Source organism: Sebastes umbrosus, chromosome 20 (genome assembly GCF_015220745.1).
Source record: "Sebastes umbrosus isolate fSebUmb1 chromosome 20, fSebUmb1.pri, whole genome shotgun sequence".
NCBI lineage: Eukaryota > Metazoa > Chordata > Actinopteri > Perciformes > Sebastidae > Sebastes > Sebastes umbrosus.
This window is the reverse complement of record NC_051288.1, coordinates 3,214,638-3,286,726: the sequence shown is the minus strand read 5'-3', so window position 1 is coordinate 3,286,726 and position 72,089 is coordinate 3,214,638. Positions and strand designations below refer to the sequence as shown.

The 72,089-nt window shown below is 40.7% G+C and overlaps 2 protein-coding genes and 1 long non-coding RNA gene across 13 annotated transcripts in view; 2 read left to right on the top strand and 1 right to left on the bottom strand.

Annotated features, from left to right (window-relative positions):
* Window positions 1-5,868, top strand: part of LOC119479899 (urotensin-2 receptor) — an 80,235-nt gene extending 74,367 nt beyond the window's left edge. Inside the window, exon 4 of the mRNA XM_037755879.1 lies at window positions 3,819-5,868. The gene's annotated coding sequence lies outside the window, so the exon portion shown is untranslated. The remainder of the gene's footprint in view (window positions 1-3,818) is intronic.
* Window positions 5,869-43,852: 37,984 nt separating this feature from the next.
* On the top strand, window positions 43,853-44,820 carry LOC119479878. The gene is made up of 2 exons (XR_005204768.1): window positions 43,853-43,997; window positions 44,579-44,820. It is a non-coding gene; the product is annotated as an uncharacterized LOC119479878 (long non-coding RNA).
* A 15,064-nt stretch (window positions 44,821-59,884) lies between these two features.
* On the bottom strand, window positions 59,885-61,262 carry LOC119479965 (dynein heavy chain-like). Of its 11 annotated transcripts, none has more exons than XR_005204786.1 (3): window positions 60,900-61,014; window positions 60,750-60,839; window positions 59,885-60,575 (listed from the first exon to the last, which is right to left on the bottom strand). XR_005204786.1 is itself a non-coding variant. In XM_037756002.1 (3 exons), the coding sequence occupies exons 1-3, from the start codon at window positions 61,227-61,229 to the stop codon at window positions 60,468-60,470; spliced, it is 633 nt and encodes a 210-aa protein (XP_037611930.1). In that variant the 5' UTR covers window positions 61,230-61,262; the 3' UTR covers window positions 59,885-60,467. The 11 variants fall into 11 exon arrangements, 8 of the variants coding, with proteins under 8 accessions (XP_037611930.1, XP_037611927.1, XP_037611929.1 ...); XR_005204787.1 differs by having other exon boundaries at window positions 60,750-60,809; window positions 60,900-61,011; XR_005204788.1 differs by having other exon boundaries at window positions 60,750-60,809; window positions 60,870-60,975.
* Window positions 61,263-72,089: the final 10,827 nt, after the last annotated feature.

Below are 72,089 nucleotides of genomic sequence, written 5' to 3'. Positions count from 1 at the left end.
TTAAAATATTAATCGTATGATTGTCCATAGTTAATTGCGATTATTTAATCACACATTTTTATCCGTATATCCGTATATTTAATACTCTCATCAACATGGGAGTGGGCAAATATGCTGCTTTATGAAAATGTATGTATATATTTATTACTGTAATTCAATTAACGACACAAAACAATGACAGATATTGTCCAAAAACCCTCACAGGTACTGCATTTAGCATAAAAAATATGCTCAAATCATAGCATGGCAAACTGCAGCCCAACAGGCAACAACAGCTGTCAGTGTGTCAGTGTGCTGACTTGACTATGACTTGCCCCAAAACTGCCTGTGATTATCATAAAGTGGGCATGTCTGTAAAGGGGAGACTCGTGGGTACCCATAGAACCCATTTTCATTCACATATCTTGAGGTCAGAGGTCAAGGGACGCCTTTGAAAATGGACAACCTTCGCGATAACCTATGGTTGGTACCAATGGACTCCTCAGGTTTTCTAGTTTCATATGATACCAGGAGTTTCACTCAAGCTTTTAAACTGAGCTCGCTACAGTTCCGTTAATGCATTAAAGAAATTAATGGCGTTAAAACAAATTTGAGTAATATTCAACATGACCACTTTCCCTCTCATAGTCTCATCTCAAAGTTACTGTGATTGATATATAGTACATTTTTGCGAGATTAATAAAGGCTGCTGGGAAATTGAGGTATGGTATGTATGACATATTGTAAGTTCTATAATTAGACAATTTGTGTATATGGAATTGAGTGAATTGTTTATTTACAGTCTGTCTAGTGGGAATAAATCTTATGTGAGCAGATGGAGTCACTGAATGAATGAATTTGCATCTGACCCACTTCCATTTGATTTGAATAAACTCAAGGGGAGTTGTAATATGCAGATACAGTTGTATAGAAGTGAGCCGGGAGAAGACATAGAGTGGTGTGATAAAGATTTTTAACTAAAGACAGGGGGGATGCCCAATACTGATGAATCGGGTGATATACATATATATATATATATATATATATACACCCCCCCCCACACACACACACACACACACATGATAGTGCTGCATAGTGTTGTACAAAGTGTCGGGGAGTAGTGACGCACTGCTACTAGTTGATTACATTTCCCAGTAGATTTTGGGTGGCATGGCTATTTTCAAAATGTCATGTCATGTCTCCAGTTGCCTGCTATTTCCATTAAGAAGCATGGCAGTGCTTTTTATTTTTTATTTTCTCTTGCAGGAAAAAAAAAAAGCTTAGAAATGAGTCTGTGGTTTCACTACAAGTTGCATATTCATCATTAATTCAAGAGAGAGAATCAATCAAAGAGGCTGGTTTGAGGGTGTGGAGCAGAGAGATACGGTGCCGTTAAGCTACTTATGCTACAACGACAGCCTAGTGTTACTGCAGCTTAACAACTTCCCATGAGAAGTAGAAATGTTTTAAAGTAGCTTCCCAAATACTGTTATGCACACAAGCAGTACTCGTAGTAGTTGTGAGAAGCTTGAAAAAAAAAGAGATCTTGAGAGAGCGGTTTAAACTGGTTACCGTCTCACCTCCACACACTTGGTTCCAACCCTGGGTAAGGCGGGCGTGCTTGTCAGAGCGTCGGTTTTCGGAAAGTTGTCAGACACAGCCCCGACACAATTAAGACGTCCGAAAGCTGTGCTTCGTCTTTTCAATCCAGTCATTGGAAGCCGCAAATAGGAGCTGATCATAGGGAATCAGCCTGTGATCCAACCTACGTACATAGAGGGAAAAAAAATGTGGTTCAGCATTTTGAATTAAAACTATGAGGTGTTGTGGAATTTCTGATGGAATTTTCTATCAATTCCTCTCTCCTTGGTCGGGAGGTCAGAGTGTCTCTCAGAGTGTCCCCCTGTTGACATTATTGGGTTGGATTCCTGTCTAGGGGCACCACCGTTATCTGTACAGCTGTGTATGTAGTAGGGACCATAGAGCCAGTCGCTGGGGCAACCAGGGTCAGAGATGCCAGAGGAACCGCGTAAGTCAAAACATGATAAGGGTAAATCACTGAGCACCAGGGAGAACAAGCAGAGTTGTGAGGCGTTCACGGAGAGAACACATCAATGGAGAAGACATCAACAGCTCCGGGGCCTCTTCCTTCCTGTTGACTGAGTTAACCTGAGTATCAGAAATTCCACAACAAAGGGGCGTCACGAACAGGATTCCAACACAATAATGTCAACAGAGGGACACTGTGAGAGACACTCTGACCTCCCGACCAAGGAGAGAGGAATTGATAGAAAATTCCATCACATGAGGGAATGACAACAATAGATGTATTTTCCACTGTTCGTGTCCCGTGCGTCACGTTACGATCAGCTGTTTGTTCGTGTCCCGTGTTCACAACGTTCAGTGTCATTTTCACTGGACGTTTTAAGCCCAATATGTAGTTCTTTCCTAAACCAAACTATAGTGATTTTGTTGCCTAAACTTAAAGTGACGCCAAGGGGAACTATAGTGATTTTGATGCTCAAAATAAAAATGACGCGACTCCAAGGGGCGTGGGGGACGATTCGAAGGCAGTTTGCCATTTTTGTAAGTGTGATGTACGAGCACATCATGCCAATCTGGTTCAACATGCTAGCACTGAAAAACATAATAGAAACGCAGCACTGTTCTCTTTCATGACGTTTACCGACATTGGACTCAGGGTCTTTGCAACGAAATGCAAAAACAAAATTAAAGCTGCAAGCAGCGATGAACGGGCCCTCACACCTTCCGGCATGTCGGGGGTACTGGCAGGATGCCGACTGACGCGGAACATGTTACATCTGTCTGCCGAATTTCATACATGTAGGTGAAACCGGAGCGAGGGGCTCAATTTTTCCAACTTTCTAGGGGGCGCTAGCGAGCCATTTTGCAACACCCACTTCAGAGACCCTTAAAATATATATTTTTTTACTGCGTCTGATTGTGTGCCAAGTTTAACAACTGTTTGAGCATGTCAAGGCCCTCAAAAAGGCGATTCATTTTTGTGAAAAAGAAAAAGAATAAGAATTCCTACAGTTTCAATAGTGCCTTCGCTGGCCCGACGTTGTCGGTGCTCGGGCCCTAATTAAAAGTTCAACTTCTTTAAGTTTAGTTGACAAGAAAAATGTAAAGTTACAAGCTAAAAATCAATGTAAAAATGCCATGAAAAGTGTGCAATCCAAAATAAATTCATACATATATATGAAGTGATCAAGTGGCCGCCTCTCTCTCTCATATTGTGGTAGATTGTTTGACACAAAGACTATGTGTACAGCTCTGCAAAAACTCCTGGAGAGACGCCTGGTTCATCTGAAGCAGTTATACATAATGTAGGAGGATAAACTGGGTTTTGGTGTGAAAGTGCCATAACAATATCAGTGAAACCAAAGACGCCGCAGATGCAATTCACATCTAATCTGATACTGCCAGGCAATCTTGTTAACTATGCTCTCTAAATGCTATAATGATTTAAGTTTGAATTCCATGTGTGTGTTTGTGTGCGTGTGGGTGTGTTTGGGCAATCCAAAAATAGCTGTGCCTACCTTTCTGAATGCACACAGGAAGTGATAACTGCTTTTTTTTTGCTATTTTTACATGCTGTTTCCAAAGAGAACATGCTCTGCAAACAGTAGGGAGAGTGTGTGTGTGTGTGTGTGTGTGTGTGTGTGTGTGTGTGTGTGCGTGCGTGCGTGCGCGTGTGCGTGTGTGCGTGTGTGTGCGTGCGTGCGTGCGTGCGTGTGTGTGCGTGTGTGTGTGTGTGTGTGTTTGGAGGATTTACAACCACAGTATTAATAGCCTGTTCTGTGTCTCCCTGATAGATATGACTGAGCTGTGCTGTGCTGGAAGAGGAAGAAAGGACAGGAAGAACCTGTTGGAGACGACAAACACTAGCAGACCCTGAACTCCTCATCACCACAACTGAGAGAGAGGATGCAGATGGAAGATGCTTTTGAATTTTGCAGTTATGTGTGGACCAGCAGGAACTGAACGGCAAGCCGGCTGCTGCTGCTGTCTGGGACTGCGTACAAAGTAGACACCTTCATGTCTGTATTTATTTGTCACTCCCGGAACTTCCTGTGGTGTGAGGAGAAAGATTGGCTTCTTACATTACACAAAACTGAGACTTTAACTTTTCTGCTTTCTCGTATGTTTATGGTGCTTTCTGTGACAACAGGCAACAGGGGAGTAACGCTGACACACAAGTGGGGGTAAAGGCAACATTATAGAGTCATCAATGGTTTGATTTACAAATTATATCGTAATGTCAGTCAAGCTGAAGTGGAAAAAAAAAAAAAAAAATTCTGGCATGTGATATTCAATGACAGATGAATATGCTTTAGCTGTAGCCATAAGACTGATTTTGGAGGACTTCTGGAATGTTTATATTTTAACGGTAAGGCTGTGTTCAGACAGAGAACAGCCCTGCAAGAAAAAAACAACTCGTTAAGGTGTATAAATAGCACAACATTTCAAGGGCATTTCGCGTGTCATAACATATTATAGGCTTTTCGCATGCTATTTAAACGCCACGAGCTTAACGTTGTTAAACAGATTTTCACGTGTCATTTGACGCCACAACGTTGCCATGAAATGGTCGCGGTTATGTTTAAGCAACAAAACTACGGCAATTGCCGCAGTTCACTTAGTTGGGTTTAGGAAAACATCATGGTTAGGCTTAAATGTAAACAACATAATATAAGTACTGAAAAAACTTAAAAATAACTCACAGTTTTGGACACGAACACCAGTTTCCTAGTTGAAAATCCTGTATTTGTTGGACCCATGGTTGGGCTTAAAAAAAGTACGTAAATACACAAGTAAACAACATAACATAAATACGGAAAACATATTAAAAAACGTCATGAACGTAAAATCAAAATAACTCAACACTTTGGGACATGAACACCAGTCTCGTGGTTGAAAGGCCTGTATTTGTTAGACCCATCCACCTCCCGTCCGATCCACCATAACCAGCCTCTCTCACTTTTTTATTCTACGTCACTAGCTCTGAGCGTAGCATATTCATACAAATTTGTTTGCATTGCACTGTTTCTCAAACTGAACTTTTCTGGTTTGCATCATCTGGTACTTCAAGCAACGTGCCACACATGCCAACACAGTGCTGTTTTCGGTCTGAACACCCAGTTAGCCTGACGATATTATGTATTTTTCTTGTTGTCAACAAATCCCATGAAAAGTCCAAAACCAACAGTGAATGGATCCCACTAACAAGTGTTACCCGTGTTGCCAAAGCCTGATATGTCTTCCCTCGGTGCTATAGACCTCAATCATTGTCTAACAAGAGACTACAGCCACGCTAGCAGGTATGAAGGCTGTAGCTTTGAGCTAAATGCTAATCTCAGCAAGCTAACACGCTCACTATGACGAGGCTAACATGCTTACCAGGTAGAATTTTTGATGTCATGCCATTGTTTCGTCGGTCCACTATTCCAAAAACCCCAATAGTCCAAAAAATGTCCCAACAGCCCGTTATCCCGAACAGAAGCACATGGCTAATTATTATAAAAAATTACATCATCGGATCTGACCGGTAACAATAATTTTTTTTTCCTACCATGGCATAAGGCATGACCCGCCCTACTCTGTCTCTTGTTTTCTCTGATATTCTTGACCTACACCTAACTTCTCATGCCTAAACCTAACCAACAAGTTCAACCAATGAAGGCATTCATGGCAACAAGACCGGGAAGGTGAAATGATGTCATTCTGCATGTTAATTAGCCATGTGCTTCTGTTTGTTGGAACAATGGGCTGTCGGAACAATGGGCTGTCCCCCTAATTTTTAACATGTTCTTCATCTTAGTTTAGCATGTTAGCATGCTAACATAACCTGATTAGCACTAAACCATGATATTTGATCATAAACAAAGTGTTGGACAAGTTACGATTTCGACCTGGTGAAGTTTTTATAATTCACCCTAAGGGGGACATGTGCCAAAATTCATTGAAATCCATTTAATACTTTCAATCTGGACCAAAAAAGGTGGACCACCTCACCGACCAACATTGCCATCCCAATAGCCACACCCCTAGCATGGCTACAAACTATTACAAACACATCAGTGAGCTACACGGTTGCATCGGCTTACCTTCATTACCAGTACCATTGGCGCTGTAGTTGTTATTTTTTTTTAGTCAATACCACATTTGCCATGGCCCCAACACATTGTTGGTTTTGGTCTTTTTCAAAATACACTTTAAAAAGACATACAAATGTAATATATGGTTAAGAAATAAAATCTATTCCCCCATTTAGATATTGTTGCCGATGTGTTTGAACTGTTTACAGATATCCGAACTCCTTTGCATGCCAATACTGCTCTTTAATGCTACCGTGCAGTACTACCAATTTCAACAACATCTCAACTAAACTCTGAAAAGCCAAAAGCGCTTTTTTTTGTGTTTTCTCAGAACTGTGAGGCTCCACTGAGGTCGCTATTGTCATCCCGGATCAGTGTGATCATGTTATGGCTTCAAATCTGATACAAGAAAAGGATAGTTTGAGCAGAGTTGCAGGTAGGAACCATGCTGTTACATCTCTATCGATTTAACTCCCAGAGCAGCAGGAGACGAGCTGCAAACATCGCCTGGGCTGACGCATATTTAACCAATCTATCCTCTGAAGAAATCTTGTTCTTAGATTTGGGAGCTTTTGTATGCAGGAGCTTGAAAAATGGGAGCGATTTACACAGTTCTCACCGCGGGATCTGAAGGTGTTCAATGGCCTTTTTTGAGATGTAGCCTGCTGGCTTTGTACTCAACACTGGCTATGCTAATGTGCAGTGGAGTAAAGCCAGATTTCATACCCTGTGATTGAGTCTCCCACGTCATGAATAAACCAATTTGCTGGCCACAGATAGAACTGCCTGCCAGCCGAGAAGCATGACATGGTCTGGCTGCTTTCGATCCTCTTTGACTGAGCAGCAGGTTACTTGGAATACGAAAAAAGGAAGCGATAATCCTAACGGTGTGTAATAGTACTGGGCACTGTGTAAAAATAAAACTGTGCTCTCCGCAATGCATAAGGTCCATATTATTATTCACAATGAGGCCTGTTGACCCTGTCTGATAACAACCATATCTGGAGTAAACCAATCATAGCCTCTGTATTGCCTGCCCCTACTGCAAAGGAATCCAGAGTTTGATTGGTGGAAAGGAGAGCAGAGCAAACCGTCAGCAGAACTCACTGCTGTTGTAAACACATTACTTGTATTTAATGGATTAATTCAACTTCTGATAGGGTTTATGCTCAGTGTGTTGTTCGTTTGCGTTATGCTCCGAAACGCCAGGTGGCGTAGAAACAAAATAGTTTGTGGATAAGCAAGAAGTCAACGAGCATTACCGGAAAATCACGATTTCTCATATTCTTCCACAGCCTGCGGCAAAAAGCCTCTTCTTTCCCCAATGTGTTGCCTATTTCTTTCCAAGAATTCAATGTCATGTGAATGTCCCCGTCGTCTCTCAATGAACAGTTGTAAAGATGTCTGTACAGGTGAACCTGCTCGGCCAGTCTTCCCTTGAAGGCGTCCATGTAGAAATGAAAAGCAAAAACTCACGTGACTCACGGGGCTGACGATACTAACGACTCACGGGACTAGCGACTCACTTGAGTCACGGGGCTGACACTTGCGACTCACGTGACTAGTGACTCACGGGGCTGACGATACTAACGACTCACGTGACTAGTAACTCACTGGGCTCACGATACTAACGACTCACGTGACTAACGACTCACGTGACTAACGACTCATGGGACTAACAACTCGCAGGACTGACGACTTGCGACTCACGGGGACCAACGATACCAACGAATCACATGACTAAAAACTGGGATGACAAATAAGTCAACATTACTTTTAGTTTCAAACGGGACATGAACACCGGCCTCCTGGTTGTTTGACCAAACCACCACCCCTCCGCCCACCCTTAACGGTTGCCGTTGTTTGCACTGTTCGTACTGTTAGCATTGTTAGCTGCTAGCCGCAGCTCAGTAGTCACCACGTTGAGAGCTGTGTGGAGGCTGAATCATAGATATGCTCTGAATTTGGAATTTTGCGTCTTTAATATGCAACACATTCTCATCCCAACTCATCACATACCGCCCCTTGGCATTTAGGCAACACAACTAAACTCGGAAAAAAAAGTTTGGAAATTTGTGTTTGATGGATTATTTCTCTGTTATTGGATGATTGAAGTCTCTATCAGTAACAAGGAACAAACAAGACATATTGGCAATTTTACACTTTATTCATTTAATACACCGTCAGGAGCCTCAGTAATCATCCAATCCACCAAACAACTCAAAACAAGAGTCAATACCAACAGGAAAATACACTGTTTAGCATTGGCAGGGAATTTTGGCAAATTTTACTTGGGCACTACCCACATAATCAGCTGTGCTGCTCATCCCAAAAATGCATGATCCTTACACGTTGGACATCATTGTGAAGGTAAATAAACAGGCTTTCCAACGATGTAAAATACAATGCCAATTAGCATTGTAGCAACAGAGAAATAATCCACCAAACACAAATTTCCAAACTTTTTTTTCTGAGTTTACTATAGTTAGGTTTAGGAAAGAACTACATGGTTGGGCTTAAAACTACTACGTTTGTACAGTGAAAATGAAACTGAACGTTGTCAACACAGAACATGACCAGTGGTCTCCTGGAGGAAAGCCTTATGTTTATTGGACCCATCCACCTCCCCTCTTGCCCTCCTGTAGCATTTACTGTTGCCGCGGATGGGTTGTCATTATAGTTAATGGAATGCCCAGTGCGTTCCATACTGGCGCTAAAGGGTGCCTCGTGCGGCGGTACCGAACTCCGATGGTGTTTGACACCCTGGGAATGGATGAGAGTGGTGAGACTCAACCATACTATGTGGGCCAGAAACCCCCAAAAATGAGCTGAAAGAAGCTAAAAGTTATATAGAGCTGCAGATATGGCTCGTGATTGTCAGTGATTTTGGTGCTATATTTTAAAATTCCTTCTAAATGTAAATGTTGTCTGTGGATTAGATCCACCTCCTTTCAATCCAATCCCATTCAACTTTTAAAATTACAGATGAAGACGAAGGAAAATCTGTTTTTTCCTGACAGTCTCTCAGCCAGGTTTCTCAAAAATGTTACACAAAACACAGTAACCTGTTTGTTTATATATCAACAAAATCAAACTTGGGCTAAATGAATTACAGGGTTAATAACAGACCTCTCCTTGCATGTTAATGTAGCCCCTTCAGAACCTTCATCTTGTGGGTGGTTCTACTTATAGCTGATCATTCTTTAGTACACTGCATACGTAAATCTCCACCTGCTTAATTGGGCTGTTATGATCAAATAATTGATGACACGCACGCTCCAGTCCTCAGGGGTTTATCTGCTCTTCACTGATGTTGTATTTATCTTTAATTTCATTCTCCCTGTGGGTAATATAACACCTGGAGCTACAGTACAAAACAGATTCTCAAATGAAGACGATGAGTGATGTAAATGATGTGCACTCTTATTAAAAAAGAACTGTTTTACCTCTATGACTCTGTGTCTGTGTGTCCTTGGTAGAATGGATGTTAATCTTTGTAATTAATTGGGTTAATCCTAATTCTTATTTTACATTGTACCACTGAGGGGATATCTGAAGAATCACGCTCAACATCCCCTAATGATGTGACAGAAAACCTCCTATGAAGCATTCGTCATTATCAAATATCTTGCTGAGCTGTGCTGGGCTCTGACTGGAAGGGAAGGAAACAGAACGACACAATCACATGTCCCTGAGACGCAGAGAGAGAGAGAGAGAAAGAGAGAGAGAGAGAGAGAGAGAGAGAGAGTATTTGAGACAATGGAAAATGTGAAGCAACAAAAAAACGACAAATCGTTTATGTTCAATTATCGTACAAAATAATTAGCACATTAACAACTGAGCTGTTTCTGTTGTGCTGTGACCTTCGTTTCCCTTTCCTTTCAGAAGAACCCATTTGTTGCCATTTATTCTTCTGCCATATAATAAGAATAAGTTATTTGTGTCAAATGCTTTCTTATTGCTCAACTACTTTATACTGTCGGTTACTTTAAAACCCACAAAAATAAATGTAAGCAACACTTTATAAAAACCATCATTTAGATATGGTAAATTGCTAATTAAACTTATTTAAAAGTTATTTTACTTCTAACAAACAATGAAAGGATAATCAATAATGTGTACTAATTATTAGTAATGTTATAATTCATTTTATTTTCACATTTTAATGTTGTATATATTATAACATTTTATATACTATACATATACATATATATAAATATATATACACATATATACACACATATATATACATATACGTGTGTATATATGTATATATATGTATATGTATATATATGCATATATATACATATACATGTGTATATATATATACATATATACTCATATATATACATATATATATTTACATATATATATATACACACACATATATATATATATACACGTGTATATATATGTATATACACGTGTATATAAACGTATATACATATACTGTATATATATATATATGTACGTAAAAAATCCTCAATTTGAATAATGTCATTCTGTGTATTAAATGAGTTAGTCTTTTTTTATTAAATCAACTTTCTTAATGAATAGAACTTGTCAGTTTCGTCAACATTCGCCAAGTGAGTGCAGAAACATATGAGACTTTTTCTGGTAATGACTTATTTTTTGTTATTTTGGTGAAATAAATGTAATGTATGGTGTTGTTATGTTGCTTAATACAGGCTCCGTTTGCGTGCATCAACTGGGGAGAGCAAACATTTTTTGGACGCAGAGAAAATGTTTTTGAAAGGCTAAACGCCAACAAATATGGATTGAAGCAGAATATTTTGTTTGATTTTGCTACTAAATAGCTACTAATTATCTTTTTTAAATAGTTTTACATACAGACTTTTATATACATTATCCAGTAAGCGTGAGATTAATTTGACAACCTCAGAGCAGACAAATCCTGGCGCACCCCCTTGTGATCTTTGGCGCCCCTGCCTAAGAGGGGCCCCGGACCCCAGGTTTGGAACCACCGATCTAAATCATGATCAGGTATAAAAAGAGCAAAGAAATAGATAATATGGAAAGCTGTATAAGTCTGAACAGCTCCAGCGTCTCTTTTTCTCATGAGGTATTAGCCAAACAAAACCACTAAATTTAACATTATGCAAATTGTACTCAACTTTACACCACAAAGTGCTGAACGATCTCTCTCTCTTTGCTGAGTGCAGTCTCTTAACTGCCGTCCCAAAGGGATCAGCCTTTCAGGACCATATATGCCATCCTGGCCGATTTACAGACCTAAAGCATAAAAATAGCACAAAAATAGAAAACATCTGATGAATTCAAATTTGGATTCATTGAACAAAGGTTTTGCTAGTTCTTTGCCTGTTTCAAAACCTCCATATGTTTTCACTATAAATCTATAAATCTAATTAAAAATGGAACACAGCTCAACTTCAGTAAGTGATATTGACCGCCAATCCCCAGTAGAGATGAGAATATATATTCAGCTGCAGCTCTAATGAGCTGCTTTAAATCAGTGCACTTCTCCGCTGTGCTGGCCAGAATACAAGTACAGGCTTATAATCTATTCTCTCACATGTGTAACTCTTTGTACACATTCATACAGTATGTGTGCAAACACATGGAGTTTAACTTGCAGGTACACACAATCCAACATAGCCTTGGGGGCTTTGGTAGCCTTGCTGGTCAGACCTGGAAGATCACAAGTCCTCCCTCCTCCTCCTCTAGTCACTAGTGTCAAGATGCCCTTGATCAAGGCTTTTAACCCCTCAACTGATGGAACTGCGCAACAGCCAAGAGTAACAGACTGGTATGGCTCAGAAAGTGATATAAGAATGTATGAATGCTCTGCCACCTTTAAGCTTGAGACAATAAAAGTGCAATTTGCAAGACTAAAACAAAAAAGATTGGACAAACCACACATAAAGATTGTTTCCACCAACTTGCACAGATTTTATTTAAGTCTTTGACAGTCAGGAAGGGGCATAAACCTTACGAATGAGCGAATACATCAGACTACTGGAGCTCTGGCGGTAGACGACCGCACAAATCCTGCCAGAACGCAAATTGTGGCGTGTACATGGCCCAAAACAAACATGGGACTGCAACCAGCAGCCTTTACTGTTTATACAGTGCAATTTGCACTGAAAAGGCCAAACAGGGGAGTTTGGGTGAGATCCTGGATGTAGAGGCATGGGCAATGCAGACTATACAGCCTACAGAAGGAACAGGAGGTGAGTGAAGTTTGTAAAACAAAACTAATTTCAGATTACACATTTTATCTGCCGACTGTCGACACCAACTGGCCCGAATCGTATTGATAATCGTCCCGACGGTCATCGAGGCGTTGAGGGTGTTACTTTGGTGACAACAATGTTATCACAACCAATAGAAGCGATGTCATTATTTATGCCATCCCTCAGACTTTGTAGGATTAATTTCACAAAGGCCTGAGTATACCTGAGTGTTCAGACTATTGGTACATCACTTCAGATAACGACAGGGGGAGGTCCCAAGGGAAGTCAGCGAGGGCTTGTTAAACACAACTGGAAGTCTTGTTTACCTCCACAGTTGTACACCTGCTTGCGTCCAGGATTATCTTATCTCCGGACCGCAGTATGTCAGGCTGAATAATAATGTTTCTGACATCATCCTTTCTGAATCAGAAGCTCCCCAGGGTATAAGGCCTTATCTCCTTTTACTTACTTAGCTCACAGCTGACTGCGGGAAACTCAAGTGATCTCCAAATATTGCCTGCCAGTGGACGGTCCAATGGCAACAACCAGATAAATAGAGTGAGGATAGCCAATGCTTCGTACCTGATTATTAAATGGATAGTTTGGATGTTTTTGAAGTGGGGTTGAACTGGTTGCCATCTGTTTAGCACCTAATTGCTTCACCAAAGGGACCAAGGAAGCTGGCATCACTTTCCACACATCTGTATAGAGTAGATGAGATATACTGTATATTTTGTTTTACTTATGGGTCAACTAAAACTAAAAAAAAAGTTATTGAACTAGGTAACTTTACCATTAGCTACCAAGCAACGAACCAGCTGAGTCAAAGTTATTGCTGATTGCTAGCTCAATAGCATTGATCTGTTAGCTAAACAGATGTTGTTTTAATGTTAGCTGCAGTGCTAACTTAGCTCAAATGTAATGTTTAGTAAAGTTAACGTTAAAACAAAGTTATTAATATTACCCAACCTTTGACTGCTTAGCAGCTGATTCTATGTCAATCGAGTGTGAAGTAAACATACAACATGTTATTGGCTCATTACTTTGAATAAAAAACAGTATTGGTGTATTGGTAGAAAAATAAAAAGGAATTAGAGCAAGTTTAAAGGTCCCATATCGTGCTCATTTTCAGGTTCATACTTGTATTTTGGGTTTCTACTAGAACATGTTTACATGATTTAATGTTAAAAAAACACTTTATTTTCCTTGTACTGTCTGCCTGAATATACCTGTATTTACCCTCTGTCTGAAACGTTCTGTTTTAGCTCATTTCAACGGAATTGCAATGGAATTGCGTTGCTAGGCAACTGTTTGGGTCCATGTTTACTTCCTGTCAGCTGATGTTATTTACATACACCGCAACAGGAAATAAACTGGGACCCATTTAGAATGTTTACGTTTAAAACTGTGTAATGGTCTAAATATTGTATATTTGTGACATCACTAATGGACAGAAATCCTAACGGCTTGTTTCAAACGCACAATTTCGGAATACGGGCTGAGTGTATTTCTCCTATCTGTATATTGAACGTTTTGATAGTTTAAGAGTATTTATATAGCACTTAAACCTGCTTTATTATGTAATAAAAGACCTGAAAATCTCAATTTTTTAAATATGGTACATATTTAAAACTCGACCCAGATAAGATGGCCACCATATGGTTCCATCCTGGAGTGGCATGTCATTAGAACATGTCACATCTACTTGTTTTATATCTATGGTATACATGCTGTATTTAAAAATCCAAATAGTTTTCAATAGTTTCTGATGTGAAGCACAAACACTTCACCTCAACTGACTTTTCTGGTTAAATAAATGCATAACTCATGAAACCCTTCTGGGCAGTAACAGAGCAGCATTCTGTCAGAGTCTATGAATGGGGTTTTTCTTTTTCTTGCTGGCCCTGCTGCTCGGATATGGTTGCCTTGGCAACAAATGCAGACTGATGAAAACACAGTAACGGAAGCCTCTCCATCATGGCCTTGTGAATGCAGGTACTCCAAACACAACATAGAGTGGCATATAATATAAATAGCTGTCAGGCAAAGATAAAAAAGGGAAACAAAAATCTTTCAGAATAAATTGTCATGCAAGATTTTGGGTAGCCGACTGTATTCGCCTGCACTATGTCTAAATCCACTCATCTGTGCTAACATGATTTGCAGATGGCAGAGTGGAACACGAGGAGGAACAGTTGCGCAACTTGGCACAAGTTTCATCACGTCTAAATTCGAAGCATTTAGACCACATATGTCAAACTCAAGGCCCGCGGGCCAAACCCGGCCCGCGGTGGTATTATCTTTGGCCGGCAGGATAATATCTAATTACTATTAGAGCTGGCCCGCCGGTATATTGCACGCACCACTAATACTACAAATCCCACAATGCACTGCCAGTGCGTTGCCACGTGAGGGCCTGCAAGCGCGAGCCCTTGCACTACTCGCTCATTAGCAGCTTTATGGAGCTAGTCACCTGTGGCCAACTTTCAGCTATCCCACTCCCCAAAAAATGGCTAAACGAAAGGTGGACTTTGAAAACAGAGGTTTTCAAGGCAGGTGGGAGGCAGAGTATATGTTCGCGGATATAAAGGGAAAACCTGTTTGTCTTGTGTGCGGAGACGGTGTGGCTGTAATGAAAGAATATAACGTAAGAAGACACTATGAAGCGAAACACCACGACAGGTACAAGCATCTGGACATGAAACAGAGGCTCCAGAAGGTAGAAGAGTTGAAAAGAAGTCTGGTGTCACACCAGGCTATGTTCACAAAAGCCAAATCACAAAGTAAGGCTGCTGTAAAGGCTAGTTTTATTGTGGCAACAGAGGTCGCTAAATCAGCCCGGCCCTTTACCGAGGGAGAATTTGTCAAAAACTGCATGATGAAAGTTTGCGACGTCGTGTGCCCAGATAAAAGGCAAGCATTTTCAAATGTGAGCCTGAGCAGAAACACCGTTGCTGATCGTGTACGTGAGCTTGCCACCAATCTACAACAACAGCTGGTGGGAAAGGGAAAAGATTTCATCGCATACTCCCTTGCTGTGGATGAGAGCAGCGACACTTCTGATACTGCCCAGCTGTCAATTTTCATCCGTGGAGTGGACTCAAGTCTGTGCGTAACAGAGGAACTTTTGGGATTAAGATCAATGCATGGCACAACTACGGGAAAAGATCTCTTTGAAGAGGTATCCAGATGTGTAAATGAAATGGGGCTGCCTTGGGATAAACTTGTGGGACTGACGACAGATGGAGCACCCGCGATGTGCGGTCAAAAGAATGGATTGGTGGGCAGGATCCGGGAGAAGATGCGGGAGGAAAACGGCGCAGGTGAGCTGACAGCTTATCACTGCATCATACACCAGGAATCGTTGTGTGGCAAAGCCTTGAAAATGGAACATGTAATGAGCACCATAACACGAGCAGTTAACTTCATCCCCGACACAATGCCCCAGCTGCGTGCCCAAGCTGCTCAAATGCTCTCTATGTTTGGCAGCACATACCTGTGTGAACAACTCTTCTACTTGATGAAGATAAACAAAACATCACACAGGAGTCGTCTTACTGATGAACACCTTCACTCAAACCTGAGGATTTCCTCAGCTCAGAGCCTGACCCCAAACATTGATGAACTTGCATCCAAGATGAGATGCCAAGTATCTGGCTTAGACTAGTGTGCATCACAGAGCAGCAAACTGAGCTTTAATGTATGTTTCCTTTTTGCACTTTTTTTCTTGTACCACAGGGCATGTTTGGTTTTTCTTTGGAGGAAATTATTTTTTGGCTGTTGTTGGCCTGTGGAAAAATGTCTTCATTAGAAATTACTCTGGAAAAGCTGCAGATAGAGCCATAAGAAATGAATGCAACAGATTTTTCATTTATTTAATGTTTAATGTTGTTTTTATAGGCAATAACTTAAGCTTTGTTAGTTCCAGGTTCAATATGTGCAATAAGTTCATTTCAATAAGTTTCGCAATAAACATTGAACCAGTTCGGCCCTCGACTTGTACCAATTTTTTTATTTGGCCCACTGTGTATTTGAGTTTGACACCCCTGATTTAGACAATTAGCATCCTTTGTGTCAGTAATGATTTAGATTAGAGAGTCTTACATGCACATGATTCTTCTATAATATTAGAAAAATTAAGCAATAAGAGTCAAATGAATTGCCTCTTAATAACACCAATCTAGTGGAAAAACAAACTGGAGAAAGGATACGTTTGTGTGGAATTGAAAACATCCAATCTACTCAGTAATTTAGCCGGTAGATTCATTTTACTGCTCAGAGCAATAACTTGTTCTTTTGGCTTGTTTTTCTCTACTGAAACTGCAGTGTCACACCAGATAGGTTATAGAGAAGCAGGGATGTAAATCAATCTTACGCTGTAAATAATTTATTGTTCTCTTGAGGATAAGCGTAAATTAGCGGTACTGTCATTGCTAAAGTGTTCAGCCATTTGTGTCACAACACCAGATGTGAACTAACCACAATGGTCATAGCAGGGAAAACCACAGGTAGAAATAATAATATTAACCATGGCTCCGTTCCATTGAAGTGTCACGGTGAGCCAGCATGCACCAGGAACAGGGCCCTGGAATAAGCAAAAAACTAATGGAATGCAGCCATCGTAAATGTCTTGCATAACACCTGAGCTTTCCCTGCTGTGGCAGGACATGTCTGCTGTGAAAAAGGTCTGTTAAAGATTAACGGGTAGGTTCTAGGGCCATCAATCGATTCAAATATTGAATTGCAATTAATGGCAAATTAATCACACATTTTTTATCTGTTCAAAATGTACCTCTATTAATTCATATATCATAGAATGATAATATAAAATATAAACTATCCCAGATTTATTTACCTCCCAAAGTAAATATATGAACAGCATCCCAAGTTTATTTACAACCCACATATCCATCTGGATTTAAAAAATAAATATAAACCAACCCTTAAAGGTCCCATATTGTAAAAAGTGAGATTTTCATGTCTTTTATATTATAAAGCAGGTTGAAGTGCTATATAAATACTGCTCAATATACGGATATATATATAATATATATAATATATCCGAAATTGTGAGTTTGAAACAATCCGTTAGGATTTCTGTCCATTTGTGATGTCACAAATATACAATATTTAGACCATTACACGGTTTTAAACAAACTTTCTAAATGTGTCCCATATTATTTCCTGTTGCAGTGTATGTAAATAACATCAGCTGACAGGAAGTAAACATGGACCCAAATTGTTGCCTAGCAACGCAATTCAGTTGCAATTCCGTTGAAATGCACTAAAACGGAGCGTTTGAGGAAAATAAAGTTTTTTTTTAACATTACAGCATGTAAACATGTTCTAGTAGAAACACAAAATACAAGTATGGACCTGAAAATGAGCATGATATGGGACCTTTAACACAACCCTTATCGCAACTCATCCTCATCATTTTTGTATAGCTTTTTAAATTGATTTATATATTGTGTTCCGCTTCAACCCATCACCTAAACCATTCCACAAATAGACCCCACAGACTGAAATACACATACTCTTCTTTCTTGTACAAACACGATGCTTTTTAAAATTAAATTTTCCTCTTACATTATAACCCCCTTCCCTGTCACAAAACACTTTTTTGAATATTGCCCAGAAGTGAATTATTTCTTGCTTTGAACATAATTATTGCGGTTTTAATTTGACAATAAATGCCATTTCATTTATCATATGGATTTTTCATTTCAAAATTGTTCAAAAGCCTGTTTTTATTGTATAAAGACATTTCTTCAAGCAAACTTTTGAAATGGCCCAAAAAAGGGAATGTGAATTAGGCGCCGTTCCATCAACTGGTTTGGAGCGAATAATTGCCGAAATTCCCTCATTCCCGCTGGCACATCGCATCCTGTTTATATATTATACATCAGTTAACAATTTACCACTTCTTTTTCTATATTTTCCTAGCTACTCGAGAGTCTTTCAGAAGCCTGGCTTTTTGCCGACCGAGTCAGTTAGAAAAACTGTGGCAGACTCACTCACACAGACTATAAATGGGCCTTTGACTTTGTGAGGCCATAAAATGTTAGTGTGAGCTCTTACACCCAAATGAGATTTAATGGGGATATATTATAGAAATGGGTTTTGCCAAGTGTTTGTATTGATTTGGCAGTTTGAAATGTTATTTAGGTACTGGGGAAAAATGGCACACTAATTCCTCGCCATTTGGCCAGAGATTGAAATCTTAAAAAAAAATACTTGTTACTCGAGGAGGACAGCCCAGCAACACTGCAAGTGTGTCTGTGTAAGCTCTCACATACAACAAACAGAAGCACATGGCTAATTATTATGCAGAATGACATCATCGGACCTTCCCGCCTTCTGTTGGATTGGTTGGTTAGGTCAAAAGTGTCAGTTGGAAAAATGCCATTATGGCATCAGAACAGACCTTTGAAAAGGGGCATTTCAAAAATATTTTTTTTCACAATTAAATACAAATGAACTCTCAATAAAAGTTAACATTAAAAGTCCCATATTATGCTAATTTTCAGGTTCATACTTGTATTTAGTGTTTCTACTAGAACATGTTTACATACTGTAATGTTAAAAAAAACATTATTTACATCGTTCTGTCTGCTTGAATATACTTGTATTTCAACGGAATTGCGTTGCTAGGCAACAATTTGGGTCCATGTTTACTTCCTATCAGCTGATGTTATTCACATACACTGCAACAGAAAAAAAACTGGGACACATTTAGAATGTTTAAGTCTAAAACCGCGTAATGGTCTAAATATTGTATATTTGTGACATCACAAATGGACAGAAATCCTAACGGCTTGTTTCAAACGTACGATTTCTGAATACGGGCCTTGCGTATTTCTCCGTATATTGAGCGTTTTGATAGTTTAACAGTATTTATATAGCACTTGAACCTGCTTTATAATATAAAAGACATGCAAATCTCACTTTTAACAATATGGGACCTTTAAAATACTGTGAGAATGATGCAATAACATTTCATCGTTATAAATTGAGTTTAAACAATTTCATAAATTACTTCACAATTGATTGGTTCAGTATCAATTACATAATTAAATGTTTATTCATGTGGGTATTTATTTAATAATATCTTATTAATTTATTTCAAGTGTGTCTCTGTACAGGATATGAACCCTGCTTCAAGACCTCTGCTTCTCTCACCTCTAAATCAGAACCGCCTCAAAGGGGAAAATTCGCCACCTTTTATCTGGATGTCCAATCAGTGCTGATTGAGAATGTATTGTACTGTATCCATATCGTCAGGGAATGACACATTTTCTGATGGATGGAGCAGGAGAAAAAGAGAGAGGATGGTCTTTTCTGACACTTTGGGGGTCTGTAGACATATTTATTACGGTTGTCAAAGTTAAGTTAACGCAAATTCGTTTTAACGCCAATAATTTCTTTAACGCATTAAAGCAACTTGCGATTTTTAGATTATAGTGGGCTCAGTTTAATGGCTAGAGTGAAGATACTGGTATCATATGAAACTAGAAAAAAACTAATAAATCCATTGGTACCAACCATGTCATACATAGCTTGTCGTGAAGAAGGTTAAATAACGCTCCAAACTAACACTAAATTTTGGCGAGGAAAAACTGGCATGGCCATTTTCAAATGGGTCCCTTGACCTCTAACCTCAAGATATGTGAATGAAAATGCTAAATGCAGTACCTGTGAGGGTTTCTGGACAATATTTGTCATTGTTTTGTGTTGTTAGAGGATTTCCAATAATAAATATAAACATACATATAAACAGCAGCATATTTGCCCACTCCCATGTTGATAAGAGTATTAAATACTTGACAAATCTTCCCTTAAGGTATATTTCAAACAGATAAAAAAATGTGATTGATTTGCGATTAATCGCGATTAAATATTTTAATCGATTGACAGCCATAGTGGTTATGTTAAAAATACATGAAAAAGTGCATTTTGCAGAATATGTGACCTTTAATGGAACGAAAAGCAGTCACAGCCCCGTCATCTCATCAACTTCACAGTTGAAATTAAATATCACTTCCTCTGGCAACGTTTGTTGTCATGTGAAACCACCTACATTTCATCTTTTGGTCTTTAGAAATAAGTGTTGTTCATCCTTTCCTTCTTTCCTTTTTCCACTTTTCTGAAAGCTGACATGAATCCATTGATTTGACAGTAATGACTCTCTTTCTTCCTATTAGTACTTCACATATTTCTCGCACTTTGCCAACTCCCCATTCCCTCTTTCCACAAACTTAAACCAATCACAACACTCTGTTCTGATTCACTGCAGGTCATTCGTCCATGACATCGAGCTGCAGGGAGTTAGGCTTCATTAGTTATTGGACATTTCATTTAGGGTACATAAGATTTCCTGAAAAGAAGCCCCTGAGTTACTTTGTTCTGGGAAATTTGGCGTAAAAATACCACGACATTACACAGACATTCCACCTGTCATGAGTACGCATTTTAGCCTTTTCGCGTGTCATTTGTACGCCACGCAAACGTCCACAGTTAGGTTCAGGCAAGAACATTACTTAGTTAGGGTAAGGGAAAACATCACTGTTGGGCTTAAAATAAGTACACAAACTAAGTAAAATACCTACGGAAACAACTATGGAAAACACGTCACAAACAATAAAAAACACGTTACAAACGTCACTAACATAACTTACAAAACAAAACACCGGTCTCAAACACGAGTCTCCTGGTTAAAAGTCGGTGTTTGTCGGGCCCATCCACCTCTCTAACTGTCCGCCATAAGTAGTCTTTCTCACTTTTTATACTACGTCACTAACTCTCAAGCCCCAGACACACCAGGAACGTCAGGAGTGCGTGGCGGCTGCGTGGCGTGGCGTGGCTGCGTGATTCACGCATCAGGCGTTCACACCAGCTGCGTGTCTGATGCATTTCTGCTGCTGCAGCTGCTGCTGTCAGCCCTTTCTTTCTACGTAGAGTTTGCCTTTTAATGGCTATTTCATTTCATTATAAATTTAATTTATATTTATTTTAGACAGAAAAAGGTTAAGAAATGTGTGGCAATTTGTAAATAATAGTAATAATCGACAATTAAAACTCCGTACTATATTCATTCATGGAGCTCTCCAAGTTACTGTATGTTCTACAACACTGTCCGGCACATATTTCAGAATAAAAGCCTCGTGTTAACAAATGAAGGAATTCTGTCCATAGAAAAAAAACGCTTGAGGGCTTTTATTTTGAAATGAACGCAGGAAGTGTTGATTTAAAAATAAGTCTTTCTTTTTTTTTCATCTCCGTAACATATTCTAGAGATAGACATCGACACTGTAGTAATCTTGCAGGTATGATGTCAATATACAGTCAATATACAGACACGCGTCTCACGCGGGCAGTGTGTCTGCTTTAACCTGTTAACACGGACGGCGAAATAAAAAACAACAGGTTACGCAGCCGCCACGCGCTCCTGACGTTCCTGGTGTGTCCCGGCTGTCACCATAGCATTTATAAGCGGCTGCATTTACATTGCAGTCAGTAGAGGATACATGGCGTACAAATGACACGCTGAAATCAAGAAAGGTTTATTTATTGCACGCTAAACGCCTTGCGCAATATGGCATTTATACGCCTTTTTGAGCGAACGGGCAAGTCAAACACATCACAGAGATTTACTGATCTCTGTTTAAGGAATTATGCTCATGAATCTCTGAATGAACCGATTATATCATCAACTTCACATCGGAATGAAATGTGAAACTAAATATGACTTCCTCTGGCAATGTTTGTTGTCATGTGAAACCACCTACATTTCATCTTTGGGCTTTAGAAATAAGTGTTGTTCATCCTTTTACTTCTTTCCTTTTTCCACTCTTCTGAAAGCCTGTCATGAATCCACTTGATTTGACAGTAATGACTCTCTTTCTTCCTATTAGTACTTCACATATTTCTCACACTTGGCCAACTCCCCATTCCCTCTTTCCACAAACTTAAACCAATCACAACACATCACATTTCTGATTCAAGCTGCAGGGACGTCTTTAGCTGTTAGACATTTCAATTAAATAAGATATTACCGATCTTTCAGAGCGATTTCCTAAAAAGAAACCCCTTGAGTCCCCTTTTTTTCTGCGATATTTAAATTCTTTAAATGAGGTAGAAATTACAAAAAACAGTCTGTAAACACGAGAACAACATTTTCTTTCCCTCTAACAAGAGTCTTCAGAACAACAACTAGACGAAGGCCAGAACATTACATGAAGGGGTAATAGACCTGCAGGTCGTAGAAGACTGCTGTGCGGGGAGCAACTTGTGAATGTTTTAGCGCGTGTGTGGTTCAGGATTCCTTGGGGAGTATCTGAGTCTGAATGTTTCTAACAGCAGGAAACCTCATCACTACTCGCCAAAAGGATCAAAAATGGAAACTTGAATCACACATTCGTGCACGCAAAGATGTAATTTAAGAACATCTGATACTTCTCAGATACACCTCAGACACATCTTTTTTTATGGAGTAACCGTAGCTGTAACCTCCACCTACAAATGCTCCGAGGCTTCTTTAAAGCTAACATCCGCTGAACAGCTCTGTGGGTTTGATGAATTTGCCAGCAGCAAAGATCATACCACTGTGGAAGAAGCACATTTCCTCTGGCTGGGCCCAAAGCTAAATGACACCTGGGAATTTCAGTACGTAATGAAACTGCAGCGGCTGATCTTCATGAAACGTCCGACCCATGAAGCTCCTTCAGGGCTTTAATCATGCGGAGGGGGACCTGCTTACCTGACAGGACCCATCAGTTCATTTATTTTTTTGGTGGAGTGCCTAAATCCGAAGGCCGAATCTAAGGCAGAACTTCACTCTGATCTACTTTAATTAAGCTCATTCATAATTCCAGAGTCATAAAACTTTCTTTATAGCAGCTGAGACCCAGAACTCTTGAGGAAGAGACAAAAAGTGGCAGTAGTAGAGGGTAAATGCAGGCCATTTACCATTAATGCCATGTTAGTCAGTGTGCTCAAATTAGACCTTTAAAGGTCCCATATTATAAAAAAGTGAGATTTTCATGTTTTTTTTATTATAAAGCAGGCTTAAGTCCTATATAAATACTGTGAAAGTATCGAAACTCTCAATCCACAGGGAGGTACACACAGCTCGTATTCAGAAACTCTGCATTTGAAACAAGCCATCAGGATTTCTGTCCATTTGTGATGTCACAAATATACAATATTTAGACCCTTTAAACAGTTTTAAACGTAAACATTCTAAATGTGTCCCAGTTTATTCCTGGTTGCATTGTGTATGAGAATTCCTTTGAGTCTCTTCTGCCAATTCTAGGATCAATTGTAATTTCGTCAACAAAAACTATGACGAAATATGTTTGCCAACAACCTTTTTTTCCACAACTAAGACGAGACGATGACGAGACGGCACAACGTCATTAAAGGGACTGTTTGTAACTTCTTACACGTATAAATCATTGCAGGTCGGTGTCCCATGCGCGCTCGCGTATGGCTACGCTGTTCAGACAAGACTCCAACACAAACTACACGGAAGCACCAAAACCGCAAAGTTATATCTAGTGAAGCCCGTCTTGCAAAACAGTGTTGGCTGCGGTTGGAGGACGCGCTCGCTCTCGCTCTTTCGCTCCACTCTCACGTACTTGCGCGCACACTACACACTGCATAAGAGTTAGTTTAGCTCTGAGAATATCTAGTGAATGTGCAGTGGACGTTTGTGCATAAATAACTGCTGCAGCTCCTCCAGACCAACAGAGGTTTTCCATGTCTTGTGAAGTGACGGGGCTCCTCAGAGAGAAACGTTATCGTGTCCGACCAAAACTCCGGTGTCTCCCCTGTTCCCTCCGGCTGCGGTCGGGAGGCTGAAGCAGGAAAAGCCAACACTAGGATCAGCATTGATTCATGGAGAGACCTTCGTCTGGTCAGCTAACATTACTGCCAAGCAGCTGAAATATAGAGTGATATTGTGCTTTTAGCTGACGTGTTTCGCCTCACTGTTTCGAGCAATGGCGGTCACAGGTGTCGCTGTTAACAAGCAATTTCTGATTCTTACAAATAGTGCCTTTAAACACAAACGGTGACGATATCAGATATGCAATATCGTCGACGAAAAAAGACGAGACAAAAATGAAGTTTAAAAACATAAAGCTTTACCAAAATATCTCTTTATTTTTGTCACTTTCCACCTTCTCTTCCCCTCTCTCTGTCACTCTCTTTCTCTGTCTCTCACACACACACACGCACACGCACACACACGCACACACACACACACACACACACACACACAACGCGCTGTGGCGGGGCTCAGTCCGTCTCTGTCCTTCTTGTCTCAGACCTCAATCCTGACAATTGTGCTAATATAATGGTTGTTGGCGGTTTGCGGGTCCACTTATCAACATGCAAGTGGGCAAATAAGCTTGCTTTATGCAAATGTATGTATATACTGTATGTATTATTGTAAATCAATTAACACAAAATAATGACAAATATTGTCCAGAAACCCTCACAGGTACTGCATTTAGCATAAAAAATATGCTCACATCATAACATGGTAAACTGCAGCCCAACAGGCAACAACAGCTGTCAGTGTGCCAGTGTGCTGACTTAACTATGACTTGCCCCAAACTGCATTTAATTGTCATAAAGTGGGCATGTCTGTAAAGGGGAGACTCGTGGGTACCCATAGAACCCATTTACATTCACATATCTTGAGGTCAGAGGTCCAGGGGCCCCTTTGAAAATGGCCATGCCAGTTTTGAGCCAAGTACCGATACAAGTACATCTCTGTGCCAAAAGACCCTCGTTAACAGCCAGCTGGAGTGTGTGAGCGACGCAGGCTGGGGAGTACCGCATACAAGTGCTCGCTGCGCCCTCTCTCCCCGCCGGGGACGGCTCCCTGCTCCCGGTGCGACTGTCCTCAGTGTGCCCCAACAGCGTCGTGCCGCCAGATCGAGGCTCGGCCCACGTAAAAGGTGCAAGGGGTCTGCAGCGATGTCGGCAACCCACCCGACCCGTCTTGGAACACGGACCAAGGAGTCTGGCGCACGCGCATGTCAGAGGGTGCAAGCAAAACCCCGTAGCGCAATGAAATTGAAGGCCCGTGCGCGCCGGCTGAGGTGGAATCCCGGCCCAGCGGGGTCGGGAGCACCACCGTAAAGTGGTATCCATGCCGTTGTATCGGAGCTGTTTTGCGAGCACGAGTACATGAGCAAAGTATTGGACCCGATACATGTATCGGTATCGGTGCATCCCTAATTCTGCCCCAAGCTTTTTGATCCATATAAGCGCATGATCAGTGTAAGCTTGATCCATATAATAGGTTTCCTCTGTATTTAGTCATAAGCCAAAGATCAATTAAAATGTTGCCCTGGTAATGGTGCTATGGAGGAAAAGTTAGGGGACCAACAAAGCCAAAAGGATTCATCTTACGGGGACCATACATATTTTTACAAAATTTCACTTTAAAAGCAGCTAACCATGTTAGCTGGCAGTGTTTCAATCAATGGTTTGAAGGACATCAAGTTATGTGTGAGATAACAGAGGCACAGAGATCCAATCATAGACGGAGAGAAATCAGTGAATGGTTGCTGCGGAAGTAGGAACTGGGTCATAATGTTTGGTGATTTGTTCCATTCAGGAGGTCAAATAAATAATTTGGTTCTGTTGTTAGGGTTTTCATAACTTTGTTTATCAAAGTTGCTCTCCTCTTTCAAGAAGCTGGTTGTGGGGATGTGAAACCCAGAAGAAAATCAATACAAGACGTATTACATCCAACTAACCCATCTATCCCCAGCCTTGTCTATAAATCCATATGTAGGTGTAAACAGACTGCTGAAATACCAAACAGGGGAATATAGGGCTTTAAGTTTTATCTGCGCACAGATTCATCTTGTGAGGGAACAGTAAATTGTTAAAATCCTGATGCCGTGAGGTCCTTACTGGCAGAGTTATTGTCATAGAGGCAAAACTGCCATTAAAATGACAGAACAGCAGGGACAGTTTGTGAGAAGCTACAGAGTAACATTTCTCAAGTGTTTGGATTGAGAAAAGATTACTGTTGCTATGCCTCTCAAGCTTTCCATCCTATATATACAGTATATTATGGCATGCCGTTCAGGAAATTATTATATATATAATGTGAAATTTGAGAATATATAAATACTGGATTTCGTGCTGACTCGCTCATAGTGACACACACGTCTAGCAGCACCAAGATCTGTATGGATAATGACCTAAAACACAAGAAGGCAGCAGCGCCGTGATGACGTCAGATTTCATTCCATATTCTCAGAGTTTCATTGCATATTCTCAGAGTTTCATTCAATATATTCAGAGTTTCATTCCATATTCTCAGAGTTTCATTCCATATATTCGGGATTTCATTCAATATTCTCACATTTCATTCAATATTTTCCGGAACGGCATGCCATAGTATATATATATATATATATATATATATATATACAGTATATGCAGTTTACAATGACAATGTGTACATGCACACTAATATTCCAAATTCCGAATAGGACAATATTTCGCAATTCATACGGGTCATGTAAACAGCATATTCCGTTTGGATATTCTGAATTAGGCCTTATTCTGAATGGAGCATTTTCAGATTAAGACGTGGGATATGCCGATATTATTCAGGTTTTTGGAGCATTATTTGGACATGTAGGCTATACAGCGCATTTGAAATAAACTTCTCGATTGGGGTTTTTACAGCAGTTTGCGACACACGGCCTCTAAACCTGTTTACAGCCAGCTCTGTGTGTTGTACACAAACCAACTAGCCAACAGTTTGCAGAGATGCATGCCCAAAAGAAAAGCCAACATTTCTGGTCGGAAGGAGAAACACTCCTACTTTTAAACATTATGAAAGACTTGGATATCAACAGGTTTTTGGATATAAAATAATCGCAAATATCACAACGCCGACCTTTTCAAGAAGGTGGTTGAAGGAATGAAAGAGGGAGGCCGTGTTTGCACGGTCCAACAAGTCTGCCACCAGTGGAAAACTTTGAAAAAAACATATGACGCAAAGCATCAAAAACAGCTCCTGCTGTTCCACTATTTCCATATTATGACATGATAAACGACATGTTAGGGCATCGGCCCCCGTCAAACACAGCAGAAAATGACGATGAGTCCTCTATGCACGCCAAAGTTAGTCACGGAGTTCCACAGGGTTCTGTGCTTGGACCAATTCTATTCACCATATATATGCTTCCTTTAGGCAATGTTATTAGAAAACACTCCATAAACTTTCATTGTTATGCAGATGATACCCAATTATATTTATTGATCAAGCCAGACGAAACCAACCAGTTAACTAAACTTCAAGCATAAGGCATGCTTGAAGTTTAGTTAACTGGTTGGTTTCGTGGACATAAAAGCCTGGATGACCTGCAATTTCCTGATGTTAAACTCAGACAAAACTGAAGTTATTGTTCTTGGCCCTGAGCGCCTCCGAAGTTTTTCCTGGCCGCAGCGAAACTCCAATTCAATGCTCTTGGTGGGATCTCTTGTTGGTTCTCTAAACTATAGAGTACGATCTTGACCTGCTATATAAAAAAAGTGTCTTGAGATAACTTCTGTTATGATTTGATGCTATATAAAAATAAATTGAATTGAATTGAAAATGGCATTGACGTGGGGTTCACCGGCCCTGGTGATGAGGATGCCCTGAGCTCCTCAAATGGACCAGATGATGATGGTAAGAACAGGGCAAGTGATGTCACAAATATAAAATATTTAGACCCTTTACACAGTTTTAAACATTAACATTCTAAATGTGTCCCAGTTTATTCTTGGTTGCAGTGTTTTTGAATGTCATTAGTTGTTTACCCATTAACAGAGGGTAAATACAGGCATATTCAGGCCGACACTATGAGGGAAATAAAGTTTTTTTTTTTAAACATTACAGCATGTAAAAATGTTCTAGTAGAAACACAAAATACAAGTATGAACCTGGAAATTAGCACGATATGGGACCTTTAATGCTTACTGAGGTGAATAGGAATGCACCCTGAAGCTGTTTTCTGGGAGGTTTCACTTTACCAAACTTACTTTCAAACTCCAAAACTCTGGACTGTGTGCAGGTTCTGCCTCAACCTCTCCATCTCCTTCTATCTCATCCTGCAGCTGAAAGGAAGGCATGTTGTGTAAACTCACAGGGATGGCTTACATCTTTCTGTTTCACTTTGTCTCCCATATGAACTCTGGGCTTTTTGAATCGCAACCAGCAGGCACCGTCCGGTGGGATGTACAGCTCATTTATAACGCAGCAGGACTCACCACCTTAGATAACACTCACAGCTGGTCAGAGGCACGGTGGTGGTGGTACTTTTCTGTCTTTGGCAGCTTCTTACCTTGGATGGCGTCACTCAAGAGCACTTCTATTAATTGTTAGCTGTTGCTGAAGAAAGGCAGGTTCGCTTTGACCTTTTCCACGGTCTGTACTCATGTTTTGAATAGTTCACTTTATCATCAGTAATTACTGGAGAGACACATTCACACGTAAACCCCATCTAGTACTACTAATCAAATAAGCAAAGCTGGTGCTACACCTCCTGGTGTCAGACAATCCTTTCTCATACGGTCATCCAGAATGAATGCCAGGCTAATATAACCTGACATTCTCTTATAAACCATTAGACTTTGGTCTGGTATATTTTACTCAGACCAAAAAAGAAAGAGCAACCTCATTCTTATTCTGAGAGGCTTTGTTATGGCTTAACTGGAAATGTCAGGGGCAGTTTTTATGGAACAGAACATTGGGTTTTCATCAGTTTTCATAAACTCAACACAGATCCCTGCTCCAGCAACACTTAGAGGTTTAACATGTGTAACTACTTGTCATCTCTACCTAGTGTATAGTTACATCATCCCTGTTTTTAATGAATTGTTAAACCACATTGAGCATGAGGACAAACAAACGTTGGGCCAGAACATATTGGTGTTGGAGCAAAGGCTAACAGACACCGAATGGCATGCGTCAAAACAGACGTCGCTATTATTTTCTATGGACACCGTACGTACACACCGGCGGCTATAGGCGTGCATCGGCGCAGAAACTCTACTTTTTTAGATCTAAAGGGAAACTCAAACAGACCTCAGAGTTTACAGATAGAGCTGGGGAACATGAATTAGCCCTACAAATAGTCAATAGAGTCAATGTTTTTTTCAGTTATTTTTAAGATCAACCAAAGGTTAATATTTTTAGCTAGGAAAAGCACACTATAAGAAAAGATTAAAGTTATGGTACACCACCTTACAGCCTTTATGTTTTGCATCTCTTAGTTATCAACCAAGTTTATTAAAATTATTGGTGAAAATTACAATTTAAGAACGACAGTTTGTTTTGTTGTTTTAATTCCAATTAAACATTTTAAGCCATACTACTGGCATGGCTCTAGGGATGGCAATGTTGGACGGATAGTGAGATTGGCACGACAATTTGACCTGTTCCCAGAGGATTAATCCTGCTGACTTTGGTGATCCCATGACTTTTCCTCTAGGAACAACAATAAAGTTTATTTTTTCACTTTTAAGTGAAATATCTCCACAGCTGTTATTATCATGACATTTGGTATAAAGACGTTCATGGTCCCCAGATGATTAATCTTATTGGCTGATCTATGTAGCAACAACCGTCTGCTCAAACTTTTCACATATCCAGTGAAATGACAATCAAGCAATGGCCTGGCACATGTATTAGCATGCTAACATGCTAAACTAGGATGGCGACCGTGACAACCGCAAAGTGCTAAACGTCAGCAATGTCAACATCCAAAACACAAACTACTATTCAGACTGTCTAATGGAGGACTGCGTGGCAGACAGTTTAAATAATCAACCATTGGATGAAATAATTATGAATGATGGCGAGCAACATTAAGGAACAGTTTATAGCAGAACCGTGGAAGCTCACAATGTACTGTAGAAAACAGTGACACCAAAATATTTAATAATTTGGCTTAAAATAATACTGGAAAATATTAAATTGAGTGGTTTAATGAATTGGGCTCCTCAGCTCTTGATATAGTTACTCCAAATAAAATCAGACTAAGCCCCAGTTGTCAATCCCTCCCCTTGGATAGATGATTCCATTCAACGCCACTGAAGAGAGGAGCTATTAACCATAGAGTACTCAATCAACTCATCAAAGATCCAAGAGCGGCATATTTCTCTGGCCTGATGTCGTGTGAATTTAATGGGGAACCCAAACGCAGAGTTACAGGCAGAACAGGTAGTTTGAAATAAAAGTGAGCTTTAATAATTACAAGCTGAAACAATCCAAAAACAACCAAAGGCAGGGAGCTGAAAAATCCAAACAACAAAAAGCAGGAAGGGGAACAAAGTACAAAAGAACAAAACCAAAAATCACAAACCAGGGAAACACGAGGATCAGAGCAGGAGGTAACACGGAGGACAAGGTAGACGGGGCTGGAGAGACAAATGAACCGACCAGGACAGAGGGGAACACACAGGCTTAAATACAAGACATGATTACACACAGGTGAAACAAATCAGGGCGGGGCAGACAATCAACAAAAGGCGGGAAAACAAACAAAGGTGGGAAGTAAAACCAGACAAGACACAGGAGGAGTGAATTACAAAATAAAACAGGAAACTGGAATGAGAATATAAAAGAAACCAAACACAAACCAAAATCACATAAACATAACTAATAACAAAGACTGGCACAGCCAGAACATTGCACCTGATCAACTATGACAGGCAGGACCCTAGGTTTTTGTTTATTACTACTAATCAATTTCTGAATCCTGCTCATTCTGGATTACCTGCCATGTCCTCTGATGACTGTGATGAATTTCTAAATCTGTTGACAACATCAATGTTCTCAGATCAAACCTTTCAACCCAGGAGTTTATCACTCTGATCGAGTTACCTGCTCTGTTCTGCTCTCTGAGTTCGACCCTATTTCCATGCAAGATCTCTTGGATATAGTTTCTCATATGCCTCCGTCGTCCTGCTGGTATAATTCCAACTAAATATTTTAAAGAGGTCCTGCCAGTCATTGCCCCCTGCCTTTCTCTCTATTGTCAATCTCTCTCTGGCTGCATACCTGACTATTTAAAGATAAGCTCTTCCCTCCCCTAAAAAAAAAACCTCCCTAGAAGCCACAGATTTAGTTTAAAGGGACTGTTTGTAACTTCTTACGTGCTCTCGTGTGGCTACGCTGTTCAGACTCAGACTCCAACACAAACTACACGGAAGCACCAAAACCGCAAAGTTATATCTAGTGAAGCCCGTCTTGCAAAACAGTGTTGGCCGCGGTCGGAGGACGCGGCAGAGACCGTAGCTTTGGTCTCCAGGGCCGGAGTCTCTGCTGTACTCTGCTCCACTGCTCCACTGCCTGCTTGCCTTCACTCACACAGCGCGCTCGTTCTCGCTCTTTCGCTCCGCTCTCACCTGCATGCGCGCACACTACACACTGCAGAAGAGTTAGTTTAGCTCTGAGAATATCTAGTGAATGTACAGTGGACATTTGCGCAGAAATAAATGCTGCAGCTCCTCCAGACCAACAGAGGTTTCCCGTGTCTTGTGAAGTGACGGGGCTCCGCAGAGAGAAACGTTATCGTCTCCGACCAAAACTTCGGTGTCTCCCCTGTTCCCTCCGGCTGCGGTCGGGAGGCTGAGGCGGGAAAAGCCAACACTAGGATCAGCAGTGATTCATGGAGAGACCTTCGTCTGGTCAGCTAACATTACTGCCAAGCAGCTGAAATATAGAGTGATATTGTGGTTTTAGTTGACGTGTGTCGCCTCACTCTTCTGAGCGATGCTTGTTCATTTCTATGTAGAGCGAGTACAAGCGTGAGCAACAGGACGCTGACTTTTGTTGACTTAACGGCCACAGGTGTTGCTGTAGACAAGCAATTTCTGATTCTTACAAACAGTCCCTTTAACTACACACAACGAGGCTGTATGTACACTATTTGGGTTTCTCTCCAGTGAGTGTAACCCATGACTGAAATTTAATCCTAGTTTAAGTTTGGTAACTACAATTTGAAATTTTATCTTGATTTTTCTGTCTCAGTCTGTACTTGGTCTCAAGCTCAACGTCGCGTTAACCCCTATTTTTGACTTGGGCCTTCACTCAAACTCGTGTTGGACTTGTCTTGGACTCGATTCAAGCCATTGCGGCTACAGCCTCCTTGCAACATTCTGTTAAAGTGAAGCACCCACTGAGCACCCACACAAACACCAAGCAGAGCTGGGATCTTCAAGCAATCACGCTTCATATCACGAAAGCTATTGAAGACGAGACATTGTCTAGTCTTTTCATGTACACCTCTGACTCACTATTTCAAATTTCCTTTTCTACGGACTTGACTCTGAGACGAACAATAGGAGCCGAGGAAGGAAGTCGATGAAGGCTCGTTGGAGAAATCCCAAAAGAATCCCAAAGCCTCCATAATTGGAAAATTTAAGACTTCTAAAAGGAGACAATCATGGTGTAAATTGAAATGGCTGACTCATACGTTGTGCAGAATAATAAAAAAAAAAAATAGATTAAAAACTTGAGGATGGTACTTCAGAAGTGGCAGTCTTTGATCTACTGGAGCTATTTAAACTGTTTTCTTCTCTCCCATGAAATCTTTTCAAGTGTTTGGGAACACAAGAAAATCATATGACTTTGAAGCTTCTTGTTTAGACTGTCTACATGACTCCTCATTATGTTTGACTTCTCCTGATATTGACCTGATGTTAAAGGTCCCATATTGTAAAAAGTAAGATTTTCACTCGTCTTTTATATTATAAAGCAGGTTTAAGTGCCATTTAAATACTGTGAAATAGGGCTGCACCTAACGATTATTTTTTCGATTAGTCGATTAATCTAACGACTAATTCATCGATTTTTCTAAATATTTTTTTATAATTCAATTAATTTAACCAAAATAAATATCAACAACTTGTCTCATTATTATTTCAATACTTTATTCAAATATCTTCTCTTATAAACATATACATAAAACAAGAGTATTATTATGGCATTATTTCACAACAAAAAGTAGCCCAGTCTTTACTGGTAATCTGTTTTCAGTCCAACATAAACATTTCTCCAAAATAAAATTAAAACAAGAGCTTGTATTGTAAATTCTTGTAAAAGGAATAAAGTGCAATGTTCTTTTTGTGGAAAAAGTCCTCCACTCTGCTTTGTCTCGTCCTGAAAAAGAGACACAGAAAGCCATTAGAATAATGATAACAGTGGCACATTTTAAAACAGGTCTAATTTCCACAGCACTGTTGTGTCTTGACATTAGGCTAATAATAATAATCCTCATCAGTATTTTTACTTAAGTACTTAACATAAAATGGTTTAGACATGGATTTATTTCATCACTGTAATAATATGCAGTTATGATAATCACTAGCAAATGTACTTTTGCATCAGTGTGGAGCAAGAGAGAAATAGTTGAAACTATTTACAGACTAACACTCAGTCACAGACTGTAGAACAATATGTAACGTTACTTTAAGCCATTTTCTCACTCATACATCGCCGTTAAAGTAAACAGAAAATATAAAACGGCCGAATAACAACGTTAGATGATGCATGGTGTAACGTTACGTTACGTTACTATAACAGTGGTCCATAAAATACTTTTAACATGGTGGTGATGAAGAAACACTTTAAAAACAAACTTTAAATGACTACTGCTAACAGAAACACTTGGTAGATCATGCCTGGTGGGGACAAAGTAAACAGGACTTACGGTAGTGTCTTGCTGCGGTCTTCTTCACGCAGCGCTCCGGGATGCCTTCTTGTCAGGTGATGGTGCATTGTACTTGTACTGCTGTGGTACGCCATCTCCATTTAGCACAACTTACAGAGCACCGCATTGTTGCTTCTCTGTTTGAAGTATTCCCACACTTTAGATGAACGTGGGCGAGTTTTTTTGACGCGTCTTGCTCTCTGGGAGAATCAGAATCCATGCTTGGACCGGGCGCAGCGCATTTTCATTACGTCATCCGATGCGTCGACGCACGTTATGTAAATCGACGTATTTACGTAATCGATTACGTCGACTACGTCGACGAATCGCCCCAGCCTTACTGTGAAAGTATCGAAGCGCTCAATACACAGAGAAATACACACAGCCCGTATTCAGAAATTGTGCGTTTGAAACAAGCTGTTAGGATTTCTGTCCATTTGTGATGTCACAAATATACAATATTTAGACCATTACACGGTTTTAAACGTGAACATTCTAAATGTGTCCCAGTTTATTCCTGGTTGCAGTGTATGTTAATGACATAAGCTAACAGGAAGTAAACTTGTACCCAAGCTGTTGCCTAGCAACGCAATTCCGTTGTCATTCCGTTGAAATGCACTAAAACGGAGCATTTCAGACAGAGGGTAAATGCAGGTATATTCAAGCAGACAGTATGAGGAAAATAAAAGTTTTTTAACATGACAGTATGAAAACATGTTCTAGTAGAAACACAAAATACAAGTATGAACCTGAAAATTAGCACGATATGAGACCTTTAAACTTCCAAACAACGGTGGGTAAAAGTAGCAAAGTAGTAAAAAGTATGCACCGATCAGACTTTTTCAGTCCCGATACCGATAGCGATACCTGGACTTTGGGTATCGGCCGATACCGTGTACCGATCCGATATCAATGTTTAATGCACTCTGGTACCAGAGTAAATATTACTTATATTTAGGGCTGTCAAAGTTAACGTGTTATTATAGAAAATTCAATTTAACGCAACTAATTTCTTTAACGCATTTACGCAATAAATATTTCGGATATTGTTACGGGCTCAGTTTTGATGTTTAAGTAAAGATACCGGTATCATATGAAACTATAAAAACCTAAGGAATCCATTGGCACCAACCATGTCATACTAGCTTGTCATGAAGGAGGCTGAATAACGCGCCAGATTGACGCAAAATTTTAGCGAGGAAAAACTGGCATGGTCATTTTCAAAGGGGTCCCTTGACCTCTGACCTCCAGATATGTGAATGAAAATGGGTTCTATGGGTACCCACGAGTCTCCCCTTTACAGACATGCCCACTTTATGATAATCACATGCAGTTTGGGGCAAGTCATAGTAAAGTCAGCACACTGACACCCTGACAGCTGTTATGATTTGAGCATATTTCTTATGCTAAATGCAGTACCTGTGAGGGTTTCCGGACAATATTTGTCATTGTTTTGTGTTGTTAATAAGGGTATTAAATACTTAACAAATCTCCCTTTAAGGTACATTTTGAACAGATTCAAAAATTTTAAATTTTAATTGATTGACAGCCCTACTTATTTTGTATCATGATCACTTGCTTTTGGTTTTGGTACACTCTATCACGGACATATGTTTCAACTCCCGATATCACACAAAGTATACCCAAGAATAATATGGTAATAAATGTGATATGACCTAGATATACAAGTCCCCCACAAGACATGAGAGTGCAATCTGTGCCACATGTGGCACAACTCACTACCTTGGCTCTTTAAAGCTTTTACATCAGCCACCAACTGATGTCAGACCAAGATCTCAAGAGCTCTCTGCCAGTCAGACAAATACGAGTCGAAAGGAGAAACCCGGCGACAGATGGGGACAGCCAGCGCCTGGTGCTGGCTCACAAACTCTCTAGACCAGGGGTCGGCAACCTTTACTATCAAAAGGAGGTAACACAGCTTATCGTCTAAGTATATAGTATATAAGTCTAATGCAGTGAGGGCCAAAGTGAAAAATGTGCGACGGAGTATTAGGGCCACATTGAGGTAAAAAAATCTGACATTTCCAGAATAAAGTAATAATTTTACAAGAAAAAAAGTCAGAATATTACAAGAATAAAGTCATAACTTTACGAGAAAAAAGTTGTAATATTACGAGAATAAAATCATAATTTTACAAGAAAAAAAGTCAGAATATTACGAGAATAAAGTCATATTATTACGAGAAAAAAGTCGTAATGTTATGAGAAGAAAGTCATAACTTTATGAGAAAAAAAGTTGTAATATTATTTGAAAAAAGTCATAACTTTACGGGAAAAAAGTCGGAATGTAACGAGAATAAAGTCATAACTTTACGAGAAAAAAAGTCGTAATATTATTATTATTCTCATAATACTACAACTTTTTTTCTTGTAAACTGTGACTTTATTCTCATAATATTATGACTTTATTCTCGAAATCTCAGATATATTTTTTTCCTCAATGTGGTCCTAATACCCCGTCCTACTGTTGTACCATAGACCTACAACAATGATAAATAAAAATGACAATGTAAACAATAAACACTTATTCATTTCCATTTTTAAAAAGAGCTGCATGTGGCTCCGAAGCCGCAGGTTGCAGACCCCTGGTCTAGACAGTGTTTGGAGGGTTTGGTCTGAGTGATGTGGCTTATTTGAACAACAAAAGAAATCCTCTTTCCACATTCTCCATCCTCCTTATCTCTGTTCTATTCCCATACCTCTTGTTTTTTTAGTACTTATGGGAGGTCTATACACGGGGTTGCTGTCCTGCTGAGCAGGTAATGTGGGTGCGTGACAACCTAGCCCACGCTTGCCTGGTGACGCAAGTGTCAAACCGAACCGCTAATAACGTCCACTGATGGAAGGTCGTGGGAGAGGAGATTAATGTGGGCTCAGAATGGTTGCAGGGGAGATATGGAGGGAGAGAAAGCTATAAGAGAATGCAATCAACTCAGTTTCTAGGCAAAAGGAAGAAAAACGGTCATCTGATTGTAAGAAGGCTATTAGCAGGAAGCGTTTCCAGGAAGCAGAACAAATCCTTTCATATTTAGTTGCAGCCATTTTTTTGTTAAATTGGTGTCAATGTCGGGCCTGGAAGCTATAGAGACCCACAATCCCCCAAAGAAAAATGTATTCCATTTTGTTTACCCCGTACAATCAGCAGACATCTTATTAGCTACGCCAGGCTGACAGCAAATGAGCAACGGGGGATTCAGCAAATGCAAGAAACGTTCCTTGGGAGATTATTTGCTATGCTGTTTCTACTGCATCATGCGGTTCCTGTCGAGTTTTTACGCACACGAAGAAAGCTGCTTGATACCGAGGCTCTGATTCTTGTTGTTTCATACTTAAAAAAGCTCATTAGTCAGGTTTCTAGATAACTTTATGGTGTTCCCACTCAGGTTTTTCAAGGTGTATTTTAATATGTGCATTACAAACAGGTGGCTGGAAATCGGAAAGATAACAAATTACCTTGTTAAAGCAGCAGTGGGTAGAAATGGAGCAAATATGATTCAAAAAAATATTTTTATAAAACGTTCACTTTATCCTGACAGTAGTGCATGAGACAGGTAATTAGAAAAAAATCATGTGCCTCTGTGTCCTCTGGTGCTCCTAATGGCATCTGCAAGATTTCACAGACCGGAGGAAAACAACCAATCGGAGCCTTGCCGTCTCTGAGCAGCTGTCAATCACTCGCGAACTCCGATCTAACGGTCAAACTAGGCAGCACTGATCAAATATGAATCAATATTCTGTTACTGTAATGCCTATTTCTCGCATAAAATGTTTTCAGAAACATCTTGTAGTGTACTGTTTAGCTGTAAAATGAGAAAGTTTGTGACCCAGCAGCCATGTTGAGATCAGTTGAGGAAATACCAAGCACTGCCCACCCGCCGGAGCAAATTTTCTCATTTTACAGCTAAACAGTACACTACGAGATGTTTCTGAAAACATCTCGTAGTGTACTGTTCATTCATAGCTGCCTCCGTTGAATGAACAGCCAATAGGAACGCTCTCTCTCTCTGAAATGACCTGTGATTGGCCAAAGTCTCCCGTCACAGGCTAGAGTTTCTAAAGCCTGAAAACAGAGCCATAAGGACAGAAGTTTAGTTATCTCTCAGAACACTTACATACAATATGCTGAAAGGTTATTATGGAATTTTTGCACAATGACGCCAAAAATATTCTGCCTACTGCAGGTTTACTTCAGTTTCCCGCATTTTTTTTATTTTTTATCAGTTAAATCTGTGTATTTTGTGTTTCACAAATGTATTTTTCACCCCTATAGGGTGGTGACAGACATTTTAGAGACTAGATAGTTAGAGAGACTGGAGTGAACTGTACCTCACACTAGGGATGTCACGAGAACGATACTTCGGTACCATGTCGATGACAAAATTCTGGAAACTTGACGCTACTCGTTTTTCTACAGTACTGCAGGTATACCGTCAAGGCTCGAGACTAACATTGTAACCCCGGGACGATAGAAAATGTGTTTGGGATGCAGTAAACTCACTATCAATGTGTCCAGGGGACGCACCCTATTTTTTCCCTGATACATAGTGAACAACAAATCCATGATGAAATCGGCAGGACGAGAGCTAGTTAACTTTAGCTGTTGCAGCCGGTAAGCAGCACAGTCCTGCACGGAGCTGACAGCTGAAGTTAACAAGAGGTGCCATTGATTAACGATATGATGTGTTCAGGCTCTATTCAGTAAATGAGTATTAAGCAAAGGTAAATTCTAATGTTATCATGATGTGTTCAAATGTAATCTTGTCAAATGTAGTTTTTGGCAAGAAACTTGAATAAATCCAGTTTTTTGAAGGAGATGTTTTCACAGCAAGATTTATTTGTTCACTTTTGTTTTTTACAGTGGTATCGAATTGGTACTGACAATCGTGGAATTTCACTGGTATTGGTATCAACTACTAAATGTCTGGTATCGTGACATCCTTACCTAACACTATGGTTTATATTGGTATTAGGGATGCTCTTTTGAAAAATTTTCTTAACCAATAACCCACCCTCGTTAACCGATTATTAACCATTAACCAAACAGATTTGTGCCTTGCGCCAGCTGCAGTGTATGACTTTAACAGACAACTGAGAACCTAGTTCACCGTCCGGGAGCGTTAACTTAGCAGCTAAGGTGCCGCATATAGTGTCGCGGACATGCAGCAACTTTCCCAGTAAAAGTCTCCACCGCACATTTAGTTTAGTTTAGCAGGTTGTCAGCTGTGTGTCTGCCCGGCGTAACGACACTCTGTCTGCCCGGATTAACGATAGCGATTGGCCGATAAACAGTGTGTGTATTTGTGCTACGTTAGCAGCTCTAGCATTGCCAGAGGCTTCTTGCTCGCTGCCGCAGCCACACACATGCAGTCTGTCAGCGCGACGGAACTTTAACGAGTGTCCGTGAGTGTGTTGGCAGTGAGTGTGAGGTTGTTGGTGGCGATCTAGCTGTGAACGTAGGTGTAGCAGTGTGTGTACAGTTTATTTGTCGCTGAATAAATGCTACGAAACTACAACTCCCCCACTCCGCTCAAGCTAGCCAGAGACCGGAGCCAACTTCCTGTATCCTGCAACTCCGGCTCTGGCTCCGCCTCTTAAGGTGGGCTGTTAAGGTGGACCAGCTTTTCTTTAGCCGTTTTAACCGGTAGCGTTAATCGGTTAAAATGCTTAATGTCTGTTAACGGTTAAACAGTTAATTATGAACATCCCTAATTGGTATTTAAAATTTTATAATTATATAAGTTTTCACACTAATAGGATATAACTTACATCTAGAGAATGAATAATGGAAGATCGACGTGAACATATTGTGCACATGCCAGATTTAAAACATATCAATGTTTTCGTCGATATTGAACAGTTCTATAAAACCCTGTTCAGTGTAAATGTAATGATCCAACAGGGGACCCAATTAGGATGTCAGACATTGGTCAAAAATGTCTTCCTCAGGTGATTATTTAGCTTCAGGGGACGAGTACTGTTGCCTGAAGTGAAACGACTGGCCACGGCACGCTGCTGTGATCTCGGTTTGCTTATATACACTCTCCAGCTACCAGCTCCGACCATTTCCCTGTGTCTCAGCATACCCAAAATATCATACAGGTTTGCATGTGTGGTGTTGATCCATCACACACACCGGTCTTTAATGCTTCTAACCCCCTGCTAGTCCTCAGAACATCCAGTTATCCATGACGTTATGGTGCACAGCTCAGATTTCCACTGCAGTCTCTCTCTCTCTCTTTCACTGAATCATCAAACTGAGGTTCTGCATCCAGGGTTGTCTGAGGTCATCATGGGTGTGTGAAAGCTACATGGCCCCAATTTTTTGACCCTCACAGCTGGACACAGAACTCTGTGGATTATAGCAGCGTTTGCTAAAAATACCCCCGCTAAAAATATCTGTGTTGACAGCATCCAAATCTCTCCTGTCTCCACTCCTCTGGTCTGAATAAGAGATGTACCGATACAGATACCAGTATTGGGTATCGGGTCCGATACTGTGCTCATATACTCGTACTCGTACTCCCAAAATGGCGCCGATACAACGGCACCGATACCACTTTATGGTGGTTGTTCTTGTACTCGGTCTGAAAGAAATTTGGTAGCGGTGCATCCCTAGTCTAAATAATAGCGTATGAATTTCCAATATCACATACTATTAGAGCCTGTTTAATAAGATGAAGTTGAAAGTAACAAATAATCATCTTCCTAATTTAGTGTCTCTTACCAGCACAGGCCATACGTTCAGTTTATTTGCACAATAATATAGAGGCTTAGTTTTAAAATTCAAAGACAAAAAACTGATGAAAGGCTACACATTCATGCAGGTCATGAAAAACACAAGGGGCTTAAAATAAATACAAATGCTGGAAGCTTTCCTGGCACATCAATGTCATAGCAAGGTTGCACACTTGAAGTGTCATATTTCAGTGGAGCCAAATGTTTTTACTGACCAGACCTGAGAGCTGGCAGGTCAAGAAGAGCGGGTGTCCCATGCTGGCTGGCTCAATAAATGAGTCCCTGTAATTGAAATGCGCATGTGCGTGATGCGGTACACAGAGGGCTCAAGGACTTAAAGATTTGTTGCCTCTAGAAAGTGGCCCGTTGTACAATGAATTTGTGAAGTTTAGAGATCCCACCATACACGTTTTTATACACTAGTGCAGTGCCCCGCTCAGAGCACGCGTGCCTGTCCGGATCGTTGTGGAGAACCGCTGTATGGCTGCTTGCACCCGCCAAGTGTGAAATTGATCGGATGAATGTTTTTTGGGATATGTCATATAAAGCCTACATAGACAGACACCAAATTTGCCATTGTCCCTCAGACATCATATCTACACATGTCCACCAAATGTGGCCACGATAGCACAAAGCGTTCGAGTTATGACATTTTTTTGTAATATAAGCTCTCCCCACAGCATCAATGGCTTGGTCCAGAAATATTCTGTAACAAATTTTATCACAATTTGCTCAAAATCTGTATGAGAAGTAGCAAAAAAAACAGATTTGGATCCAATTCAAAATGGCGGAAAATGAATCTATACACAAATTGGATTAGCTGTTATAGATATATTCGTCTGGACCCACAAAATCCAGGAAAAAAACTTATAAAAAATTAAGTCTCAGTTTCTGAGACTTATGGTTAAAAAGTTACAGGCCAAAATGTAAAGTTCATTGTTATAGCAATTCTGATTCTGACCCAACAACACAGCAAGATGACATTTTCGATTTGTAACTGCTACTCTGAGGTGATTTTTGTTTGCCTCAAGTCTTTCTCTGTTTTGCCTCAGCTAACACTGTGATGTAATCATGACGTCGGCTGTAAAGCCTGGGACACACCAGGAACGTCAGGAGCGCGTGGCGGCTGCGTGATTCATGCGTTGGTTGTTTATACCAGCTGCGTTTCAGCTGCTTGTCTGCTGCGCTTCTGCTGCTGCAGCTACTGCTGTCAGCCCTTTCTTTCTACATAGAGTTTGCCTTTTAATGGTCATTTCGTTTCATTATAAATATCCTTTATATTTATTTTAGACAGAGAAAGGTTAAGAAATGTGTGGTAATTTGTAAATAATAGTAATAATCCACAATTAAAACTCCGTACTGTATGCATTCATGGAGCTCTTCAAGTCACTGCACGTTCTAGAACACTGTCCGGCATATATTTCAGAATAAAAGCCTCGTGTTAAGAAATGAAGGAATTCTGTCTACAGAAAAAACGCTTGAAGGCTTTTATTTTGAAATGAAAGCAGGAATTATTGATTTAAAAACAAGTCTTTACTTTTTTTTCATCTCCCTAACATATTCTACAGATAGACATCGAAACTGTGGTAATGTAACTGGTATGATGTCAATATACAGTCAATAGATCACCTTCACTGTCTGTGACATATTCTACAGATGTCTAGACATCAAAACTGTAGTAATGTAGCTGATATGATGTTAATACATATTTAATAGATCACTTTTACTGTCCGTTGCTGCTGTGAGACGCGCGCGGCACGCGTCAAAAATAGGCGAGACCTCTATTCCTTAGAAGAGACGCAGCTGAGACGCGCAGGGTGGCTGTTCTAACCTGTTAACATGGACGCCGAAATAAAAAACAACAGGTAATGCAGCCGCCACACGCTCCTGACATTCCTGGTGTGTCCGAGGCTGTAAGAATCTATTGCTTCAAAACTAGCTGTGATGTCACAAGCTGAGATTTAAGATGAGCTCAGAGAAACTTTCCCCCTTCAGCAGATCAATGTAAAAACAGCCCACTATTGTCAAACACTGCTCATACATCATTCTGTACAGTGACACTCAAACATCCAAATGAAAATTGAGCACGACACATTTTTGAGTGGAGGGGGACTTTAATATTTCTATTCGTGGGTTGTTAATGGTCTTATCATATGCTCTTTGGTGGAAGTGAGAAAATGTATCACTACTAGAGCATACCTTGATGTTGTGAGAATAAACTGGAAATACTGATATTGAAACAAGCAGCCAAGTTATGAGATTTTGATCCCGCACCTAAACTATCTAATACAGCGATTTGTCATATTTCATGGTGAGAACTGCGAAAGTCTGTCATTGATCAGCAAAGTCCAAGGTAAATCTAGCATGCAGTGAAGCCAGCTTTGTCAGGACAGACGGGGATTGAGGTTCTGGCTGCTTACTAAACCCCAACGATAGCTTTCTCTTGTCAATATAATAAGACTGAGCTGACTCAATTACAGGAAGGGAAGCTGGCACAGGAAAACAGACGACAGAGGAAAGAGAGAACTTTTTTCTACCATTCTGGCAAAAAAAGGGAAAAATTACAAACAGGCAGTAGCATTAGGTATTTAAGTGACAGTAATTGGCAGTTATTGGTTATCTTTTGTTTTTAAGATTTATCTCATGCCCATGTATTTAGGGATGCTCATTTCGAAAAAATGTCTTAACCGATAACCGACCCTCGTTAACCAATTATTAACCATTAACCGACAAGATTTGTGCCTCGCATGCAGCGGTGTACCAGCTGCAGGAGCACAACAGATATTCGTTGACGGGAGTCCCCAGTTCACCGTCCGAGAGCGTTAACTTGCTACGATGCAGCTACGATGCTGCGTGTAGTGTCGCGGACATGCAGCCACTTTCCCAGTAAAAGTCCCAGTAGTAGTCAACGTAATCGATTACGTAAATACGTCAATTTACGTAACGTGTGTCGACGCATCGGATGACGTAATGAAAATGCGCTGCGCCCGGTCCGAGCATGGATTCTGATTCCCCCAGAGAGCAAGAAGCGTCAAATACTTCAAACAGAGACCCAACAATGTGGTGCTCTGTAAGTTGTGTAGGATGGAGATGGTGTACCACAGCAGTACAAGTGCAATGCACGAGCACCTGACAAGAAGGCATCCCAGAGCGCTGAGTGAAGAAGACAGCAACAAGACACCGCCGTAAGTCCCGTTTACTTTTTCATCACCCAGGCATGATCTATTAAGATTGTAAAAGCGCGGACGTGTTTCTGTAAGCAGTAGTCATTTAAAGTTTGTTTATAAAATGTTTCTTCATCACCACCATGTTAAAAGTATTTTATGGACCACTGTTATGGTAATGTAACGTAACGTAGCATTACACCATGCGTCATCTAACGTTGTTATTCGGCCGTTATATATTTTCTGTTTACTTTAACGCTGATGTACGAGTGAGAAAATGGCTTATAGTAACATTACATATTGTTCTACAGTCTGTGACTGTTAGTCTATAAATAGTTTCAACTATTTCTCTTTCTCTACACTGATGCAAAAGTACATTTGCTAGTGTTTATCTTAACTGCATATTATTACAGTGATTAAATAAATCCATGTCTAAACCATTTTAAGTTTTAAGTTAAGTACTTAAGTAAAAATACTGATGATAATTATTATTATTATTATTAGCCTAATGTCATAACACAACAGTGCTGTGGAAATTAGACCAAATTTAAAATGTGCCACTGTTATCATTATTCTAATGGCTTTCTGTGTCTCTTTTTCAGGATAAGACAAAGCAGAGTGGAGGACTTTTTCTACAAAAAGAACATTGCACTTTATTCCTTTTACATGAATTTACAATACAAGCTCTTGTTTTAATTTTATTTTGGAGAAATTTTATTTTGGACTGAAAACAGATTACCAGCAAAGACTGGGATATTTTTTGTTGTGAAATAATGCCATAATAATATTCTTGTTTTATGTATATGTTTATAAGAGAAGATATTTGAATAAAGTATTGAAATAATAATGAGTCAAGTTTTTGATATTTATTTATTTATAAAAAAGATATTTCTAATAATTGATGAATTAGTTGTTAGATTAATCGACTAATCGAAAAAATAATATATAAATAATCGTTAAAAAAATAATTGTTAGGTGCAGCCCTACCATAGTAGGACAAAAAATATTGCGACCGGGAAAGGATTTTCGGAGCAATAGTCCTTCGGAACGATGGGCTTTTGTTTTCGGCATAACGGGCTGTCGGACAGATGGACTTTCAGTCCAATGGGACATTTTTTGATTTTTATTGAGGTTTTGGGATAATGGGCCATTGGAACAATGGCATGGCACCTTGAAACAGCTAAGGGGAAAAAGCTAGCATGGCTCTGTCAAAAGGTAAAAAATAACATTAATCAGTGAATTTTAGAGTTGTTGGTTGGCAGAATTTTTTTTTTTTACTTTTGGACAGAGCCAGGCTAGCTAATGTTTTCCCCCTGCTTCAAGTCTTTATGCTAATGTGTACATTACTCTGCACTCTAAGCCAATCTCCTGGCTGTAGATTTGTATTTAAACTAGAGCTGTCAAAGTTAATAACGCATTAACCAAATTTGTTTTAACGTCACTAAAGGCCAAAAAAAAATCACGTTAATCGTAACTTTAAGTAATGTTATTTTTTAATGCCAAATTTTTTTTAACCAAATAATTGCTTTAACACATTAATGCAACTTGCGATTTGTAGGTTGTAGCCGCCTCTTTTGGCGATGAAAAGCTGCCATGGCCATTTTCAAAGGGGTCCCTTGACCTCTGACCTCAAGATATGTGAATGTAAATGGGTTCTATGGGTACCCACGAGTCTCCCCTTTACAGACATGCCCACTTTATGATAATCACATGCAGTTTTGGGCAAGTCATAGTCAAGTCAGCACACTGACACACTGACAGCCTGTTGGGCTGCAGTTTAACATGTTATGATTTGAGCATATTCTTTATGCTAAGTGCAGTACCTGTGAGGGTTTCTGGACAATATCTGTCATTGTTTTGTGTTATTAATTGATTTACAATAATAAATATATACATACATTTGCATAAAGCAGCATATTTGCCCACTTACATGTTGATAAGAGTATTAAATTCTTGACAAATCTCCCTTTAAGGTACATTTTCAACAGATAACAAATGTGCGATTCATTTGTAATTAATCGCGATTAATTATTTTAATCAATTGACAGCCCTAATTTTAGTCTAAATTGCATCATGTCACATAACAATATACCAGTTTTCACAGCAAGTGTCATGGAATAACTGTATAGGGTCACTGCGGCCACCTAACCCCAACCTCTATGCTGTGTATGCTTTAACAGCAGCACTCACTAAACCATAATTCACGTCTCTCAACATGACAGCTTTAAAGGAAGGTGAGACGGCATGGAGGCTTAATGTGGAAAGTCAAACTCCATGACATCCAAACATTACGGGGAGCACCGGAGGGCAAAACCGGTGTTAATTTGAAACACTTTGAGTTTTAAGGTTTAACGGACACAGCAGCAATAAAAGCAAGGTCTGAGGAGGATCAGATATGATCTGAAATAGAGTGGATAACAGGACTGGAGAAAGTGATAGGGAAAAGGGGCAGAGGTAGAGGTGTAATGGTGTCAATCTGAACAAAGGCCATGAGAAGAGGACAAATTGAAGAAGAGGACTGCGAGGGATTAGGAGGTAAAGTGTGGTAGACGGGGAGAGATATCTAAAAGGAGTCTGAGGACAGACACAGCCGGAGAGGAAAGAGGGAAGAAATGGATAGTGGGAGAGAGGGATCAAGGCTGAGAATTCAAGGAGGACTAACAAGGTTAAACGGTGTGTCAACTACACATATTTCCTGCCCTGCAGCCTCCAAGGTAATCAAAAACTAATGTGGGGAATTAAGCCACATGGCACATTACATCCACTTTAAATTGAGCATTGGCAAAAGCCCATAAATCTGGATTCTGAATGCATATACAATCAGCCACACAGGTGTACATTGTACATGCCAATTGTCAGTTTATTTGTAGAATGCAACATGACACGACTGGTTTTCTTCAGAGAGAGAGAGCCAGGCGGAGGTGCCAAATGTCACGCTTTTGGCATGAGACACCTGCTTTCAGGCTCTGGCCCAATTCCAAACCACCCTCTCCCTACCCACCTCCACTCTGTTTGCATCTTTGCACGGAGGGTCCGTATTAGGTGTCATCCCAAACCAATTAGCGGGGAGGGGAGTAGAGGTGGGTTATAAAACCGTCCGACAGCGAGCCGACTTCACCAGCTGCTCTTACTGACGACGTGCAACGCCGCTGTGTGTTCGTCATGGAACACGCTCCAATGTCAGTTCCGTGCGACTACCAGTACAAACATTGACTTGCTAACTGCTCAAACTGAGAGTGACATTTAATTTATTCTACTTTATTGCCACACAGACGTTATCGACTTAAAGTAAATAGATTGTATTTAGGATAAAATATACCCTTGTTTAGTCTAGAAAACGGTAGACATGTTCATTTGATTGTAAAGTGTTGTTGACAGTACAATAATTTAGGGTATCAACTAAAATGTAGAAATACATTTGAAGTTGATGTGGTTGATGTGTTCTGTTTACAATTTGTTTCTGCTGCCCCTGCTGAAAACTTTGCTGATGTAAAATAAAGTTATTTTCAGCTGTGACAAAGGTTGCCTATCAAAAGACGAGCCTATAGTTTTTCATGTCTTCCTGCCTCACAGCTGGATTTTATAAACCATTATGCACAAAGCATGACACGATCGTTGTCCAAGGGGCTGATCGTGGCACGCCCAGGTGACAGGGGAGATGACGGCCATCATTCATGGGGACTTTTTCTATTACTCAGAGAGGGAGTCACTTTTCACGGCTAATGGGATTTACCCCTTTGGAACCTTTAGTGGATCTGTGTGAGCCTTTCTCAGTTTGGCTTGGTAAAGCAAGGCATTACTGTATTTAAAGTATATTACAGGCAGGGTCTGAACTTAACTTTTTTCACTTCCTGCCACTGTGGCAGGCAAAAAAAAAATATGTTTTGTCCGCTACTCAGAAATTGTATCTGCCACTTTTGAAATCTCTGCGCTAAATGAAGGAATAACGTTTTAAATTTGATGTCATTCAATGTTCGAATATTTTTTATATAAAAACATTATATACAAGTTAAATTACAGTGTTCAAATTACACCGTAGCTTCTGGAGAGCCCTATTTTTTGGGGCAGGGAAGGTACTGTAAACAGTACTGCACTGTACTTTGTTATTGAAATCTATCGTGATTGTTTGCATAAATACACTCAATTCAAATTATTATGATTATTTAAATATTTGCTTTGATTAAATAAATCTTGGCAAGCTGCTTAGAGCTAGTGTTAGGAAGATAAAAAGATCATAATTCCCTTTAATATCTATTTTATATTAATGTGAAAACATATCCTTCAAGCAACTGGATTTATCGCCAAAAACTTCATTTTACGAGATTACATATGAGCACGTCATGATAACGTTGTAATTTACCTTCACCCAATAGTAATTTTTCCTGAGCAGCGTTTGAACGCCTCATAATAATAACTCAATGGCACCTCCGTTAAAGTTAGTAACTCCATTATTTAGCCAAGCAGGACTGTGCTGCCCACCTGCTGCTAACAGCTAACGTTACTAACTCTCCTCCTGCTGATTTCAGCAATTTACCTGCATTTGGCGGGTGGCGGGTGCTAATTTCAGACCCTGATTACAGGCTTTAGTTATGTGTGTTTATATCTGTACTCCCGGTATACAAGGAAGTGCGTGTGTTGTGCCATATTTTCTTTACTGTCTATAGTTTGAAAATGCTTGTAGGAATCATTATGAAGTGATCATAATGATCCCTACAAGCTCCATGTTTTAATTTTTCTTTCATGCTTCATACAGCCATAATGAGATTATGAAATTGATGGGGAGAGACTTGCCAAAGTCCAAGTAAGATGCACTACACTGAAGTTATTGTACTTGGCCCTGAGCGCCTCCGAAACAAATTATCTAATGATATAGTTACTCTAGATGGCATTGCCCTGGCCTCCAGCACCACTGTAAGGAATCTGGGAGTTATCTTCGATCAGGACTTGTCCTTTAACTCTCACATAAAACAAACCTCAAGGACTGCCTTCTTTCATCTACGTAACATTGCGAAGATCAGGCACATCCTGTGTCAAAATGATGCAGAAAAATTAGTCCATGCATTTGTTACCTCCAGACTCGATTACTGCAATTCCTTATTATCAGGCTTCTCCAATAAGTCTCTTAAGACTCTCCAGTTGATCCAGAATGCTGCAGCACGTGTACTGACAAGAACTAGAAAAAGAGATCATATTACGCCTGTATTAGCTTCTCTACACTGGCTGCCTGTAAAATCCAGAATAGATTTTAAAATCGTCCTCCTCGCCTACAAAGCGCTAAACGGTCAGGCCCCATCATATCTTAAAGAGCTCATAGTACCCTACTACCCCACTAGAGCACTGCGCTCACAGAATGCAGGGTTACTTGAGGTTCCTAGAGTCTCCAAATGTAGAATGGGAGCCAGAGCCTTCAGCTATCAAGCTCCTCTTCTCTGGAACCAGCTCCCAGTTTGAGTCCGGGAGGCAGACACCGTCTCTACATTTAAGAGTAGGCTAAAGGCTTTCCTCTTTGATAACGCTTATACTTAAGCTGCTATAGGCCTAGACTGCCGGGGGACTTCCTATGACACACTGAGCTCCCCTCTCCTTCTGTATATACTCATGTCCCATGTGTATGTTGTTACTAACTTCATTCTTTCCCGGGAGTCCTTGTGCCTCCTTGTCTCGCAGCTAACCGTGGAACGGGGTCTCACCTGGAGCGAGGTCATACCTGGAGCGGGATCACACCGGGAGCGAGGTTATACCTGGAGCAGGGATACACTTGGAGCGGGGTTTCACCTGGATCTGGATGTCTCCGGTATTGTGGCTGCATCTGCTACCGCGTCCGGTGCCTGCTTGACACCAACTGCTACCATCATTAATTAACTACGTCTGTACGAGGGACTACCAATGCTAACGAGGGATTACCAACACTTAGTGACAAAGTGGAAGCCTGGAGACTAACACTTCTCGGTCATTGCCAAAGACATCAAGAACTCCCAGCAAGCATGCTGATGCTGCGGGAACCAATGCACGGGCATCGATCACAGGGACGTCCCACACCAACACACATGGACGTACTGAGGAAAGATAATGGACAGTGCTGGCGAGCTAGCCAGATGTATGGTGGACTGGGACAGCTGGAAGCTCCGCTTGAAAGCCCGTCTGAGGACGACCCAATGACATCAATTCCGATAGTTGTATTATCACTCTTTCCATCCACCACTATTGGTTTTGTGTTATCAGTCCTACTTGTATTAGCTATTACAGCTGCTAGGCTACTATTGTGGCTGCTTCCCTCTCTCTCTCTCTCTCTCTCTCTCTCTTTCTCTCTCTCTCTCTCTCTCTCTATCTATCTATCTATCCCCCCAGCCGGTCTCGGCAGATGGCCGCCAGCCCTGCGCCCGGTTCTGCTCCAGGTTTCTTCCCAGTAATCGGGGAGTTTTTCCTGGCCACAGCGCGCTTGGTGGATACTGTTGGGTCTCTAAACTACGGTGTACGGTCATAGACCTGCTCTATATATAAAGCGTCTTGAGATAACTTCTGTTGTGATTTGACGCTATACAAAAATAAATTGAATTGAATTGAATTGAACTAGTCATAGGTTTAATTGAACTTTGGCTGACTTTCTCGTGTCACACAGATTGCCAGCCATCGCTCCTCGCTCCATCGCTCATTTGAAAATGAATGAATAGCTGTCACTTTACCTGCTGCTGCTGGTGGTGTCATAGTGCACAGCCAGTGACAGAGAAGAAATAGAAATGATTGAGTAAAGTGATCAAACAATTAACCTCTTCATCCCTGCCAGTTCTGGCAAAGCTGCTGGGAATTAACTTGTGGATGAGCATGGAAACATGAACAGAGTCATTTATGCAGTGGTGAGTAGAGTAGCCAAAAACTGTACTCAAGTAAAAGAAGAAGTAAAGCACTCATCAAAATAACCACTTGAGTAAGAGAAAGTTAAACCTGCAGATGGCAGAATATTTTTGGCATCATTGGGCAAAAATTCCATAATAACCTTTCAGCATATTGTAATTCAAGTGTTCTGAGAGAAAACTAGACTTCTGCTCCTCCTCATGGTTCTGTTTTCAGGCTTTAAAAAATCTAGCCTGTGACGGGGGACTTTGACCAATCACAGGTCATTTCATTGAGAGAGAGCGTTCCTATTGGTTGTTCATTCAGTGGAGGCAGCTGTCGATCACCCGCAAACGTATTCAGGGTCGTATTTCCTCACCACACACTTTTACTGGTTTCAAAAATTGCTTGATTTTGTGTCACTGCATCTGTAACTATATATATTTGGTGGATTATTTCACTGTTGTTACAATGCTAATTGGCATTGTATTTTACATCGTTGGAAAGCCTGTTTATTTACCTTCGCAATGATGTCCAACTTGTAAGGACCATGCATTTGTGGGATGAGCAGCACAGCTGATTATGTGGGTAGCGCCCAAGAAAAATTTGCCAAAATGCTCCGTCAATGGTAAACAGTGTATTCTCCTGTTGGTATTGACTCTTGTTTTGAGTTGTTTGGTGGATTGGATGATTGAACTCTCTATCAGTAACATGGAACAAACAAGACATAATGGCAATTTTACACTTTATTCATTTAATACACCGTCAGGAGCCTCAGTAGCGGTTGAAGATCCATACGCAGCCACAACAGCCTGGCACCTCCTCCTCATGCTGGTCACCAACCTGGTCACACATTTCTGTGGGATGGCGTTCCATTCCTCAACCAGGATTCGTTGCAGGTCAGCCAGCGTGGTTGTGTTGGTCACTCTAACACGTACAGCATGCCCAAGCTGATCCCACAAGTGTTGAATTGGGTTGAGGTCTGGACTCTTGGCAGGCCGTTCCATTCTCTCTACTCCCACATTGTGGAGGTAGTCTGTGATAACCCTGGCTCTGTGGAGGCGAGCGTTGTCATCTTGGAGGATGAAGTTAGGTCCCAGATTGTGGAGATATGGGATCGCCACTGGCTGCAGAAACTCATCCCGATATCTCACTGCATAGAGATGGCCTTCAATGATAACAAGCCTTGTTTTGCCAGTGAGGGAGATGCCGCCCCACACCATGACACTGCCCCCACCAAAAGCTGTTACTCCATCGGTGCAACAATCAGCATAGCGTTCTCCTCGTCGTCTCCATACTTTGACCCTGCCATCCAACTTTGGCAGACAGAACCTGGACTCATCACTGAACATGACATTCCCCCACATGTTCAGGTTCCATTTTCTGTGTTGGTTACACCAGCGCAAACGGGCCTGACGGTGAAGGGCAGTCATTGCAGGCTTCCTGGTAGCCTTATGAGAATACACTGTTTAGAGCAGGGGTGTCCGGACCGGTAAAATCATGGCATAATAACTTAAAAATAACGACAACTTCAGATTGTTTTCTTTGTTTTACTTTGGTCCAAAATAGTACAAGCACATTCTGAAAATGTACACATCACAAATAATCCTCTTGACAAAACACTTCAAGTTAGTTGAAAATTCTGAGGAAAAAATTGGTGCAATTTCAAGAACACAATGCCTCAGTGATTGGAACTTAAACTTCGTCTCAGTGTATCTACATAGCCATTAAACTTTAAGTTACAGCCTATCTGGGATTGAACAAAATACGAAATAAATAATAAATAAATAAAACAACTCTTCTAGGTATCAAATACCTCATTTGTCATTTCCACATATTAATCCTGTGCTAACTCAACAAACCATACAAACTGAGGTAGAAACTATTCAAGAGGGTTGAGTTGCTCCCTGCCTTGTAGGCTAAACTATTTATTGATAGAAAAATAAAAGCTGTGCAATGGAGAACAATTTCAACAAACCAAACTTATGAATTGAAGTGACTGACATTATTACAGTAAATCATACACTGTTCATTTTCTTTAAATTTCCACAGAAGACAATCATTTTCACAGAACTATATCAGGGTGCAGTGTCTCATGCAGCATTTTAAGTGGGATTACCCATTGTTTATTTCACTCTTAAAACCTGGCATCTTTTAGCTTTCACAAGTGCATCAATATCAGGCGTCACATCCTGAGTGGCAGCCAATTTCAGGATGTTATTCAAGTGCTTGTTCGTGAGCCTTGAGCGCAGATTTGTTTTATTGATGCTCATTACAGAGAAAACTTGCTCACAAAGATATGTGGTTCCAAACATGCACAACACTTTTGCAGCAAGGGCTGTCAAGTTGGGGTAACGTGGCAAGAGATACTGATAAAATGTGTCCAAGCCAGCTGCGGCAAATTTGCCCTTCAAATCCGAGTCACACTGCAAGTCTATTATTTCAAGTTGGATGTTGATGGGCAGATCAGAGGCATTCGCGGTGAATGGCGAGCAAAAAACTTTGAAGTCTTTCTCCAGTTCACCAAAAATCTGAAAACGTTGCTCAAACTCCCGCAATAGTCCCGTTATTTTATCTTTGAACCGCTTCATGTCTGCGGCATGTTGGGTCGCACACACATCTTTCAGACAAGGAAAGTGAGCTGCATCACCACCTGCGAGTTGCATCTCCCACAATGACAGCTTCAACTTGAACGCACATATGCTGTCATAATACTGCGTGACAACTTTGTTGCGCCCCATTTTGTTCAAGTTATTCAAGTGCTCTGTAACATCCACCATAAATGCAAGGTCCTGCATCCATTCTGTGGACTGAAATTCTAACACTGGTTTGCCCTTTTTTTCCATGAACTGTTCAATTTCCTCTCGTAATTCAAAGAAACGCCTCAGCACAGCACCTCGGCTTAACCGTCTTACCTTGGTGTGGTATGGCAGCCCATAGTTGTGGTCTTTCTCTCTGAGAAGGCTGTCAAACTGATGGTGATTCAGGCCTCTGGATCGGATGAAATTAACAGTTTGGACGACCACCTTCATGACGTTATCCATCTTTAATGACTTGCAACACAAAGCCTCCTGATGCAAAATACAGTGAAAAGTCCAAAAATCACGTTCTCCATTTGCAGTCTGCACTTTCTCTCTGAACTTTGTCACAACACCTGCTTTTTTCCCGATCATTGAGGGCGCACCATCTGTAGCCAGGCTGACAGCGCGGGACCAGTCCATTCCGACCAGAGCATCACAAGACATAACAAGTATTTCAGCAATCTATTGTCTGCAGTTACAGAGAACTAAAATGTTAGGTCACTGTCCTATGGTGACAAAGTTGGACATGTGAGGCCCTGAGATTGTCTAAAGGTACAGTGTTAAACTGCAGATATGAAAATTGCCATTACATTCCTCCCTTTGAGCATTCTATGCTCACTTTAATAATTAACATATCTGATTACTACTAGCACCGTTGTAATACACAAAATCAAAGTGTGAAGATACTATGTGATTTTGATTTAAGTATATGAGAAAGAAGGAATTAAACTATCTCAGACAATATCATCATAAAATGGTGGCGTCCACCCTGGAGGTGGAAAAAGGTCAGGAATGCCTTTCTCCAGCTGTGGTGTATGTACATATTGTCCAACAGTAGATTTGATCAAAGCTTTAGCACAAGGAAAAATGCATAATCAATTTAACAAGTCTGATGTACTCTGTAACACATATAAGATAATAAAAAATAACAAAGGCATAGGAATAAAAATAAAAATGAAAAATAAAAAAAAGATAAAAAGATGGCCATGTGTTTTCTCCAGGTTTAGTCAGTTTGTCGGAGAAGTTGTGCAACAGGTCTCTGTCGTCCCCCATGCTCCTGCATTAGTATTAATGTCATGTACGCACCCCGGTCGTCAAAAGTCTGTGTCAATGGTCTGGTGCAGTCTGTTAGGTCCAATGTTGGAGGAGATTTAGAGCTAGCTTCAAACCAATAAAAGCTTTTTCTGCTTCAGGTGTCCAGACAATCTTATATTATTGTGTAAGGGCAAAATTTGTCGCGTTTACCACAGCAGAGAATCAGAGACCCTGTGAAAATCAACTTTGGGGGCCGCTGTTTACTCCCAACCTGTAGCATCCTTCGATTTGACCAGTGAGACGTTGGGATCAGAGTGTGGTATCTGAAATAGAGACTGAAAAAGTGTGTCAGGCAGAGTCACTGAAACAGCCAGTCAAGATTGAGTTTGCCCTTATCAAGGCCTTCTCTGTACCATTTGTTTTCAAACTCAGTGTCTACTCCAAAAGAGATAAGCGAGGTGCATTGCAAGTCATGTTTTCTCATAATATCTGTGTGTGGCTATGGAGAGAGCTGTAGCTTGGTTTATGAGAGTGTCATTAACAGAGTTAAGAGCAGTGTTTGGGATTTTCCATTGGTAGGCATATAACAGGTCCTCTTTACTATATTTGAAAAAATATGTTGTTTGCTAATTCTGGTTACAACTATGCCCTGTGGTGTAGATATCAAAACTATCCCCAGTAAAACAATAAAATCTCTCCCCATCAGGTTAATCGGACAGTGTTTTGATAACAGAAAAGAGTGTTTGAAATCCCCCTCAATGTTATCCCAGCATGGTAGTGTGTATCTTTTTACCACAGATGATGTCTTTACCATGTATAGTAAGTTTTAGCTTTGGCATCTGTTAATATGTGTCATGTGAGTACTTAGCATATAGTTCAATAGCTTTCTCTTTACCAGTTTCCTGTACAGATTCAAGATATTCAATTGCTTGTGAAATCATGAGTTGTGTGTCTGTGTTCTTACGTGTCTGATGTGCAGATAGGTCACTGTTTCCCGTCTCCGTGTCAAAGCTAGATGAATCCTTCACTGTCCTCGACCCCTCCGCTAGTCAATCAGCCTGTGTGTCCTGGTTCTCAGGGCAATTCCTTGCCCAGTGTCCTGTCTTTCCACATCTGAAGCAGGCGTTGGATCTCTCCCTGCCACCACCACTTCTGCCATGGCGTGATTCTCGACAGTCTTAAGGTTTCAGCATTCCCAAGTGATGCAATTGCATTTTATCATCTCACTGATCTCTGGTCTCATTGATGAAGCGGTCCCAAAGATGAGCTTCCCAGGGACCGACCTCATTGTTTCCCTTCATGGCAGCTGGTAGTAGGAGGCCACTGTGTGTTGTGAACCTCTGTGAGTCTGATAAGGTACGCAGACACAGTCTCATCGTCTCTCTGCTTGCACAGTGAGATTTTGCCAATGTCCATTCTCACTGGGAAAGCAGTCTTTACATCGTTGCAAAGTCCAGTTATGGTGTGCGAGGGGCAGTGTATGGTGGAGGCTTGGTTGCTGAGCTTGTTGGGCCCTCTTCCTCCGTCATGGCTCCTTCCACTGGTGGAGGTAGAGGTGGAGATGGAGCGCTGGGCAGCACTGCCTGGGCCGGCTGTCGTCGTTGCGGGGTCGAGTCCAGATCAGGATCTAGTTTGAGACACTGAGACATGGATTTTAGTGGTGCTGTCCCTGATTTTTTTGTTTTCTCTCCCGGATGGTTGCTTCTTCTACTTTGTTTTTTAAAGCTTGGAGCTGTCTTATGCTAAAACTGCCAGTGCTTAGAAATCCACACTCGTTAACCCACACGTCAAGTTGATCAAATACCTTTTACTGTTTACTGTATTTGGTGGTCATATCTTTGATGTTAGGCGACATTAATTGAGGTGGATTATCACAATCCTTTGAGTTTACTATGATTTGCACCTATTTTAAAAAAAATAGTTTTCAAGATCTCTTCAATATCAATGTACTTTTTAGTTAAGGGCCATGGACTAAAGAAGGGAAAGAATTTTTTATCAAGATTTTTGCTTAGAGATTTCTACAGGTGGTTGTACCTTTATATACTTCAACTCCTGCAGGTGGTTATACTCCAGTAAGGTCTTACTTCTAGTTACTCTTTCCCCCCCTCTTTTTTCTTTTTCTTCTAGTGGGTGATCAGTCCAACTAAATCAACCACTCTAATAACAATATTATTATTATTATTATTATTATTATTATTATTAATAATATAATATCAGTTTGTACACTATACGCGATTACAGTGTATGGATGTTATCCCTCTGAGTTCCCAGAACTCCTTTGAGTTCCCTGAACTCCTTGGTACCGTATTGCGCTAGCCCTGGATTCTACAGCGGTTTCCAAAACCTGCCCTGTTGACACGTCTGTCACAACCACCCTCGTTGGTGATGAGAATCACTTTTCTTTTCATTCCCCCCAAAGCGCGTCTTTTATCCCCCTGTACAGCTTCTTTTATCCCCCTGTACAGACACTGTATGAATGAATTCTATTAATGTATGCTTTTTCTGAATGAATTCTTACTTACCAGAAAGACAGAGTTGTTTTTTTTTTTCTTTGCCACCTGGTTCTTTGGATCACACCGGTGAGCGAGACTTGGTCCTCCGGCGTCAGGCCCCCACTTCTACACCCTTTTTATGGGGAGGTTGAGGTTAGAGTCCCGGACTCCAGCCGTGCACAGTCTTTACCCTCGCACAGAGTTCCAGCGGTCCCGCTCACATGAGTGATCCTGCCGACAACGCCAAATTGTGGTGGCAGTTTCTGTTAAAACAAGACACAAACCAAGGTAACAACTTGTCTTTCAGTGAATTTAATAAAAAAGCATACATTAATAAGTAAAGCATCTGCAGATGGACTCACGAGCACAGCCACCTGTTGTGGACTGTGGCAAGTGAGCCCCGAATACAAAGAGTAGTCAGTATTTATACATTTAAAGCATAACACGAAGATAAGTGCAAAGAAGAAAAGAAGAGAAGGAAGTGTATCGATGCGTCAGCACACAGCAGACAACAGAGCATCACAAGACATAACAAGTATTTCAGCAGTTATTGTTTGCAGTTACAGAGATCTAAAATGTCAGGTCACTGTCCTATGGTGACAAAGTTGATCATGTGAGGCCCTGAGATTGTCTAAAGGTACAGTGTTAAACTGCAGATATGAAAATTGCCATTACATAATATTACAACTTTTTTCTTGTAAACTTCTGACTTTATTCTCATAATATTATGACTTTTTTTCTCCTAAACTTCTGACTTTACTCGTACTAATCAAATCGAGGGAGTCGAGCGATCAAATCCATTTGTTCTGTTCAGGCCGTGCTGAGTCACAGGAACCCGCAGCCTGTCTTCTAATATCCAACAATTACATAACTTTACTACAGATGTTCCACTAACATCATCACTAAATGAACAAGCATTTCCCTTCAGTATTCAGACAGCAGCCGAGAACAAGAATAGCTTTGGAGATGCTAAAACATGTGAATACCTAAATCCCTGGACAGACAGACAGACAGACAGCAACAGACACCAACGTTAAAGCTTCAATCCTCACCGAGGGTTCAACCTACAGAAAAGATGATGCAGCATTTTGTGTTCACCTTGTCATTACTGTGAAGTTGTTTAATTATTCTTCCTGTGCTGATGCTTCCTATAATATCTTCTAAATGTTGTGTCCTAACACAGCGTTTGTCTGTCAAAGGCTTCAGCAGTTCTGCCCTGCATTATCCATCGGCTCTGTGAAGACCCAAACCAACTATGTGATTATTTGTGCATGTTGAAGTCGATGAATTTCAGTTCAAATTTAAAAAAGATGCCATTGACAAGTGTAACCCGCAAACGTATTCAGGGTCGAATTTCCTCACCACACACTTTTACTGGTTTCAAAAATTGCTTGATTTTGTGTCACTGCATCTGTAACATATATGTCTGTAAAGGGGAGACTCGTGGGTACCCATAGAACCCATTTTCATTCACATATCTGGAGGTCAGAGGTCAAGGGGACCCCTTTGAAAATGGCCATGATAGTTTTTTCTCACCAAAATGTAGCGTAATTTTGGAGCGTTATTTAGCCTCCTTCCCGACAAGCTAGTATGACATGGTTGGTACCGATGGATTCATCAGGTTTTTCTAGTTTCATATGATGCCAGTATCTTAAAGTGAGCGCGCTACAACCTCTGAAAAATACAGAATAGCGGTTAATTTAACCATTTGGCAGCACCTTCGCAACTCACTAGGTGGCTCTCTGAGGCCCACCAGTGGTTGAGAATAGCTGTCTTTAATACTATTTAATAATGAATTATTCTCACAAACAATACTGTGACAAGTTGGGCAACATAGATCAATAAAAATCATGAATTAATCAATACCTGAGTTTTACTAAAAAAGCACTTTATTGATCAAGCATGTTTTCTCTTTTTCAGAATGGAATGATATGAAAGATCTTAAGTTTGAGAGTCCGTCTCCTTTGGAGATGAAAAATTGAAGGCAAAAATTAATAAAAGCAGACAATTTTTTTTAAAAACTCCAAATGTGTTGAAAGTGCTGAAAGTGATATATATATTAAAATAAAATATTTATATATATATATGTATATATATATATATATATATATATATACATATATATATAAATACGATATTTATATATATATAATTTATATACAGTATATGGAGATGGAGGAGGAGGTGGAGGGAGGCTCAGGTTTTTCACATCAATGTTACACAGCTGCTGCCCTCTGGAGACATTCTGTGGCGCATGGAACATCTGTGCATAGAATGTCATGATGTCATGATGTGACATCACATGCAAGGCTTATTGAAAGGCAGGCTGCACCTGCTGCCTTTAATCATGATGTCACAAAGCCAAATTCCGAATGATGTCACAAAGCCATCAAAGCCATCGGTTCAGAGAAATCTTACCTATAGGGGCATAAAGGGGTTTACTGAGGCATTAGAGCAGAAGATTACTGAGACGGATGATGGAGCAAGTTTCCAAACGCGTCAGAGTTCAGAGCAGATTAATGATACGCAGCGAAGACAGCGAAGACAACACAGAGATGGCAGCAACACATTCCGTCAATGTGACAAAGGGGTTACTGAGTGCTCCCATCAATGTGGCAAAGGGGCTCCTGAGTGCTCCCATCAATGCGGCAAAGGGGTTACTAAGTCCTCCCTTGAAAAAATCTCGAGCGTACTCAGATACCGTGAGCAGAGAACGCCGGATGACCGCTCACTCGCAGACATCTTGCCGCAGGAAATCGCACCGGACAGACCACAGAAAAAGGAGATCTAACCCAACCTCGCATGAATCTCTGACAGAGCAACGACCTGCAGATAACGTGAGCAGAGAACGCCGGATGACTGCTCACTCGCAGACAGCTCCCCGCAGCAAATCTAACCTGAAAAACTACAGAAACAGTAGTTCTACCCAAACCTCGCCTGAATCTCTGACAGAGCAACGACCTGCAGATAACGTGAGCAGAGGACGCCGGATGACCGCTCACTCGCAGACAGCTCCCCGCAGGAAATCTCACCTGACAGACTACAGAAACAGTAGTTCTACCCCAACCTCGCCTGAATCTCTGACAGGGAAAGGACCGGCAAATATCTTGGTCACAGAAGGCTGGATGACCACTCACAGAAACAGTAGTTCTACCCCAACCTCGCCTGAGGTCAACCGCAAAAAGAGCTCGTTGAAGACTAGACCTGAGGATCAGACACATGAGAACCGCTCAGAGGCTCCAGCTGCTGAGGATCAGACCTCAAGTTGGCGGAAAATCGGTGCTGGCGTTCTACTAAATGTAGGTTGGTGTGCTGGCATCGCCATCGTGGGACTAGTGGCCTATAGATACTTCACAAATGCATAGTGTCACCTCGTGCGATTTGAGGTGTAGCACCGTCACCACCGTCACCTCGTGCGATGTGAGGTGTAGCACTGTCACCTCGTGCGATATGAGGTGTAGCACCGTCACCATCGTCACCTCGTGCGATATGAGGTGTAGCACCGTCACCACTGTCACCTCATGCGATATGAGGTGTAGCACTGTCGTCACCTCATGCGATATGAGGTGTAGCACTGTCGTCACCTCATGCGATATGAGGTGTAGCACCGTCACCTTGTGCGATATGAGGTGTATAACCGTCACCTCCTGCGATATGAGGTGTATAACCGTCACCTCCTGCGATATGAGGTGTATAACCGTCACCTTGTGTGACATGAGGTGTATAACCGTCACCTCGTGCAATATGAGATGTAGCACCGTCACCTCGTGCGATATGAGGTGTAGCACCGTCACTTCGTGTGATATGAGGTGTAGCACCGTCACCTCGTGTGATTTGAGGTGTAGCACCGTCACCTCGTGCGATATGAGATGTATAACCGTCACCTCGTGCAATATGAGGTGTAGCACCGTCACCTCGTGTGATATGAGGTGTAGCACCGTCACCTCGTGCGATATGAGATGTATAACCGTCACCTCGTGCGAAATGAGGTGTAGCACCGTCACCTCATGCGATATGAGGTGTAGCACCGTCACCTCATGCGATATGAAGTGTTGCACCGTCACCTCATGTAATATGAGGTGTATAGTTTCCATGTTCTCTCCGTGTCAACGGGGGTTTTCCTCCAGGTGTTCTGGTTTCCTCCGACTGTCCAAAAACATGCATCATGACCTCTCACCTAATGTGAGCTGTGAATGTTCATAATGAGTGAGAGGTATTCAGAAAACACATTCTGAAAAATAAAAAAAATAAATAAAAATAAAATAACAAAAATGAACTGAATCTGTAAAATTAAATAAGGAAAACTGAGTATCATAATTGTAAGAAATTCTCATCATATTACGACTTTTTCTCTCATAAACTTCTGATTTTATTCTCATAATATTACGACTTTTTTTTGTAAACTTCTGACTTTATTCTCATAATATTACAACTTATTTTCTCGTAAAGTTATAATTTTATTCTCATAATATTACAACTTATTTTCTCGTAAAGTTATGATTTTATACTCATAATATTACGACTTTTTTCTTGTAAACGTCTGACTTTATTCTCATAATATTACAACTTATTTTCTCATAAAGTTATGATTTTATTCTCATAATATTATGACTTTTTTCTTGTAAAGTAATGACTTTATTCTCATAATATTATGACTTTTCTTTCTCTTAAACTTCTGACTTTATTCTCATATTACAACTTTTTTCCCCGTAAAGTTATGACTTTATTCTCATAATATTACGACTTTTTTTCTCCTAAACTTCTGACTTTACTCGTACTAATCAAATCGAGGGAGTCGAGCGATCAAATCCATTTGTTCTGTTCAGGCCGTGCTGAGTCACAGGAACCCTCAGCCTGTCTTCTAATATCCAATAATTACATAACTTTACTACAGATGTTCCACTAACATCATCACTAAATGAACAAGCATTTCCCTTCAGTATTCAGACAGCAGCCGAGAACAAGAATAGCTTTGGAGATGCTAAAACGTGTGAATACCTAAATACCTGGACAGACAGACAGCAACAGACACCAACGTTAAAGCTTCAATCCTCACCGAGGGTTCAACCTACAGAAAAGATGATGCAGCATTTTGTGTTCACCTTGTCATTACTGTGAAGTTGTTTAATTATTCTTCCTGTGCTGATGCTTCCTATAATATCTTCTACATGTTGTGTCCTAACACAGCGTTTGTCTGTCAAAGGCTTCAGCAGTTCTGCCCTGCATTATCCATCGGCTCTGTGAAGACCCAAACCAACTATGTGATTATTTGTGCATGTTGAAGTCGATGAATTTCAGTTCAAATTTAAAAAAAGATGCCATTGACAAGTGTAAAGCAAAACAGTGTAAACATCCAGAGAAGTCTGGCTGTTTACAAGTCAGAGAAGTCACCAGTCTCCCGAACGGTCAAACTAGGCAGCGCTGATAAAATATGAATCAATATTCTGTTACTGTAATGCCTATTTCTCTCCTCAAATGTTTTCAGAAACATCTCGTAGTGCACTGTTTAGCTGTAAAATGAGAAAGTTTGCTCTGGCTGGTGGGCGGTGCTTGGTATTTTCTCAACTGATCTCAAAATGGCTGCCGGGGTCAAGAAGGGGCGGTGCAGTCCGGTTTGGGTCTGATGCACGTTCATTATGCCGAGGAAAATAACTCTGGATTCGGCTATTAGTTAATTTTACAACTCTTAGGACATAACGATTTAAATGAGGGCTATTTAAATGTTCGTACTGAGAAGTTGATTTACCTCAAAAAAAATTATCCTCTGTCTTGTTAAACATCCATGGCCACAGACTCATCTACTGCAGCGCCATCTAGTGGCTGTCGTCAAAAAAAGCACCGGAGTTTCGTCTCTTTGCTACTATACTCTTTGATTATTAGAGATGTTCCGATACCATTTTTTTCTTCCCAATACCGATTCCGATACCTGAACTTGCGGTGTCATCCGATACCAAGTACCGATGATGATTATTATTATTATTAGTAGTAATAGTAGTACTTTGATATGTTTACTATCTTTGTTGTATGGCCAGGCTCAGGTTAAACCCTTTGTAAAACATGAACAAATACATACAGACAACGAATGCAATAGAACTATCTTTTATTATTCAGTTTTACTTGTTCGTTGTTTCCTGTGTGATGGATAGCATTTTCCTCGCTCTGACTACCGTTACCGTTACACCCCCCACTAACACCGCACTGTTGTTGTTTGCTGTCGTCACATGACAAACTACCTGCAGTCAGTTCTTCTTCGCTGCGCTAAAACAGTAGTTGCCAGTTGCAGCCATGATACATCCAGGGCGACAGCACAGTGAAGGCTAATGTTTTGGAGCGGCGAAGAAGAATCGATATCTGGTATCAGATTGGTACTCGCCGATACCCGATCCCAAATTTTGGGCAGTATTGGACGCATTTCCGATACTGGTATCAGTATCGGAACAACTCTATTGATTATTCTGCCTCCACCTACAGTACGCTCTGCCCACAGAAATACATAATCATGTTTAGGGATGCACAGATACTACTTTTTTTCAGACCAAGTACAAGTACTTAAATTTGGGTACTCGCCGATACTGAGTACCGATACGAGTACTTCTCTGTGCCAAAAGACCCTCGTTAAAAGCCAGCTGGAGGGTGTGAGCGACACACGGCAGGCTGGGGAGTCCCGCATACAAGGCGCATCTAGGTCGGCTCAGAAAGGCTTGGGGCGAAGGTGGCTCACGGCCGCAGCTTTACAGCGCTTCCCTCCCGGACTTCGCCGCACCGTTGACAAAGGGCTCACTGCGCCCTCTCCACCCACCGGGGACTGCCCCCTGCTCCCGGTGCGACTGTCGACCGGGGCGGACTGTCCTCAGTGCCCCCCAACCACGTTGTGCCGCCAGATCAGGGCTCGGCCCACGTAAAAGGCGCCAGGGGTCTGTGGCGTTGTCGGCAACCCACCCGACCCGTCTTGAAATACAGACAGAGGAGTCTAAAGCACGCGCGAGTCAGAGGGTGCATGCAAAACCCCGTGGCGCAATGAAAGTGAGGGCCGGCAGTCACCGGCTGACGTTGGATCCCGGCCCAGCGGGCTCAGGCGCACCACCGTAAAGTGGTATCGGTGCCGTTGTATCGGAGCCGTTTTGTGAATATGAGTACATGACCACAGTATCGGACCCGATACTGGTGTCGGTATCGGTGCATCCCTAATCATGTTTAATAACAGAAAAGCCACATACCACACTTGACCATGTCTTCAATCAAACAGACTGAAACATAAAAAAGGCAGGGCTTGTCTACAGCCAAACTTTTCTTCACAGATGTGATCGATTTTGAGGGGATTGTGAATGTTTTTTAGCACAACAATGTATCAATTCTAAGTGACGTGTACTTTGGGAATCCCCCGTCTCTGTGCTTTCTTTTCCACACTCACTTTGACTCTATATCGTGCAGGTTTGAGACCAGAGCTGTTATTAAAGAGAGCGTGTCGGCTGGTTCAAACGCTGCCCGGTTAGCTGCTCTTTGCCCTCTTCAACACAAATCTCCACGTCATCGGCAAATGAATCATCTCTCTAATCCATCATTCCGACCTTTTCACTTCTTCGAAAACCCGATTTCAGCATTTCAGGGAAATTGTTGGAGCACAATAGAAAATGCGAAGGTGCTATTGTTTCTTTACTTCATGGATCACTCAGGGGGGAGAGACTTCATTTTTCCATTTCTTTTCTTTTAAAATAATAGTTATATTGTTTTGTAAAAGTTCCATGTGGCTTCTCTGTATTGAGAGCAGCACATTTCTGAGAAATACCTTTCCAATACTGAGAAGCTTGGAGTAGGAAAATGTTAAACTGCTCAGCTATTGTTCTAATCTGCTGGCTTGCACTCCATCACCATATTTCATAGGTCTCTATTGCTCTATCTTCATTTTCCTGGAAAGTTTCCACACCCCCGATGTAGTTAAAATAATGAGCCTAATTATTATTTTAGGAGCATCTCTTCCAAGGCTGCATTAAAGTGTAACTGCACACTTAAACATGTTTAAGCTATAAACTAAATGATCTGTGATGAAACACATCGATGCTGGTGAGCAGATAAAAAATGTGTAATTCATTTGCGATTAATTGCGATTAACTATGGACAATCATGCGATTAATTGTGATTAAACATTTTAAGCCATTGGCAGCCCTAATAATCAACCATTGTGTAGCCTAGTTCAAATGAAATCAAAGTGTTCTGACTTTTTTTTTATATCTATGCTTTTGACATCCAGCCCGCTACAGTTTCATAATAAACAGAAAATATTTTTCCAGTCCTCAACGGGTGGGGTCCGCACAGTCAGCTTGGAAAGGCCCGGGGTGAAGGTGGCTTGCAGGTCTGACTGGGAGTTTTACAGAAGCCCTCGCCTAGACCTCGCTGCTTTCTGGAGACGTGGAGTGCTCGCTGCAAGTGTGCCCTCTCTCCCTGCGTGGAGGTCCTGGTGTGTCTGTCAACTGGCGCGGACTGTCCTACTGCGTCAAGGGTCTGCGGGGATGTCGGCAACCAACCGACCTGTCTTGAAACACGGACCCCATCTCATTAAATTGTTTACTAGAGCACAAAGTTGTTCATAGATCAAGCCTCTTAATTTTGCTCTCATAGTGCACCACATTGATGCATTTAACTTTAAAATGTACAACATTTTGCCCCCAGAGCCCCCTAGACCAGGGGGCAGCAACCTGCGGCTCCGGAGCGGCTCTTTAGCCCCTCTCCAGTGACTCCCTGTGGATTTTTAAAATGGAAATGAATAACTGTTTATTGTACATTACATACATTTTCATTTTTATTTATCATTGTTGTAGGTCTATGGTACGACAGTACGACGGAGTATTAGGGCCACATCGAGGGAAAAAAAATAAATCTGAGATTTTGAGAATAAAGTCACGAGTTTATTAGAAAAAAAGTGGTAATATTATGAGAATAAAGTCACAAGTTTATGAGAAAAATAGTTGTAATATTATGAGAATAAATTCATAAATTTAAGAGAAAAAAGTCATAGTATTATGAGAATAAAGTCAATATTATAAAGTAGTAATTTTATAAAGTTATTTTCTTTTTTCGCGTAAAGTTATGACTTTATTCTCGTAATATTACGACTTTATTCTTGTAAAGTTATGGCTTTATTCTCGTTATATTACGACTTTTTTTCTCGTAAATTTATGACTTTATTCTTGTAATATTACGACTTTTTTCTCGTAAAATTATGACTTTATTTTGGAAATCTAAAAAAATGTTTCCCTCAATGTGGCCCTAATACTCCGTCGCACAATTACACTTCACTTTTGCCCTCACTGCATTAGACTTATATACTACTACTACTTTTGATAGTAAAGGTCCCCGACCCCTGCCCTAGAGGGTCGGAGGTCCACCCACCACAGTCTCAAAAAAATCATGCGGGAAAACACTGTACATTACATCATCCAAACCTGGAACCTTGATTTTTTTGTTCAGCAAGGTAATCTCCACAAATGAACACCACTTTTATGATTTTTAAAGTGTAAATGCAATCGCCAGAAGTAAAAAGCTAACGTGAGGCTATAAACAAACTACACCCTGTCACATGAGCGCGAGTATACACAACGAGGCTGTAAAGGCGGATGAGTCGGCGTGATGACGTTTAGTAGTCTCATTTAGCCACTTGTTAGCAACCACCTTTTTTTAAGACACATAAAGGCTCCAAAGTTCACGAGTGGGATATTTACTGACGTATTTTATGTCGTAGAACTAGGGCTGTCAAAGTTAGAGCGATAATGCGTTAACGCAAATTTCTTTTAACGACACTAATTTCTTTAACGCAACTTGCGATTTTTAGGTTGTAGCGGGCTCCGTTTCAAAGGTAGAATGAAGATACTGGCATCATGTCAAAATAGAAAACCTAAAGAATCCAGTGGTACCAACCATGCTAGCTTGTCTTGAAAGAGGCTAAATAATACTCCAAACTTACGCTAAATTTTGGGGGAGAAAAAACAAAAGGTACAGGCCAGCTCACTGTAGGTATCTCTCACATAATGCATGTGTCCTTACACGAACAAACACACACAAAACAGTCAGGAGTACCACACAAAGTAGAGCAAGATTTTTTTTTTTCTCTCTGTGAATTTGATGTTATTACAACCCCTGAGCCTTGTGGGCTCTTCTACGTCGTCGGGCTTACTGAGGCTTGAGCATTAAAACGGCAGTGATCTCTTCAACCCACTAAGATAACACGCCCACTTGATCAGTGAGTGATAATGTATGCTCTGCTGCATGCACTTTTAATTAGAAAGACACTTTATAAATTTCCAGACCAGAATACTTTAACACTACATTAAAAAAAAAAAACACTTCTGAGGATACACCATTTATCCCTGTATTCATTTTTGTCAATTGTGTATTATTCTAATTCATGTGGTTACTTAAAAAAATATATACTCAGAAGACTTTGTCGAGGTGCAGCTCAAAAATAAACAGCTGGTCACAGACCAGGCATGACTATCAGAAGGTGTCAGGTTGAGACTTTTCCGCTGCCGTTAAGTTTAATAGGAGACGTCATTGTGACTCACGTCCTCCATCGACGCATAAAAAGAGAAACAGAACAAGTTGAGGCACCTGGAAGTTGTTCAAAGTAATTCTGCGAAAAGCAGGAAATCAAGACTGGCCTCACTAGCAGTATAACAGCTTTCATTGGTCATTTTACAGGTGGGTTATGTGTAATATTAAGACTTTTTTCTCGTAAAGTTATGACTTTATTGTCGTAATATTACGACTTTTTTTCTCGTAAAATTATGACTTTATTCTGAAAATCTCAGATTTGTTTTCCCTCAATGTGGCCCTAATACTACGTCGCACATTTGCACTTTGGCCCTCACTGCATTAGACTTATATATTATATACTTAGATTATAAACTGTGTTACCTCATCACAATGCTTAAATGTTTTGCGGTTCCGGAAAGATTTTTTTTTTTTTACTTTGACTAAAATGGCTCTTTTGATAGTAAAGGTTGCCGACCTCTCATATATACGTTCTTTGGTTATAACTTTAAAGCTATTATCATCAACATTTTTATATAAACAGTAGATTGAATCACTATGAGTAATGCGACTCACTGACAAATCCACGGAGAAATATCACCCGATTGTACCGTTTTCCTCAGCTGTACAAAGTCAGGTCTTATTGCCCAGGAGGTTAAGTTTTCTGTATGGTATGTTTGTCAGCAGGATTACGGAAAAAATGCTGTCACGATTATTATGAATCTTGGAAGGGTGTAGCATGTGCCAAGAAAGAGACCCATTCAATTTTGGAGCGGATCCAAATCCCACGGCGGATAGGCAGAATTATTTTTCACTTTACATTAACATTGCTAGACGGGGCATGGCCTTGGCAGAGGTCTGCGCTCTCCGAGTGCCCTTCTAGTTTTTAGTGTAATAAGAGTTGTCAGGAACTGTTGTAAAACTAATATGTAGACACGGTGTCCCTGACCTTATCTGGCTGCATTATCCCTCATCATCTGTCACTATTCACAGTGACTTGTAATTTAAATTAACCTCATATCCAGTTCATCTTCATTTACTTCCTGTCTAACTTGAGCTGATTTCTATACCTACCACAGGTTACTGTTTAATTTATGTCCTCACAAATTGCTTTCTATGCATCTTTGTAATGTGTGCATCTGTTCCAGCACCTATTAACTTAATGGGCTTTTTCCAGCCAACGCCTCTCATGTCTCTCAAAAATCGTTTTCAAACGCATACGTCTCAGAGAGCCATGCGGCCTGTGTCGGAGGCCTTGTTACGATCTGAAGATAGGAAATTGAAGTTATAGTGATTGCATTTCTGTATGCACTTGTCATTGTACTACCTGCTCTGGGATGGCAGCGGAAAAGTAGCTTTCTTGAACTGCTGTAAAAAAACAAACAGATCGTTTGTCGGGTCTGCACTGGTACACACCACTTCCAGGAAAATAGCACTTCCACGCACTTTGAGCTCACAACTGAGAAAAGCTCACACGACTACTCATCTTCTATATTACAAATCTAACAGCCAGCGATCAAGATGAAAGCCTGACAAACTAAAATAATGATAGACAATTATTCAAGTACTATGACAAAGCTGACTGTATTCTAAACAGTGTGGGTGCTGACTGACATTTTAAGCCATACCAGCTCTAGAAATGGCAATATTGGTTGGTTTGTCATTTGGTTGTCTGCCATTATTGGTACTGCCATGAAATTTGGTACAAACATTCGTGCTCCCCAATGGATGAATCCTGATTACTTTGGTGATCCCCTTGACTTTTAATATAGCACCTTTGGATTAAAGGTCCCATATTGTAAAAAGTGAGATTTTCATGTCTTTTATATTATAAAGCAGGTTTAAGTGCCGGAATATTCTCAAAATAACTTTTTGTGATACTGTTTGGCAAAGTGAAATCAAATGAAATCATATGCAGACATGCCAGCCGGGTCCGTAAGTGTACCGTATGTATGTATGTTTGTATGTATGTAAGTATGTTTGAATTGGAACTGGTAAACTATCAAAACGCTCAATATACGGAAAAATACACACAGCGCGTATTCAGAAATTGCACGTTTGAAACGAGCCGTTAGGACATCTGTCCATTTGTGATGTCACAAATATACAATATTTAGACCATTACATGGTTTTAAACATAAACATTCTAAATGTGTCCCAGTTTACTTCCTGTTGCAGTGTATGTGAATAACATCAGCTGACAGGAAGCACACATGGACCCAAACTGTTGCCTAGCAATGGAATTCCGTTGAAATGCACTAAAACGGAGCGTTTCAGACAGAGGGTAAATACAGGTATATTCAGGCAGACAGTATAAGGAAAATAAAGTTGTTTTTTTACATTTCAGCATGTAAACATGTTCTAGTAGAAACACAAAAGACAAGTATGAACCTGAAAATGGGCATAATATGGGACCTTTAAGACACAGCATGAACAGTTCCAGTGTCGGACAGTATACTATAAGTGCTTGTGAATACTATATTCCTGGGTGTTTGCAGAGTTTGTTGATGCTCCCTACTAGAGCATGCAGGGACAAAACTGAAATTTCAAAGCTTCATTTGGAAGTACAGTCACGGTTCATATCAAGTAAATAACATAATCTAACTCTGCAGCACCTCATTCTTTTTTAATTCTGCAGCAGTTTCTGCTCATTGACCCTATTGAATAATGTACGGTACAAATAAATAAAATATAAACGACCTTACCGGAGAAGCAGATTTATAAGCAGCTGCTACTCCTTCTGCCTGTGCAATGTAGACCTGAGTGGAATATTCAGATAAAAGAGCCCTTAAGGGGATGCTCCAATCAATTAACAATTCTCATGCTTGTTTTTATGGTCCGGAATAAAAAAACAAAATCCTATTTTGTGATTTCATTGCTGTGATTTATTACATTATGAAGAACCTTGCGTACTGGCTTCCCAGATGGGAATTACACCTCCAGACTCCTGTGATCTCTCTGTGAGCAATGTGCAGCTTTCATTTTAGCATCATCTCGAAAGTAGACAATGACACATATGTTCACAAGATGATCTGGGACAGATTCCTGGCCACTGCTGTATTTCCATAGTATACACTTTATTCCCCGTAGAATAAAAAAAAACTGCATTTCACTCTGACACATTCTTTCTCATTTGCAGCTATACACGAAACTGTCCCAGTGCCCGAGGCAGAGAATGAAGCGTTTCCAGAAGTGATTCAGGTGGACATTTGCGGCGACGACTAAACACGAGAAATGAGTGACAGAGCTCAGCCCGTCTGCCTCCAGTAAAACACATGCACATACTCGCAGTGTGAAGCAATGAGCGCCTGTCAGGTGCAGGTCACTCCCAGCGGTGTTTGTCAAACTATTTGCATGTCCTGGAGGATTCCTTTATCCATCACAGCAGGAGAGTCTGGTCTCTGCTGAGCTCTGGAAAGACGTCTCCGTGTTACCGTGAATAATTGGATATTTCAGATGAAAAAATGAATCCTGTCTTTATTTTTTATTTTATGGGCCAACCCTAATCTTTATTCTGATTCCACATGTAGAATCTGTAGGCAACGGCACAAGATTTTGGTACCGGAGGCGTTCTGATTTCCGTTCGTAATCCCAGCAGTATTGACCAATCACGTTCGAGCAGGCTGCATGCAGGTAAACAGTCCGTGTGGAGAGCAAAAGAGGCGGAACGCATTGGACGAAATACAATCTCGGAACCTACCGGCTATCGTTTGACGATGATATAGCTTTCTATTTGTTTAAAATGAGCTTGTAAACTGGCTACTTGTGAAATATTCCGGTCGTACATGTCGTCTCTCAACTCCAACTCCAGATCTCAAGTTGCTAATCGGACTGTAAACAAACACGGAAAAGGAAGTTTTGGTTCCGGATATCCGGTTGCTACACCGGAACCCCAAAAGATATAGCCCCCTTATTTGTTGTCTGACCGGAAGCCGATGGGTTCCGAGATTGGGGCAACCCAAACACTTGCAGTAAATTTAACATCACATCTTCATTGTCCAAATGTGCTCAGCCTCTCCTCAGGGCTCGACCTCTAACGCTTGTCTGCTTTTCCCCTGGGCAAGTAAACTCTGTATTCGGGCAAGTGGAATGCCTCATGTAGTTATCCGAGGCAAGTGAAAAATAAATGTGATATTTATTAGGGATGCCCCGCAAAAAAATGCGATCGGGAGATCGGTAATAATGCTTTCTAGTCTTCATTGTGAACAACAAATCCATGTTGAAATTGGCAGAAGGAAAGCTAGTTAACGTTAGCCGTTAGCAGCGCAGTCCTGCTTGACTAAATAACGGAGCTAACAGCCAATGTTAACAGAGGTTGAATGCTACAGGAATGAGTCTGAAAACCCGGAAATGAGTCAGCATTTTAGCACTTCCGGTTCCCTCGTCTAGAAGTCAATGTAAATTTTTTTAATGTTTTATTTAGTTAGATG

Bases quoted from the DNA above. Each gene is read 5' to 3' on its own strand.
- LOC119479965 (XM_037755996.1), bottom strand. From the start codon at position 61,229: ATGGAAACTATACACCTCATATTACATGAGGTGACGGTGCAACACTTC. The intron at 60,840-60,869 runs GTGACGGTTATA...ATGTCACACAAG, and splicing joins TACATCTCATATTGCACGAG to GTGACGGTTATACACCTCAT.